General features: G+C 52.8%; 2 protein-coding genes across 6 annotated transcripts; both read right to left on the bottom strand.

Moving 5' to 3' along the window:
- Positions 1–13,120: 13,120 nt before the first annotated feature.
- On the bottom strand, positions 13,121–16,989 carry HSPB8 (heat shock protein family B (small) member 8). Its single transcript, XM_027661699.1, has 3 exons — positions 15,991–16,989; positions 14,886–14,949; positions 13,121–13,895 (listed from the first exon to the last, which is right to left on the bottom strand). Exons 1-3 carry the CDS (start codon positions 16,367–16,369, stop codon positions 13,742–13,744), a joined length of 597 nt encoding a protein of 198 aa, XP_027517500.1. The 5' UTR covers positions 16,370–16,989; the 3' UTR covers positions 13,121–13,741.
- A 2,228-nt stretch (positions 16,990–19,217) lies between these two features.
- Positions 19,218–67,780, bottom strand: SRRM4 (serine/arginine repetitive matrix 4). Of its 5 annotated transcripts, none has more exons than XM_027661612.1 (13): positions 67,576–67,780; positions 47,515–47,658; positions 45,093–45,173; positions 44,278–44,349; positions 42,689–42,715; positions 41,977–42,027; positions 39,212–39,298; positions 38,073–38,235; positions 29,446–29,783; positions 27,637–27,849; positions 27,269–27,379; positions 25,501–25,647; positions 19,218–24,897 (listed from the first exon to the last, which is right to left on the bottom strand). In XM_027661612.1, exons 1-13 carry the CDS (start codon positions 67,704–67,706, stop codon positions 24,633–24,635), a joined length of 1,830 nt encoding a protein of 609 aa, XP_027517413.1. In that variant the 5' UTR covers positions 67,707–67,780; the 3' UTR covers positions 19,218–24,632. The 5 variants fall into 5 exon arrangements, with proteins under 5 accessions (XP_027517413.1, XP_027517414.1, XP_027517415.1 ...); XM_027661613.1 differs by having other exon boundaries at positions 38,073–38,229; XM_027661614.1 differs by lacking the exon at positions 41,977–42,027.
- Positions 67,781–69,888: the final 2,108 nt, after the last annotated feature.

Raw genomic sequence — 69,888 nt, 5'->3', positions numbered from 1 at the left:
TCTTTGGATCAACTTCTAGTGCGTTACTGGAATGGCGGGGATCAGCTGCCAAGCAGAGGCATTTGGAAATCCTCCCAGCTCTTTCCCAAAGTGGAGGAGGAAGAGGCATTGCCTGAGCTGAGCCGGGTTCCTCCAACCCCTGCAAGGCCCCCAGGGGACGGGCTGGGAGAAGGGACCTGCGTATCCACAGGATTCAGCCCCTGAAGGTCAGGCAGGAACAGTGACTTTGCACAACACTGTGCCTCGGTGACTCGTGACACCACAGCAGCTGGCAGAGGCCCTCTGGGAGCCGGCTGCACCCGGGTATTATTAGATGTGATGGTTTTATTTCTGCTCCAGCCAAAGTTCAACTGAGCTCTGACAGGCACTGGAGGCATCCTGCCCCACCAGAAAAGCTCTGGCTGGTCAGTGCTGAGGGTCACCATGTCCCCTGCACACCACCATCCAGCCCCACAGCTTCCTACAGCAGAGTATTTCATCATCTCCCTTTTGTTATCATTAAAGAAAATAAGAGAAGCAATGACAATAAATGATCCTAAGCCAGATCATATAACCCTTTCCATTTGCATTCCGTAGGGAAAAATTTCCTCCTCTCTTTTCAGAGCTTGAGTTCTCAGAAATCTCTTTACTACTGTCTCATTGGAGAGGTGGAGAGGAATGAGATAAGAGCCTCCAGAACATCTGTACTGAGCTGCAGCACATCCCTCTGCTCCTCCAGTGTCACACAGCATCTCCCCCCACAACTGGCCCAGCCTGGGCTTGCAGAGGAAGAAAGTTGGGAGAAGCAGGGCCAGGGCTTGCCACGGGAAAGCAGCCAGGCTTCATGGTCAGAGAGGGCAAAGTGGGGAATACCAGAAGCCCAGAAACACAGGGGATCCCTCTGTGCCATCCTGGCATCTGTGGGATGGGGGGCACTTATCCAAGCCCCTGAGCAGCAGTTCCCAGCAGGCACACAGCCGGCTCCTTGGAGCTTGTCAAAACTTCCCCAAGTGCAACAGTGAGCCTGCGCTCTGTGCTGCGGCTTGTTGAGATAAATGGGAATGCAGAGAGAAAGTCATTAAGATCTCTTCCATTTACACCATTCCTGCCAGCCCCTGAGAAGCTGGGATTTTGTCAGATCATGTTATCACCACGACTTTGCTGTTACCGAACCTTGAAGACATTCTTCCCAAAAGCACAACCACCCCCTCACCCTCTCCCCTTTCAATCTCCAGCTATTTTTATTTCACTCCTTGAGATAAAAGTATGCGTGTGGGGGGAGGTATTTACATACACATAAGAAAATACCAATGCACATAAAAATAACTCAATGATTTGAGAGAGACATTTCACTTCCGCAGAGCATTCCAATCCCCATTCCATTATAAAAAGAAAATGCTGAAGTTACTGAGGCTTGGTGGGGGTTTGTTGTGGCTCTCAGTGCAGATGCAGTGAGCATCCTGCTGCCCACAGCAGGCTCTGCAGCTGGGGGAAGCAGGTACTGGGTTTGTGCTCAAGAGAAAAAAAATGATATTTTTATGTTTCTAGGAAGTTTATGGCTCGCTGTGGAGCGGATACAGTGAATTCCTGCAGAAACCCTCTCGCACCCTTATTTCATTCATTATACATTTCCACATGTGTCACTGCCCACCTTCACATTGCTTTTATGTTTGAAATATCTTTTTTAAAGAAAAGAGGGAGGAGAAAGATGAGCGCCCAGTACCTCCAGTTACAAGTTGATGCTGCTCAGTCTGGAAGCTTGGCTGTTCCCAGGCCTTGGAATGATGCAGTATCTGCCCCTCACATGGGGTGAACAGCCCAGGGGCTCACACACCACCTGGTCCTCCTGCACGTCCCATGGGATGCATTTAGCATCCACTGATCCCCAAATTTGGGATCCACTGGGCAAGAGCAGCTTCTGAGCAGTACATGGATTCCAGGAGGGAGCGAGCTCACACAGCAAGGCAGGCAGGAGGCAAGGGCAGGCTCAGCCTGGCTCAGGGAAGCATCTCTGCCAAAAACAACTCGTGAGACCCAGGGCAGCACTATCAGTGTCCCTACAAGCCCCAGCACGCCAGGATGTCGCCAGTCAGGGGCTGCACCAGCCAAGCAGCATCGCTGTGCAGGACAGAACGACCTCACTGGCTCCGGCACAGGGAAAAGCTGCCGTGCTCACAGAGCTCTGGGCTGGCTGTGGCCAGCCTTGTTTTGACTCTTTTTAACAGGCTGCCACACATGGCGTTCTTGGTGACAAGTGACAGCCTTGCTGCACTAACAGCGCTCCACCAAATGGTATTACTATTATTATCTGGGCTTGTGGGCATAATAGATAATATGCCAACCCCCTCCCAAAATAACGTGGCGTTTGAAGCAATTTGAAGCAAAAATTCGGATTATTTGCTGAACATCTCACACTGTGATAACTCGAGGCAGAGCTGTGTCCTACCAGCAGTGTTGCTGTGTGTTCAACACACCTCAGCTGCAGGGAGCTGCTCACACTGAGCCGTGGGACGACTGTCACCAAATCACTCTGTAATTGCAGGAAGAGATAACAGGAAAAAGGCAGCGCTCCGGCAAACTCTGGCTGGCCAAGGGTGTTTAAAAATACCTAACCCAGACCCCGTGGCTTGTGGAGCTCTGCTGGGAGTCGGGAAGCCCATGCTGGTGGCAAGCAGGTGCTCCCTGCAGGCTCAACCCTTTGAAAAAACTGCTGGGATCTTACCCAGGATCTCTTCTCCCAAAACTTGAGCCAGATTCCAGCTGGGAAGCACTCTGCTACACTTAAAAAAACACAACCACGTGCCCTGCCAGCGACCTCCTTTTGGTGTAAAACACAAAGCCATCTGACCACCCATGGGGAGCATCACCCCACCTGCCGACGGACCCATCTGCTGGGATGAATCCGACAACACTGGAAAGAAATTTAAAAGGAGTATGTAAAAATAGCTTGCCTGGAGGTGGGCTGAAGGGGCAGCTGCCCCAGGGGGACCAGCTTGGATGGGGCTTGAAGCAGCAGCTTCTGACCCAGCAGAGGATCAGAGGACTGTGGGTGTAGGTGCTGCCCATCACTGCTGGGCTGCTCGTCCCCCTGATGTTCAGCAGCATGAATGGGGAGGGAGGTCAGGCTGGGGATAAGGGATAGGCTTCCCAGGAGCACCAGCACTGCTGTCCTGTCATCCCCAACACATTCTCCCAGGAGGACCACAACCAAGGCTGGCATATTAGCTACTATTGCTCACGGTCTCCCCCCAGCCCACCCCCAGGAACTGAGACCCATCCGAGGAGACAAACCAGCCCACACACGTTCCCTGTGCTGTGACTAACAGCTTAAGTAAACAGCCAGGTAAACACATCTAATTTTACTTTCAGAACAAAAACAAAAAGCCACAAAGCCCAGTTCTTCCTCCTTGAGTAACGACTGAGTGTAATTATTGGCATTTGTCCTCCGGCTGCTTTCGCGAGGTGCCAGCACTTTAAAACCTGGCAGCCGCTACAAGACAAAGTGACATATTTAGCTCAGGAGCGAAAATGCTGCTCCCCTCTGAATGCCAAGGAGCAGGGAAACAAAAAGCACCTGCGAGGGAGGTGCCTGCTGCTGGGGAGGGTCCACAGCATTGCCTGGAAGCCAGGGGGATGGAGAGCCTGTCCCTAAGGCAGCACAGCTCTAGGGATGGCTGGAATTAGGAGGATTCATAGCCAAATGCTCCATTTGTGCATTTGAAGGTCTCTGCATCCTGCAGCAAGTGGCTTTCCAAGGAGAAATACAGTTCCAGCTATTGCACTTCGCTCACATTGCAACTTCCAAGGGGTTTGGCTGTGGCTACTTCTCTTTGCTAGAAATGGGTTTAGGCAACCCCCCAAGAAAACCCAGCCCTGAAAGCCACCTTCCCAGGGCGTGGATGTGAAGGTTTGTTGTCACAAAAGTTGCCTTCATTGACCTGGACTCTAATTTTATGGTGAGGCTTACACTGGGGCTGGCTCCAAGCAGCAGCACCTCACCCACACTCCCAGAGCAGTCGCTCCACGAGCCCAACAGCCTCTCCCCATCACTCCAGGTGCACGCTGTGGTCACGCAAAGGTCCCAAGAGACTTGAATCCTGCAACCTCTCCAGCTCTCCACGTGCATCCCAACCTCCACAGAGGAGGAGCAAGGAGCCCTGACCTGACCCTGCTGGGTTTGGGATCTCTCAGTGTTAAATGTCATCAGACGAGGCCGTTTCCCAAGCAATGAGCTGTAAGGATCTCGCTCTGTTTGATGCCTCCTCTTGTGTCATTTCAGTAGCAGGTGGTGGAAGGGGGGTGAGGAAAAAGCCCTATAAAATAATGTTTAACATCCCTTTAGTTTCGATTTATCTGAAGAGAATTCAAACAGCACAATTTCCTCCTGCCATCTGGGTGCCACTTTAAAAGACATTTTCTCATATCATTGCAATTTCAGAAAATCTTGTTGTACAGCTATGGAAATACAAGATGCTTCCCCTACGTTGTGCATCAACGTGAAGCTTTTTAAACCTCAACAGCAGCTTATGATATATTTTGACAGCTCACAGATGGCTCCCGAGAGAATTTCCCAGTTCCAACACTACCCGTGCATGGGGGGTGCCAGCCTTGGGCACTGCAGTCCCCCAAGGCAAAGCTCTCTGCTTGTTTTTGTACCAATTTCTGCTTTAGTAATGGGAAGAAGATTCCCTTGTGGATCTTTGAACCTGCTTGCCTGAACACTTGGAGCTGCAGGAAACTGCCTATGGGTGCACACAGCAGGTGCACATGTTCATGATGTGTATTTTCCACTCACACACCCCAAAATAGCTTAGAAACACACTGAGTTACTCCAAAACCTTAGAGACATCTCAAAGGTCCCTATAAACATCCTGCGAGTGGGCAGCCTGGAAGAGGAGGAAGGCTCTAGGGATGTCCCTGCTGCTCTCAGCCTTTCCTGGACACCCCAAACAGCTGCAGGGAAAGCTATTCAGTGCAGACAGCAAACCCCAAAACTCCAGGTCCATTGGAGAGGGGCTTTGGTGCCAGCCTGAGCCATCTCCTTCACCATTCCAGCCCCAGGGGAGACTCCCAGCCCTCAGCCAGGAAAGCGGGACATCCCAGACTCTGGTTCTAAGCCTTGGCTTTGCTGAGCTCCATGTTAGAGCCTCAACCCCTGTCTGCACAGACACCCCCTAATCATGCAACAACCTTCTATGAGCAGTGATACACAGCTCAGGCAATTCCTCCATCCCTGTGAAAGCTGTTTGTCCCTGTCCCTCCTTAGCAGAGGGAGAGGCAGAGCCCTGGTGCATCCCAGGGTGCTGCTCCCCTCCAGCCACCTCCAAAAGCATCCACGCTCAAACACTGATTCATAGTCAGAGGAAGTGCCCCAAGAATGAATCAAAGGGTTAACACAGGTCAGAGAGTGTTTGGTGTCAGTCACTTTAACACTTAATAATCACAGAAGTACAGCAGAAGTAACTCTGGAGCAGCCAGTTCATCAAGGGGATGAGCTGTGCCTGGTCAGAGATGGGACACAGGGTGACTGTCAGCTCCTCCCTGTGTGTGGCAGGGCTGCACCCATTGCCCCTGCAAGGGGGGAAGGCACAGGACACAGAGCCAGGGTTAAAACCAGGAGAGGGGGGTCCAAACAGTCATTTCCCCCCCCCATTTGTCACCAGCTACCTGCTCCTCTGACACATCCCCACTGCTGCCTGTGTTCCAGCATGCCCAGTCTCAGCCATGGGAGAGTCCTGGGACAGGCAGAGAGAGAGAGTCACTCCATCCCCGGGGTCACACTGGGAAGGGAAAGATAAGCATTGGGGACCAGTGGAGACTTTGGTTTAAATCCAGCAGGTTTGCTTATTTTTGAAGATATGGCCACATGGCTCCTGCACAGCAGGGGAGGGCAGGTGTCCCACAGGAAAAGCTGGAGCTGACACTGAGCCAAGATCCTGGCACAAATAGGCAAAGCTTTTGTCATCAAACACCCCCAGACTCTGGAGGGGTCTGGCAGCTCACAAAGGCCATGAGCTATACTTCAGTTTGGTAAACCCAGGACTGGGTCTAATCCTGGTAAATCAAACTATGACTCTGTGAGATCTTAGAGCAAGAAGCCCAGTCTTGAACAACTCCTGCCATGCATAGTTCAGGGAAATCAAGGACATTTCCAGTGGAGAAATGGGTGCCCCTGAGGGACCAAAAAGTCTTCTAAGGACTGAGGATCTGCCTTACTACCCCACATACATTGCTTTATGAGGGCCTCAGTTTCTCCAAGGCCCTTCCAGCTTTGCACCAATACAATCAGAAACCAGCCCTGGAAATGTAGGATGTTGGTTCTGTGGTGTTGTTTCCAAACCTGGCTCCTGCAGGCTGGAGCCCCTTGCAGCTCTCTGGGAGGAGTTGAAATGCCGAGCACGCCTTCACCCTGATTTTCAGAAATTGCAGTAAATCAGTATTGCTGCAAATTGCCCTCTTTTTTTGGCTCTGGCTTGATGCAAAGAGGAAAACAAATGGAGTTTTAAAATTCAGCTAATCAAGGAGTTAAAGAGAGGTTAATCCTAATGGATTAATCAACTCACAGAAGGATGGGAAGGAGGCATGGGTGATGAGGAGCAGAGAAGCAGCCAAGCCTGGTTCCTCCTCATAAGGTTCAGGGACAGTTTGGAAATGTCTTCCTGTTCCACCTGGCTGCATCCAGCATGGGGACAACAGAGGTTGAATCTGGCAATAACAGGTGAGTTCTGGGCTTAGGTACATCTTCCCTGAGAAAACACCGAATCCTTGATGCATCTGTTATCACTCCTTGAGGAAACCAGTGAGGAGTGTTTGACTTCACCACCCTCCCCTACAGACACCAATAGGTGATAAAACCCGGGATGTGGAGTGGCCCTGACTGGTGTTAACACCCCTGCAGAACTCAGGGTGGGTCTTGTAAAGGGATTTGAACAGAGCAGAGCTGCCTCAAGGCTTTCCACCACCTCCTGCACCCACCATGGCTGTCCAGACCACCCTGCAGAGTCCAGCCCATGGCTGCTGTGACCAAGCATCCTCCTGCCCAAAACATCAGCATCTGCCTCCCAGCACAGCTGAGCATTCATCATGGGGCAAAGCCTCTTTATTGGCAGCTAATTGGGCTTAGGCATAAGAAGGGCTTGAACATAATTAGTGACAGTGAAAGCAAGGAGGCTTAAAGAAGGTTATTAATGATATACACACTGTATACAACAGCATAATCGCCAAAAAAAAATATTAGATCCATTAAGTATCATTATCAAGGCCTGGAGCTAATCATTTAAGCTTAATGAAACTAATACATTTCTCCAGCACCGGCAGTAGTGCTCATCCCTCTGAGGGAAGCAGCTGGGGAGGCTCAAGCTCTGGTGTCTCCACAGCATCACTGCTGACCCTGGCACCAGTACTTGTGCTTGCTCCAGGTTCCATGTTCCTGAGAGCTGAGCCCACTTCCAGGTGCTTTCAGCAGCAATTCATTTACTTCAGCATGAACCTTTTGCTTTGGCAGCTCAAAGGCCTTCTTGTCAATGACCACAGACTGGTTTGGGTTGGAAGGGACCTCAAAGACCATCTAGTTCAAACCCCCCTGCCATGGGCAGGGACACCTTCCACTAGAGCAGGTTGCTCAGAGCCCTCTCCAGCCTGGCCTGGGCACTCCTCCCACTGCCTCCACCCACACCTCCCTCCTCTCCCTTGTTTTGAGCAGCTCTTTGGAGACCAGAGGAGAAATGACTCGGAGCCAAGGCGGCTGCGATGATCTCACTGCTAATTATGCAGAGAAGTCATTTAGCTGTGGCTGTGCCCGATGAAGTGATATGACAGAGAGGACCAAAACCCCACAGCCACTTTGTGCATTGCAAATTGCAGAGAAATAAAAAAAAAAAAAGGGGAGCAAACCCAATGCCTTGACTGCTGTGAGTGCTGTGCTACCCCCAAACTGACTGCAACTAGGGACAGGCAGCTCAGGCTGGGACACAATTACAAATCCCAGTAGCTCCACTTTCCCCAGGCCTTTGTCCATGTCTGTTTTCCACCCCAATCCCAGCAGCAGGATCAGCCCTGCAGCAGGACTCACTATCATTTTAAAGATGAGCCTGGGATTAGCACCAGCTTTATTAAAACCACTCACTCACACCTCATTTTACCTTCACACTGGAGATGATTTAGCTTGATTTATTCTAATTAGTTGTAATTTATTGTTTTAATGAGCTCTTCTGCAGGCTTTTTGTGCTTCATAACTACCTTCCTTGGCTGCTATAATGCATTTCAAGGAGGTCTTTTAATAAGGAGAGGTTTCCAAGGCTGCCATGGATAGGGAGGTTTTTGTTGGAATACGAAAGAAGAAAAATTAAGCCAAAATTTGCCTCTCCTCCAGGATGGGTGTGCTGGGGAGCATCTGGCTGGGAGCAGGAGGCTGCACTTTAGTTCTTCACCCAAATGACAAGAGAGCTCTTAATTATCAGCACCGTTTACAACTGGGTTTAAAGACTGACAAAAGAAAACAAATAGGAGAAAAGTCTCCTTCCTTGGGCTGCAGCTCATTATCAGAGGGGGGAATTCGTGGCTGGGAAGAGTTGCAGTGCCCAGAGGCAGCTGCAGCTCCATGAAGGGGTCCATGATGCCCAACACCACAGGGGCACACATTGCCCACCTGTGAGGATCTGTGCTGCTGGGATGGGGGAGGTCAGTCAAAGCCCACCCAGTCCCCTCCCAAGGTGGGTACTGGCAGAGGAATCCAGAACATGATGCCTTAACACCCCACAGGCTTTGCTTTATCTACAGAGATCTCTCCTCCCCTCCCCTCTGCTCGGATGGGTGAAGCTTCAGGAATTTCTTAGTCTGCTCCCAGGGGTGGCTGTGCCAGTTTGTGGCCAGGAGCTCTTGCTGAGCTTCCCAGCCTTTGATTTGGAAGGGGCAGAAAGGCCAGCTGGTCAGTCAGGGTGGGTTATTTCTCTGATATTGGGTTCTTTCTTAAAAACAAACAGAACAAAAAAAAAAAGTAAGCTTTTACTTTTCTGTCCCCGCACCCAGCACGTGGCAAAGTGTTCCCTTTGGAGGCATCTAAAATAAAGCAGATGAGATTTGCTTTGCAAGTGCAGACCAAAAGTGCATGAAAGCAAGGTTTCCAACAGAGGAGAAACTCCCAAAGAGAAACATGAAAACCCCCAAATGACTGACTAGAGCAGAGAAACATCTCAGTGGTTACAGCATATTTTCTCAGGGAAAAGGGACTGGCTCATCCCGAGGCAGCCCACCCTCAGGGAGCCAGGGGTGCTCTAGAAAGGGAAAACACCAAATCCTCTGTGCAAATACAGATGGATTCACTGCAGGAATAGGAACCGGCTGCCAAGTAAGAGCCTGGAGAGCTGCACATTGCCTGGAGGGGCTGAGGGAGGCTCTGCAGCCCAAGGGAAAGAGGAAGAGGATGCTGAGGGAAGTCAGGATGAGCCCCTGCATGAGCAGCTCTGAGCTTTGCAGAAGGCTCCCAGAGGGGATGGGAAGCACAAACAACCGCATCAGCCAACAGAAGAGTCTCTGTGAGCACCCCAGGACCCCACAGCTTGATCCAACCCTGAGCAAGCAAAAGACATCAAACGCGTCCCCACAGGGCGAGCCAGTGTGTCCCGAGCCATGGGCACGTGTGGGTGTGAGAGCAACGCTTCCCAGAGCAGGGATGGGCACAGCTGTGGGAGCTGCTGACCACAGCTCTGCCCAGGCAGCACTGGGAGCTAGGCAGTTGGAAAATAAAAATCAATCCCATTTTTCTAGAAGAGACCAGGTCCGTGGAGGTGCCTGGTGTGTCTGGATAGCTCTGGAGCTTCTTGTGGATTATTCACCCAGCTCCACATGCTGCCAACCAAAATAAATCAATTCAGCTCTTGTTTCCATTTTAGGAAAATAAATCCTCTGGGACAGGCTGGGAGGTGGTGCCCTGCTAGGAGCCACATGCTTCCCATCCCAGCCCTGGTGGGATGTGAACCAGACTCAGAAACTGCTTGGCCCTACTGACCCATGCCTATGCCTTGCAGAGGGCAGGTGATGCCCCACAGCTCAGGACAGAGAGCAGGACACAGCTAAGAGGTTTATTCAGCCTCCTGCCACTGAGCTGCCTGGAGAGCTCTCCCACGGCTTCGGTGACCTTATCCTTATCTCCCTGTGTCCTTCAGCCTGTCACAGTGGCCAGTTAGAGCAGCAGGTCCTTTGAGGCTGGTTTCCCATGACACAGCCCCTTATCTTATAGCACTGAGCCCTCCCCATCAGCCCATCCCAGCTCTGTGCCTGCAGCACTGGGAATCACCCGTTTGTGCTGCAGGAGGGATCACCAAAAATCTTTCCCAGAATAAAGAGTCTGCGTGAACCACCCACATTTCCCTCCAGCAGCCTGGGAGAGCTTTGCTAGGGCTCAGAGCTGAGCTTGCAAGCTCATGGTCCTGAGATGCATCAGGAGCTCCTGGATTTCCACCTCAGCAGCCCTGACTCCACCATCCCTCTCCCGGAGCAGGCACACTCCTCATGCTCCCTGCTCTGGCTGCTGTCCAATTGGTGCCAATAAAGAGCCTAATGCAAATTGCCCAGCATTCAACTGCTTAATTCCACCAGCCCCTTTCAGAGGTGGTTGTGCATTTTATCAGAACTGACTTCTTAGAAAGAAAAAAAATAAACTCTCCCAAACACCTGCTCCTCTCCCCTCCTCATCCAGGAACAGCCCTGTGCCAACAGCATCAGTGTTGCTCTGAAAGCAGGATTTGAAGGCCAGATAAGGATGGTTCCTCTGTCTCCTTCATCAGCAAAAGTCACTTGGTCTTGAATGATGTGGATATTGGGAAGTCAAATGCTTTTTCAGGAGAAATAAGGGAGCATTGGCCTCCTGGAATGATTTTGACAAGGGCCAGTAGAGCAGAGCTGTGTCTGAGGTGTCCTGTACAAGGTGAATTGCTGATAAACATGATCCAGCCCCTTCTCCTGTGTGTGACAGGGGTCCCAAAATGCACAGACTGGGTCTGCATCCCTCCTGAGCAACCCCAGGGTTGGACCTACAGGATGCCCACTCCTCCCAGAGGATGTTCACCTGCTGTTATATCCTGCACACGGCATCTCCCTCACAGCCAATATTAAGCCATAAACCATAATGTGTTCTGACACCACCTGATGTGCTGTAATTGCTCTAAACCCATGAAATGTGATGTCATTGCAGAGCGGCCGCTACCACTTTGTGTTACAGGTCTGATGGCTCCAAGCTGTTACCTCACAGCAGGCTGAGGGAGAGCAAACAGCTCCTGCTCCCCACTGGCCCTGGTTCTGCTCACCCTGGTACCCCAGAAATCCACGTATCCCACCCCATCTCCTCAGACATGGGGGGAGAGGCTGATACAGAAGTGCCCCCTGTATTTCCAAACTGATTTTTCCATTTGCAGAAACACCAGCAGGGGTTACTTGTTTAAAACCTCATTCACACAAATAATCAGATCATAGTTAAAAAAAGCCCCAGATCTCCAGTTACAGTTTTTTCATTAGTCTGTGATACTTCAGACCATCCAAGAGCTTGGAAAGCTGCTGCCTGCAAAATCCAAGCACGCTGCCAATGGAAGAGGTCCTTAGTGCTAATTGCCCATGCCAACCCCAGGCATTAAGAAATTATTGCTAATGCAGCTTACAACAGCTTTTATAAGACACTATTAAGGAATTCACCAGAAAACAGAACGAAATAAAGCAGAAAGCGATTAAAGAAAAACAAAACTTACCCCAAACTGCTGGATCAGCAGGAACAAGAGCTGGAGCCATCATCTGAGCATGGCAGCTCCAAAGCTGAACTTGAAGCTCCCTTTGTCCTCCTGCACTGTTGCTGCTGTAGCCTGGGGCCTTCCCTAAATACCCTGGGGTGGGAGCAGGGCTCAGCTGTGACTCATTTTCCCCCGGCAACTCCCTATGGAGTTGCAGCTGGTCCCTTGCACCTGCAGCCCTGCTCAGGCAGCCAGGTCAGGGCTGCAGTGGTGTACATCCAGCCAGGATGCTGGGCCTGAATGTGGTGCCAGGGGCATGTGCTTCCCCTGGGGTCCTTCCCATGAAAAGGGACAAAGCTGAGGTTGGGCCTGGGGTTGTTTTTTCAAAAGGCTGATAAAAATAAATCTTCAAAGGGGTGAGGAAGAGGAGGCACAGTTTGTGCTGGAGAGGTGTCACCCACAGGGATGATGGCTCCAAGTGGCACAAGGACACAGGGCTGTGACTCATGACTTTTCAGCATTCCATCCTGGTGTCAGTATCCCATTTCAAGGATTATATTTTATTCATAAAAATTGCTGTGCTCACAACCGTGTCCGGCAGAGCCGGCGTGTGGCCGAGCCTGGGGCTGGCAGTGCTGTGCACCACCAGAGGGTCCCAGCTCTGTAACAACTGCCAAAAAGTAAATATACTATGTAAAACTGGGTGAGAGCCCCCAGGTTCCACCCCATGACCTGGAATGTGGGTGCCTTCATGGCACCCGAGTGCTGGGCCGGGGTTTACAGCATGTGATGGGCTGTTGTTGGTAACCGCAGCCCAAATGAGCCCGGGGGGAGCATGTGAGGTGGTATTTTTAACTCTGAGGTCCTGGTGACATGGAAAACTGGGTGCCTGGTCCAGGTGCTGCACAGATCGATGGAAAATTTCCCACCACCCATCGACAGCTCAGCTTTGCCAACCCCGGGCACTGCAGTGTGTTAACAAATGGTGCTTCTCCCCCATGAGCCCAGAGCCCAGCAGAAACCTCCACTAGGGAATTAGCTGGGAAGTGCTTCCCTGCAGAGCTGAAGGTGGGAAGGTGGCATGGTGAGATGGAAAGAAGGATGGTGCAACCCCAAATTTCCCAACTCAGAGCCTGATTTAGCATCCCCAAGCAGGAAAAACATTTTTAACCCCTTGAGAGGGTAAAGACAGGACGAGCCCATGGTCCTCGCCAGGCTTGATGGCTCCCCAGCACAGTGTTAGCTGGGACTTGGAATTCACCCATCAGTGCAGACATCCCCACACATCTCCCTTGTCCTTCCACCACATGGGGAGGACCTGTGCCAGGCTGGGAGGTGGCACATGGTGGCATCCCCCCTCCTCCCTGCCACCCTCCCTCAGCCCCGCACCCACCCTCGCCCGCTCAGCTGAGACAAGCGGAGGCTAAGAACATCCACTGGGTTTTATTCCTCAGGTCTGACAAGTAAAAGCACAAATTCTCTTTGGAAATAAGGAAAAAAAATTAAACCAAAACCCCAAACCAACGTTCAAAGCACGCAGACGGTTTGCGTTTCTCAGGACGGAGGCTGTGCCGTCAAGCTCCGCTGCCGGACACGTGTCCTTTGCAGAGATGTAATTTAAAAAAAAACAACTCATGGAGGAGGAGAAGACACAGGGCTATGGGTTTCCATGTCAATTCTAGAGGAAAAAAAATGGCCCTTTTTTGCTATTGTTGTAAATATCCCATCCGAGCGACTCAGAGCAAACAACAACCGTAAGGAGGACATCCGTTCTGCTTGGCCCCGTGGGCACAAAATCTCTACTGGCACCTCAGACTGCTACAAGCCCTCGGGGACGGTGGCCTGGCACCCGGTGTGTGCCCCGGCTCTCAGCTGGCCCCCCCTGGGGTGACGGGTGCTGCCATCCCTACGAGCGAGCGGCACCCGTCACCCTTGCCGGAGGCTGTCAGGATGCCGCGCCGCAGGGGACCAGGGAGCAGGGATCCAGGGGGAGAGGGGGCAGGGGAGGAGGGGTGCCGGGGCACGGCAGGGCCGCGGGTGGCTGCTCAGGTGCAGGCGGCCTCCTGGCTCTCGACGGGGATCTCGCTGCCGCCCTCGCCGTACTGCTGGTACGGGGGGATCTGGGGCGCCTCGATGATGAGCAGCCCCTCTGGAGACAAGGAGGCGAACACCGTGATGGGATCCACCTCGTAGGGCAGCCTGCAGGAGGAGGGGAAAGATGGGATGGGTTAGGAGCGCAGGCCATGCTGCATCCCTGGTGGACACTGACCCTCGGGAAGCTCACACAGGACCCCCAGTGTGTGGGGAACCACTGATGCTGAGGCACCAGCCCGGGTGTGGGGCTCAACAAAGCCTCTGTTATTACTGTAGTGCCTGGGAATGTGTCAGGGATATTTAGAGCGGGCTCCTGGCCTGCCTGGCCCCCGTGGGAGCTCTGTTTAATCTCCCCGGCAGATGTGTTTGACGGGATGTCACCCGCCGCTTGTGCCTCTACAAAGCAGGAGTAAATCCCGGCCGTGCCGCAGCCCACGTCAGCCGCGAGCCTTGCCCGTAAAAGGAGCCCGAGCGCCGAGCAGGAGGGAGTGCAGCGCTCGCCCCAGCCTTCCCGTGGGAGTTTGGGATGCACAGGGCTCCTTCAGGGTGGAAAAGTGAAGCTGAGCTGCTGCCAGCTGAGGAAACCCTTCCCATGCCTTGGGCTTTTTGCTGCCTCTCCCTGTTAACCCCTGCGGCCGGGGGGTCTGCCCCCCACATCGGCTGCCTCTGCAGGACTTTGCCATTGTTGTTGCCAAAGTGAGCCATGGGTGAGTCAACGCGATAGCGATCTGAGTGACATCATGGAGATAAACGGATACAGAGACATCCTCGGGGATGTGCTCCGGAGCTGGCGGTGGTGTCAGGAGCTGGCGGTGGTGTCAGCCCGTCGTGCCCCGCTGCACCCCGGGGGTTGGCTCCTCGCATCTCTCCCGCTCCCCGCGCCCCAGCCCTCCCCAAACACAGCCCCAGGGCGTGGAGGAGACTGACAGAGCACCCCAAAAAAGGCCTCCTCCTCCTTCATCTCCCTCAGGAAGTCACTTTGTGGCCTGAACCAGCCAGGCACGTGCTGCAGAAGGGCAGATTTTGGGGTGAAAAAAAGTCCCTGCGTGTGTGAGCCGGGACTGGCAAAGCTCAGCCAGGCAAACCGGTACCTACTGGATTTTCTTGGTGAAGTTCTTGGAGACAATCCCTCCTTCCACCTGCTGCTCCTCGTGTTTGCCTGCAGGGAAGGCCAACACCCCACATCAGCACCTCACCAGGAGATTATTTTTTTCCCCAACAAACAACAACAGCAAAACCCAACAGGAAAGTTTTCCGAGCAGTTGTTTCCCTTTCCCTGTGCAAACCTTTCCCTGGGGAGGGCTCAGGGAGCCTTTCCATGTGGGGAAGGCGATGGTGGACACAGCACAGCCGTATTTCCAGTAAGAAAATGGGGTCTCACAGGCTGCCAAGAGCTGGGGCTTAAAAAAATAAAAATAAATAAATAATAAAACCTTTGGAGGTGGCAGCCTCCTCCCTGGCCCCACTGGGCTGGGCTCCTCTCCACCACACTGTCAGGATGGGGGTCCCTGTGCCTGGAGCATCAGCCAGGGTCTGCCTGGACCCTCCTGACCTGGGGTTTCCCTCTGTGATGCTGTGAAGCCCAAATAAATACCTGAGACCGTGCTGGGTGGCAGCCCCAAGCCCTCTCTAGTGACCCCAGCCCAGGGGACTCGAGGCCAGTGGAGGACATCAGTGCCAGGCTGATGGGCTGCTGAGGGCACTCGTGGGCACCCCAGATGTGGTGGACCCTACACCCCCTGTCCCCACCATCAAATGACTTCTCAGGGACGTGCTTCTGGCCAGCTCAGACCCAGGCTGCGGCTGTGGAGCAGCTGCTCCCTTTTTCCCAGCCTCTCCCTCGGCCCCTTTAAAGGGAATCTCCTTCCGTGCCGGCCTCACCCCGGCTATAATTAACCCAGCCAGGCTGGGGCCCCTCTTGGCCGCTCACTGCAGGGTGCCGCCAGCCGGGGTGGAAAGCAGGGAGACTTACCCCAAAGGACACGTGTCCTTTTTCATTCTGGCAGCAAACCACCACGGCTTGTGAGCCAGATCCCCTCATGGCACCCCCGAACTGCCTGTGGAGCTGCCCCAAAACCCTCCCCAGCTCCCGAGCACAGGGCTGCTACCACTGCCTTAAAATAAAGGGGATTTTGGCATTTTACAGCAATTCCTTGAGCCGGCAGGACCGGCTGCTTTTCATGTCCCATCTTGCTCTCACCTGACACCTCGACGTAGCCATCCTTGGTTTTGACGGTCAGCTCCTCGGGCTTGAAGCTGTGCACGTTGACACAGACCTTCCAGGGCTCGCGGGGAAAGGGCGCGGGGCTGCGGCTCTCGGGGTACCCCCTGAAGTGGGCGCCGTAGCCGGGGGCCATGGCCGAGGGACGGCCCATCCCGGCACGCAGGGGGCCCGGCCAGGTGGTGGTGAGCCGGGGCCGAGCCCAGTCAGGCCAGTCCGCCGTCAGGTCCCCGGGGAAGGGCGACAAGCCGAAATCATCGTCCAGCAGGCGCGAGGTCAGGCCGGGCTCCCGGAAAGGGTCTCGGATGCTGCGCCGGCCGGGATAATGGCAGGAGAAGGGCAACTGGCTGTCGGCCATGGCTTCCTTCGGAGGGGTCTGAGCGTGTCCCTGGGGCTCTCCCACGGAGCCTCAGCCTCTATGTGGCTGTTCCTGGCTGCAAACTTCCCCCGGGAGCCTGTCCCGGAGGAGACGCATCCACCCCGGGTGGGATGTGGGTGCGCGGGGACGGTCCCTCCTTCCCAGCACCAGGTGAAGGACGATGAGAATATCGATTCAAGCTGAATCACCGGGAGCTGGAAGAGCGCAGGAAGGACGGAGGGAGCTCTCTGGCCGTGAGAAAACGCTTCCTGTCTGGCTGCGATCCCAGGACCGGGCAGAGGAAAATAAAACTTCTTGTCAGGAGAGGGGAAAAAAATAGTAAAACCAAGTATCCTGAGATTAAAAAGCTTCTCTCTCCTTTCTCACTCCCCAGCACTTTATGTGCAACTTTCCCTGCTGCTCCCGGCTGGGAGCTGCAATAAATGCCTGAGCTTGGAGCCCAGAAACTTCTCTAACCTTCCAGCCGTTGGGCGAGCACTATTTATATGGATTTGGGAGGAGGGGGGTGGTGTGTTTTGCAAGTCCTGCCCTGTCAGCCGAGTATTTTGGAGAGGATGAAACAGCCGTGGAGAATCCGGGCTGTGGCAGCTGACCACTCCTGCTAGCCCGAGGATCCCGACTGCGCTGGGGCCACGGCACTTCAGCAGCTGCCCCAGCCCCCGCTGCCCCCTCCTGCTGCCCTGCCTGCCCAAAATAGCCCGGGCTGGCTTCTTTCACCCCAGTGTCACCTGTTAAAAATACCTTGGTGGGGCTGACCAAGCTGTTCCCCTCACTGTAAAGCCACGTGTCCCCACACCAGCGGGTACCACTGTACCGGGAAATGGGCCACTGGTGGCACCCCCAGCACAGCACAGCGAGGGCGGTGGGACCCCGTGGGTGGGTGTTTGGGGGATGCGGGGCAGGGAACAGGATGACCCTCTCCAGCACTGCTTCCTTGACCACCTTCACCTGTTGGGCCCAGAGAAATGTCCCCTAACTGGGGGAAGGAGAGGGACCCCGGGAAGCAGGCAGGGTCCCCACGGTGCTGCTCAGTACCTGCCTCCTCCTCGCTCCGCCGCGTGTCCCGGCCCTGCCGCAATCCCGGTGCGGGGAGGGCGAGGCGCTAATCACAGCCGCGGCCGGCTAATTACAGGGCAGCGGCGGGAGCGAGCCGCGCGGTGGGAAGAGGCGCGGCGGCGCTGCCGGGGGAGCTCCCAGCGAGCATCCACCCGGGAGACACAGCCCTAGCCCGGGCGACATGCAGGGGGTACCGCTGGCAACGAGGGACTCCCCGTGGAGGTGATCCAGGCAGCGCCCCGGCGAGCAGTGGGGATGCGTTGGAGGGTGGGATGTGATCAATGAGGGTCATGTTGGATACGGAAGAACTTCCTCTTGCCGCATCCTGGCTCTGCCTCATGCTCCGTCTCTCCAGCATTTGCAATTTTTCTAATGGACTTGATGGAACTAATTGCAGCAGGAAGACTTTAATGCAGCGCAGGCCGCGCAGAGATTCAGCCACTGGTCACTCCGTGGCATTAATGACGCTGCACCGACGTGACATCGCTGGGGGCGGGGAGCTGCCTCTCCTGGGCCGGGACAGGGCTTCCTCCGCTTCCGTGGAGGCAGCTGGTGTCACAAGAGTCTCCCTGGGGTCCAAGGGGGATGCCTGAAGATGCCTGGGGAGGTCCCAGGTGCTGGCTGAGCACCCCTGGTGCAGAGAGGCAGCTGCCAGCAGAGCTGGGCATCCCCCTCCATGCCCTTCTCCTGCCTGACTGCCCCTGCCTGGCTGGGGGCTCTTGCTGCCCACGGGTGACAGTAGGGGGTCCTGGGGGACGTGGCCACGCACCGATCCTGAGCTGAGCGGGGCACCTCTCACCGTGGCTGGGCAGTAGGGTCACTCCAGCACTGACATCTGCACCTGCTCTGGCAAACACCAGAGCACTGGGAGAGGGGACAAGCCCCGAGGATGTTTCGGGCAGCCCCATGGTCCTGCTGTGTTTCCAGGAGCCTCGCAACAACCCCAGTCCCACATTTTTCCCACATAGCTCCGGGCCATTCTCCCTCCCCGGCCAGGAATTCTGCCTGTCGCCTCGTTCATCCCCATTAGTCACACGTCCCCTCCCACCCGCTCTGGGCCATCCCAATTTAGCTCCTGTTGTCACTCCAAACCTCCCAACTGCCTCCCACTGCTGAGCCACCCCTCGACATCAGTTCTGGGAAGCATGAAGTGCCCTTGCAGCCTCCCTTCTCCTCTGAGTGACCTGGGGATGCTGCCCTGTGTTCCCAAGATCCATCTGTGCCACGGCCAGACCTTTCCTGGGTGCCCATCTGAGCCCTGTTGGGGACAGCATGGGGACCTGGCCCAGTGCTGCTGCTCCCCTGTGGGTCTTCCAGCCAGTCCAGGGGCACACCCCAAAGTGAGGGTGCTGAACAATCCCAGTTGCCTCTGCCTCCTGGCAAGAAGGTGACCGTGGCAGGAGCTCTGTGCAGGGCTTGGAGTAAGAGCTGTGCAAGCAGGGAAAGGCACAGCCCCAAGGAGAGCAGTGTTGAGCCCAGCAGTGACCTCCATAGAGAGATGGATGGATTTCTGGCTTGGACTTCCCATGCCTGAATAGGGTGGGGGGATCCAAAGTGCCTGGCAAAGGGCAGCAGAAGCCTGGCCCAGCAGGGAAAGGAGAGCTGCCAGAAATACTAACCCACAACTTTTTTTTCTTCAGCCAGTGCCCTGAGGAGCCAGTCCTCAGCAGCTGGGAGTGGAGGCACATGCCCTTCCCTGTGGAGCAGCTGAAACAACCCAAAATATCCCACCGTGCGCAGTTGGATCCAAAAGGAACACGACAAACGGGGCTGTGATGCAAAGGAAATACTGTCCGAACCTTTATTGGAACCTTTTTCTAACCAGGCTAACAACTCAAACACCCAGGAAGACTAAAGGATACAGAACACATGTCGATGGAGAGCAAGGGGAGCTTTACAACGAACTCAAACAAACAGATGCACCAATGTCATTTGGTGTGGAATCGACCAACGGGCAAGAAAACAGAGACACCGTTTCCCTCGCGGCTTTTCTCATGCCTTGGCTTTTGTTCTAGATCTTCTCATTCCCTGGGTTTTGAAGGCAGAGAGCTGTCCCAGGCCTGTGAGGATCAGGGTGGTTTTCTTTAGGCAGTAGCCCAAAAGTTGGAATGCTTGACCACAATGCTGTTGCTACAACAGCAGATGTACCAGTGCTTCAGAGACCCTCCCAGTCATGTGCAAACTTCCAGGTAGCAGCAAAGTCATGAGAATTATTTGTTCTCTGGTAAAGAGGTAATAAAACCCCACTGGACACTACAGGGCAAAGTCTTCACTTAGGCACCTGAATCCGTCCCTTTCTCAGACCAATATCCCAATTGCCCCAAGGCTGAGCACCTGGCAGCTCCCAGCCAGCTCCCTGGGAACAGCCCAGCACTGGGCACGTATCAATGCCAGAGCCACGTCCACACTCCACCACCACAGGCATCTCTGCCCATGGAGCACAAACACCTCCCACTCGGGGAAAGAGGACGCTGGGGCAGATCGTGATTTTTAGCATGTCCCATGCTCTTTCTAAAGCTGGAGGAGGATTCCTGCAGCAAGCTCTGCTTGTGTTGGAAAAACAGCAGAGACCTCCCCAGTCCTGCCCTGGCCACCTTTCCTGAGCTCCCACCTGGGCAAAGCTACTGGTTCTGGCACAAAGCTCAGGGAAGGGGGAAAAGCAGGACATGGCACAAAGGTCTCAGGATGGGGCAGTGTGGACATCCCACCTTCCTGGTAGAGACCACAGCCAGTCACTTCAACCCTATCCTCTTCCTCATCGTCAGTGCAAAGGTGACAAGTATTCTTCTCTCCCAGAGGGAAGAGGGGACCAGCAGTGGGAGATCAGAGATCTCCAGGGATCTTTGGTGATCCAGGCAGCCCTATTCCATATGGCAGAGGAAAAGGAGCAGGGTTATTCCTCCACAAGAGCTGGCCTGTCACCTCTGAATGCCCTGCACCTTTCCAGGGGGATGTGATTTGTCAACAGGAGCTGGTCCAGGGAGATGGAGAATTTTCAGCTGCCTTGCCCCTCTCTATCACAATGAGGTTCTTCCCTAAATCAGGGATGGTGAAGTCCAAATGAGCCCAATTTGCCTGTTGCTCTCCAACATATATGGCAACACCTCAAAGGCTCCTACCTTCATAGACCCAACGGCATGGCCCAAATAGCTTTTTTAAATTAATGCTCAATAAATAGAAGAAATAAATATTAAATAGAGGCCAAGTCCTCTCAGCCTGTTCAATATATGTACAATGCATAGCAAAATAAGAGTGATTGGCTGTTGCAGACAAATTTGGTACAAATTCAGTCCCCAAAACAACAAAAACATTGAGAAAGTTGCAGTCAACATAAAGCAAAGCTCAGCTGAGTGCTGTAAGCCATGAAGAAAAGAACGAACAGAACAGTGCTTTGAAACATCCCTTATCTTTGCTTCCCAGCATTTTCCTGATGCTATGGCCAGCCTTGGACATCCCTTGTGTGTCCGACCACAGGTGAGCAGCGATTCAACAACATCAAAATGACCAAGTTGCTTTTCCACCAGATGAACTTGCTCTTTGCAGAGAGCACCTGCAGCAATCTGAGATGTTGGACTCAGAGCAAAAATCCATAAAAGCAACAAATGAGAGAATTAAAAAAAAAAAAAAGGAAAAAAAAGCACTGGCAAAAGGCACAGAGACAGAAAAGCTCACGGGCTTCACACAAACTCACAGAAACCCCAGTTGTCCACTGACAAGGGAGGGTGATGTTCCAGGTTGTACTAAAAATCTTAAATAAGTTAAAAAATAAATACCATGACCAAAGGAAACTCATATGCATATGCACATGTGCACATACATACATACACACACACAGACTGGATTTTGCAAGGACCTTCCGCAGGGATCAGTCTCTCACAGTCTCATTTCTTTAGTTTTCCCATGGGTGGGTCACTGCGCAGGGATAAACACAGCAGGGGAGTCCTGGCGACGGCATCCTCCCAGGGAAACCAGCAGTGCCTCTGTGGAGCAGATTGGTTTCGGGTTGAGCACCGGCTGCGGAGCCAAGGGAAACAGCGCAGCAGCCAACTGGCACCCGGCCGGTGCGAGCACGGCCCGGGAGACACTTCCCCTCGCAGCACTGCCAACACCCCGGGGCTCAGCCGGCCGGCAGACCCTCGCCATCACCTCTGTCAGCTCCTACACCCGTCTGTATGCTCACATCCGTCACATTCCTGCACAAATCTAATGAGAGACCCTAGATTTTAACGTGAAAACACACAGCTCTGCCCCTGCGTCCCTCTGTCCGCCCTGCTCCAGAGAGCACAAAGGGACACGTTGGCAGCAGGAGTGACTGTCACTCCTCCAGCCACCTCAGCAAGAGGGGCCAGAGCTGTAAACATTTACATGAGACCGGCAGCATGGATACATTCAAACAAACAAACAAACAAATCTGAAAATAACTTAATGTTCAAAAAAAAAAAAAGAAGAAATAAATACTGGTAACGGCGACCACTTGCATCCATTCTGACATAGAATTAAAAATAGAATAATAATAATAATAATAATAGTTAATAAATAAATAAATAATTTAGGAGGTTTAATCCAATGCAAGTCTGCTTGGGAAACCCCAGGAACGTTTAGCTGCCGTGGACTGTCCAGGCAGATGCAGTCCTTGAAACATGGATCAGCTGGACAGGTTTGAGAGCCCTGTGCAACCCCCAGGGTCATCTCCTGTCCCATGGTGAGTGGATGCTGCTGATCCTGGTGTGGTGCTTCCATTGTCCGACCCCAGCCACGATGTGTGTTTGGTATTTACACCAGTTGCACAAAGCCCCTCCTCTTTTCCTTCTTAATTTTGGATCTTCTGGCTCGCTGCTTCCTTGCTACAGCTGCATGTGTGGGTTACGGGGTGCCAAGGGGCAGGAGGCTGCTCCTGAAACATTGGTAAAGCTGGGATCGGAGCTCCCATCACTGCCTTTGGATCTTCCCTGGGAGCAGAAGGACAGGGTATTTCAGCATCAGACTGGGAAAGACTCTTTGGGGAAGAAGTGTGAGGTTTTCAGCCCTTTTGAGAGGGAGCTCACTGCAGAAGGTGGGCAAGGGGCCACTGTCAGGGCCAGCACAGGAGGGAAGGCAGTGGCACCCCAATGCAAGAACACCCTGTCTTTGATCCTTCAACCACAGCCCTGGAGCATTGGCTCAGCCCTACAAGGAATGCTTCTCTCTCTGTCCTAGAAAGTGTCGTCCCAGGAGACAGATATGTCCCTACGAAACCACCAACTACACCAGTGCCCACCTCTCTGCCTCAGCCATCCTCATCCTAACATTAGCTACAGAGAGCAAGGCTGGGGATCAGGGTCTGGGAAAAGGGGAGACTTTGGGTGTTGAAGGCACAGGACAAGGGGAACCAGCAGTAGGAAGGATACGGGGAAAGAGACTCCTGGCATAAAACTTCCCCTTGTACCACCCAGGTGGAATTCCAGCCCTCACTGCTGTACTTTTCAACAGGTAACAGGTTTTTAGGCTTGCTGAGGCGATCATCCATCTCCACCACAACACCTCATGGCACTTGGCTTTCTTCCACTTGCTGCTTTGGCCCTTTTCCTGCTGCCAGCGGCACTGGGGGGGCTGTAGGTAACTCTTTAGATGGGGGAGGGTTGCATTCCTTTCTACCCCCTCTTCTCCTCCCGCAGAAGGTGGCTCCACTCAGCCCTTTTCTGTGACATTTAAACAACACACCTCCTTGACTCATTAAGCCCAAACTCGTTAATAATCAGGCAGGATGGAAGGGGAGGGGATGGAAAAAGGGAGGGTGGGAAGTCCAAATTAGCGTCTCTAAGCACCCAGGTGTTGTAAGAGAAATAAACTCCTCAGCACCAGCTCAGCCTGTGCTGGGAGCAGCCTTTGTTACCCAGCAAAACACAGTAATTGCGCAGGCAGCTGGGCTGGCAGGGAGACAAAACCCTAGGGCCCAGGGAGGCCGGGCAGGCAGGGCCCTCCTGCCACTGCCTGCGGCTCCCTGGAAAAACAGGCAATTAGTGGGGGGCCCTTCCTGTCCCCTTGCACTGCTCTGGCCTCCTGGTGACAAACTGGGCCACCAGTAAACCCTGCTGCAGCCTGGCACCAGCACTACTGTGCTGCTGGTCCTGCCTCAGGGCAGCCTGAGGGGCTCAAGGAGAAATGGTTTCCTGAAATCCTGCTTAAAACTACTGCGTGTTTCAGGAAAGGAATTTGGGGTCCCCTGGTTCATGCAATGCCCTTTTAACCCTGTGTGCTCTCACTGTACCCCACAACCAGGCTGTCTCCACACTTCCCTACAGTTCCACTCCAAGGGCAACGCTCCCTTTAGAAAAACCTGAACCCAAACTGCACGAGGCTTCCTCCAGGAAGGGAACCACGTGGCCCCTTGTCTCCCATGCCATTGCCTGACCCTCGGAGTGCAGCATGGCAGCAGCTCCCCTCTGCCTTGTACCCCACCAGCCCCATGTCTGCTTCAGACCTCAGCAGGCTGCTTGCAAGCAAGTCAGCACTGGGGGGATAAAACAACCCTGGAAAAGGTGTGGTTACTTCATAGGAAAGGGCAGGAGAAAGAGCAAACAGCCCTTTTTTTCCCTGGAAATAACGTCAGGAGGGATTTCTAACCTTCTATTTATAGCAGGGCCTGGCTGAGTGGCAATAAATAAATATTTTCTTATGGAAAAGGCCTGCTTACAGAATGGGCAGCTACTCTGGAGGAGAGACCCAAAGGACCTGATATTTGCCTTGGTGGGGACAGGTCACTCCCCTCATCTCAGCAGCTTTCCAGAAAACTCCTCCCTAACTGGGTCTCTTCCTCCAAGAGAAGTTAATTTGTTGGTTCCTGGAGCTGAGTTCTTTCCTTTGGAACAGCTGGTAGTGCTTTGGAGAGTGGCAGCGATGGAGAGACGGGAGCATCAGGGAGGATGGAGCAGGTCTGTTGTGACAGACCCTCTGTAAAGCACCGACCCTTCTTCCAGCCCTGGCACAGGGAGCTGGGACTGATCCACCCACTCCATGGCAGAACGAAGGGGCTGCATCAGGCGCTCCAGGGCTCTTACTCTGAACCGGGGAAGGGGGACCCGGCACTGCCACCACATCAGTATCGGGGATGATTGCTATCGATGGCCAGGTAGGTGGGAAGGAAGCGGAGAATGCCAGGAATCTGGAGGTGCCGCCGGCACACGGTGTCAGCCACCAGCGGCACTCCCTAACGACGCAGGCTGTCGGAGCTGGCTCCTGAGTCATAGCTCCTGCTCCTGCTGCGGCTGCTCCTGGGGCCCGAACTCCGGCTGCGGCTCCTGCCCTCGGCGCTGCTGCTGCTCCAGCTTCGGCTCCGGCTCGTCCGGTAGCTGGAGTAGCTCCGGCTTCGGCTCGGGGAGCGGCTGAAGCTGCTGTACCAGGAGGAATAGCTGCTGGCACTGCTGGAGGAGGAGGGGCTGGGACGGTAGTAGGGGATGGGGCGTTTGCGGGCACTGTGGGGACAGAGGGACACGGGTTACCAGCAACACAAGGACAGATTTACTGCCAAAATCCCCAAAAAGCACTGTTCGCTCTGCACAACACTCCCAGAAATGTGAATGTGTTTGCTTAAAAGAAAAAGAAGGAAAAGATCAGGTAGCTGATGGGCCTTGGGATTCAAACCACCCACACCCACAGCCCTGGGGAACATCCCAAACATGAAATCTGAGGCGAGGCACGGCTCTGCTTGATGTTGTCCCAAAGAGCCCTGAGCATGAACGTTGGAGTCAATATTTGCCTTTCTGCAGCGTGGGACATCTACCACAGGGAAGGATGAAATAAAAACCTGTGAGGAGATGCTCCTGGCACCTGAGTCCCTACCCTGACTGCATCCTTTTTCCTTCAGCTGTTGTAAATGAGACACCCTCCCTCCAAACCTCCCTCTGCCTCTAGCTAGAAATCCCCAAGCTCTGGGAGGGGTGGAAGGGCCTGCTGATCAGGCTCAGGGAAACCTGAGAAACTTCCTCTGGCAAGGGCCGGGACCCAAGGACAGCCCACATCCCCCTGGGAAGCGCCGGCTGAGCCCGTGTGCGAAGGATGGGGCAGCATCCCCTCACCTTGTGATGCGCCGAGCTTCGAGGTGGCTGGGAGAGTCCCTCCGGCGCTTCCTCAGGGGGGAGTAGGAGCGGCGCCGACGCTGCCGGTCACGCTCCCGGTGCGACTCCTTCTCACTGGAGCTGTACTTGTGCTCTCGCTCACGGTCCCTGGGGAAGGCACCGGTTGTGAACTGTCACTGCTGGGTGACAAATTTGTGGGTGGATTTGGGATGTGGAGGCAATGATCCATTGAGTGGAGGGCACTCATGTCCAAAAGGGACCACTCTAAGTGTTTCTGGTGGCATCAGCCCTGAGCTCTCATGTAGCTGGACAGAGAGACACTCATCTGGCTGGACAGATGGACACCACTGATTGTGTCTGGGTGTTCCAGCAGTGTCTTACAGTGGCTCTGCACTGCCAAGCTAAGATGGCTTACAGGGACCTGTGTCTGTGGGTGTGCTCTGTATTTAGCTCTGTAAAATTGCTCTTGTTGGCCATGCTGCTGGAGCTGGCACTCACAGCCCTGCCAGCAGGAACAGCCCTGCCAGCAGGAACAGCCCTGCCAGCAGGCCCCATGTGAGCCGAAGGCCCCGGCCCCGAATCCCTGCAGGGCTCCTCACGCCTCGCCAGAAGGAGTGCCCGTGTTGCTATGGTTTTCTCTTTTGTTAAATTCCCGTACACGCCAGTACAGGCCCTTCTGTGGAGCGTGGCTGATTTCATACACCCCGCTCAGTGCCATCTGCAAAGCAACACGTTACAGGTCAAGAGCCTGCCTGATCCTTCCATGCAAGAAATGTTCTCCTCAGTAGCACAGGGATTGTCACAGCTTGCAAGAATCGACCTTGGGAATGTATGATTTTAAGGGTGCAAAATGTTCACAGCAGCAGTGATGATACCAGAAAAACCTGCCCAAAGGCATCTCTAGGACTGAGCTGGAGATGTGTGTTTTCTAAGGAGTGTGGAGGGAACAGAGAGTGCCTGGACCGTGTTTCCCTCTGCAGGGCTGTGAGTGCTAGCCCAAGGGTACCTGGCATCTGCCCCAGCAACAGGGGCACTTCCCAGGGCCTGACAATCTTTGGCAGAGCCGTGACTCTGAAAAGCAGTGTCATTCCCTGCTGCAGTCAGATCCCTGTCTGACACGAGCTCCTCTCCTGGGTGGGGAGACCCAGACAGAGCCTCATGCTCTGCCCACCATTCGCACCAGCATGACAGAGAGGGGCACTCCCTGGGTTTTCCCATGAGGCATCTCCCACTGGGATGAGGCCGTGGCACACACCACTGAGCAGAGCAGCCATCTGTGCACTCCTGGCTGCACAGCTGTCCCCTTCAAGGGCTCGGAGCTGAGGGACAGCCACTTCACCTGCCACATGCTCTGACTGTGACCATGATGCTTCAAGGCGAAGGATAAAACAGGTCTCCTTCCCAGCAACCCACCCCCAAAAGTGCTTTGTGTGAAATCCTCCTGAATCAATGCCAGGCAGTCCTAGGCTCCAGAAAATCCATTTTTTCCACAGCTCATCTCTGGGCTCTTCCCTCTGCAACAGCACCTCAGGGGCAATAAATGGTGAGAAATCTCCACTGGACTGAGGGCCAATATACTGCCATATGACTTTCTGCATGACCCTCTGCTCCCTTTCACCACAGTGCTGAGGACTAGAGCACCCAGTGGGGAAGCTGAGGGAGCAGTCTGGGGCTGGGAAGAACCAGGAGGTATGCTGGAGTCCAACCAAGTGATGGAGGCAGTGGGAAAGCTTGAGGCAGCAGATATCACATGAGTAGAGAGCTGTACCTGCTACGGCTGTAGCGGGAGTAACTGGGGCTCCGACGAGGCCTTGAACTCCTACTCCCAGGACTTTTTTTGCAGGATTTGGAGGAATAGCTGGGGGAACGTGAGGAAGACCTGGAGATAGGAAAGAAACATAAAAGAGTTAAAGAGGCTGAAGGCTGAGGCTGTACGAGACTACTCCAAACCTGGGTGAGGGGGAAGAGATGTCCCATATTTCACGGGCTCAGCTCAGCTCTGTGAGCCAGATCCAAGCCTTGCGGATCCCCAGGCACCCCCCAAACTCTCACACCTCCCCCTGTAAGGAGCCTGCCAGCCAACAAGGGTCAGACATCGCCCAGGGTCACAGAGACAGCCATTTCAGCTGTCCTTACCTCTTTCCCGAAGAGCAGGACCTGCTTCGGGAGTACCTGGGAGAGGCCTTGTGGTGTGAGGAGCGGGAGCGGCTGGAGCCGGGGGAGGATCTGCCCGTGCTGGTGTAGGACGCGCTGCGGGAGCATGGCCTGAGAGGGGAGCTGTGGGTTGGGGACGGAGGCAAGTTTCGCTTCTTCTCCTCCGAAGAACTGAGACACAAGGACAGGCACCCTCTGTGAACAGATGTTTGGACACTCCTTGAAGCTGTGGCTGAACTGGGACTGGTCCCTGGCTGAGGGGAGCACCACACTCCAGTAAACAAATACTCCCATCCTCCCATTCCCCAGCTGGGGGTAAAAAAGACCCCTTGGCTCCCCAGGCTGCTGTTGCAGGAAACCCCATGTGTGTGGGTCAGAGTCCAAGAGCTCACCCTCTGGGCTGTGCCAGGGAAGGGCTGTGGAAGAGGTCTCAGGTGGCACAAGGAGCAGCTCATCTGCCCCGTGCCCAACACACCAGAGGCATCTGGCTGGCAGAGCCTGGGTCAGGCCAGTGAGCAGTGCAGGTTCTGGGCAGGGAGTGAGGTGAGAAGTGCTGGAGTGAGGGAAAGGCAGAGCATGGCAGGGCAGGGGGCTCTGCTCCAGCCTGGCTGTGGAGCAGCATCAGTGGACACTGAGCAGGCATGTCCTGTTGCCTTTGGACAGCACTGTGTGGATTCCTCCTCTTCCAGGCCCAGAAGTGCGCAGGGAATCAACTGGGGTCAAGAGCCCAGCAGCCAGGCAGCCTCCCAGCAGCCAGGGCCAGCTGCAATCCCAGCTCCACCCATGTGAAGGCAGAGTTATCCCACTGGAGTCACAATGTGATAAGTACATACAGCCCTAAAATTTTACCCTCTGACTGAAAAACGAAGCTTGTTCTTCCTAACACCCATTCCCCTGGCTCCCACTCCCAGATCGTATCCTGGCTCTAACTTCCAGCCTTTAGGACCCAAGGGCCTGAGCTGGAACAGTTCCCTAACACCACTGCCTGAGCACAGCCTTGAGTACCAGCCACCAAGTTTCAGTGTCCTCATCCCCAACATCCCCTGGCAAATCTCCAGGAATGGGAGGTAGTGTTGGAGGCTGGCAGCTACTCCCCTCTCCTGAGGATGACCTGTTGCACTGGGTGGTGGTTTGACTCCTGCCCAAGCCTGGATGCCCTGTGGCCCCAGTGCTGCTGCTGTGTTACCCTGCAGCCAGCGAGGTACTTGCCCCTCCCCGTGCTCTCCACCAGCAGGAGATCTATCATTTCACCCTGGACCAGTCCTGGATGAGCTGGGAAGGGGGCAGGTTGGGTTTGCTTCATTGGACAGGTGAAAGAACAGCCCATAATGGTTTTAGTGAAAACAAATCCTACTTCCCTTCCCCTCAGTAGGCAGAGTGGGAGAAGTAGCACGTCAATCCCCAGATGCCCCTTTCAGATTGTTCCCAGAAAGGCCAGTGAAACTTTTCTTTGATGTGCCATGCCCAGCTGAGCAGGAATGTGCTCTGGACACAGTCTGGCCCAGGCCTAAACTCTGTGTTAACCACACTAAAGCCAGAAGCACCGGCGCAAGCAAAGCCCAGGGATGTTATGGCTGGGTTTTATCTCCCTCCTCAGGCTACAATACTGGTCCTTGCTGCGTTCTGGACTCCAGACTGGCAAGACCGTGGGTGTGATTGGTATCTGCCTGCCTCCAGACCACAGACACCTCCCTGCTGGCTCACCACAGCAGCTGGCGAGCGGGCGGGAGATACAGAGCAACAACGCACCAGGTATTTGGCTGCCAGCAGCAGCTACCGGTAATCACTGACCTTCGGTCTTGTCCCTGGGCATCTGGAGACAGATTTTCCAAAGCTGTTCCCTTGGTCTGGGAAAAACAACTGGTGAAGGAATTTCCTGAATCAGAGCTGTTATCGCTGTTGGCCAGTTTGGGCTTCCCGGACGAGAAGGCATGGCCAAAGCCATCATGGACTAGACTTCTTTTCTCCTGGCTGTCCTTTGACCTGGATGAGCTCGTTTGAGTGGAGGGAGGGGAGGAAGTATCGTTTCCTGAGTCATATTCATGATACTCTCCGTTCTGGCGGGCTAGGTTGCCAGGTGGGCTGTCTGTTTTGGTAAAGAGGTCAGCAGAAGACCCTGACTGAGAGATCTGAAAGCAAAAAAGCCATTTGGCATTGTTTGAATGGTTTTTTTGGGGGGGGTTGTTTTTTTGTTTTACTTTGCTTTTTTTTTTTTTTATAAATAAACCCAGAAATTTTACCATCATGATGCACTGAAACAAAAAGAAAGGAAAGAAAAGAAACAAAGAAAGAAAGAAAGAAAAAGAAGAAAGGAGAAGAAAACAAAAGCACATATCCCTAAAAGAAATCCACAGTAAGAAGAAACTTCTTTTCCCCCTGCTATGATAATGGGAAGATTTAGAGATCATGCAAAGAGTATCAGCATGCGATTCATGTTAAACAAAAAAGTTCAACAAAGTAAGCGGGCAACCAAAGAATCAAAATAACTAACTAACTAAATAAAAAAAAAATATAACAGAGGACAAAGCCCTTATTTAACCTTAAAGAGGGGAGAAAAAAAAAAAAGGGGGTATATATACATACAAAATCTACATAATCCTTGCAAAGAAAAAAAGAAATAAAATCTTAAATGAGTGAATTTTTTAAGCTTCCTTAATAAAGCGGCTGAACGAATGTCACTAAAATAAGCAACAAAAAACCAAACCAAATCAAATTAAGGGCTTCTGCACAAAGTAAAAACTGGCAAATAAACAAGCTTATCACTTTGAAATAAAAAAGGAAAAAAAAAGAAAAAAAAAAGAAAAAAGAGGGTGAGGGTAAAAAAAAAAGAAAAATCCCTTTGGAAATAAAAGGTAGACAGATACTTGTTTGTGTGCTTTTTTTTACCCCCTGAAGAAGATATAGCTAATGCGCTCAAGTGACCTCTAATAAATTCCCTGGTGTCTTGCGGATAGCATCCACTTACCCATCAAGAACTCCTCCTTTAGTAGGTAAGGTGTAAGAAAAAAGGAAGAGCGGGCAACATAAGTCCATCATTAGAGTCTCAAATTACATGAAAAAAACATAAACCCTCTCTTCAATCCACACTGCCAACTGTTTGCTGCCTCCTCTACACAAATGTCACGACTGCTTTTTGTCTGCTCGCTTGTCTCCCTTATTATTAATTTTTGTTTCCTTCTGCTTTAAAATGAGTCTGCCCAGCCCGTTCCTGGAGGCTGATGGCTTGTGATGAAAAGTCGCAGCTTGTACTAAATCCCCTTGGGTTTTATGGAAGTGGCAAAGGGAAATCAAGTGAGGGAAGAAGGAAAAAAAAATAAAGGAGGAAAACCCTGCTCCTGGCCAGTCTCTGCGTGGGGGTCCAGCCATACCCTGGCTGAGTTTTGGTGGATTGCTGAACAGAGCAGGGCCAGCAAGGACCTCAAACTCACATAGGCTTCCCTGGGGAAGGCTGTTTTCTGGAACCCTGAGCATCACCAAGGGGATTTACATCATTTCAGCATTTTATAGTTCAGTTTTAACTCCACTAGCATTTACCTAAGCTGGTCCAGGGATGTACCAGCACTGGAGTGGGGCTATGTTAGTGCTAACACCTGCCCTTGCAGTGGGGTGACAGTTAGGGCCAAACACAGACCCGGCACATCTGCGTTCTCATGTGGCCTCCTCCTCTTTCACTCAGAAGCTCTGCTCTCCTCATTCCCACCCATGAGGTTTGGTCCAGGGTCCTTAGAGTGTGGACACACAGGTTTGGTGCTCCCCACTCTTGATAGTCCTCCAATATGTTCCCAGCAAGCTATGCTCCTTCAAACACCTCATGCCACACTCTGGGCACACAATACCCCCCTCTATGCCCTGCTGTCCACACTGGGGACCTGGGTCATGCCCTCACCAATCTGAGGTGTTCTGAGCCAAGAAAAGCAGAGGAGACCTGGATCAGCTATCACACAGCAGAGACAGAGCCAGCCCCTTTGGAGAGGTTACCCTTGGACCCCCTGGCTTTCTCACCCTCAGAGGGGCTGCAGACACTCAGCCTGTGTCACGTTTTACATGGAGCTCCTTCATCCCATCAGATGGTGCCTGCACATCCACCCTCCTGCCCATGTCCCTGGGAAGGGCTGCCCTCAACCTACTTCAAGAGGTGCTAACTGGGGCAAGGACAGCTGACTCAGACACAGGTGCTGAACCAGAGCAGAGCTACCAACACACACAGCAGGTCTCAGCATGGCCAGTGGAATGGTGGCTTCCCACAACAATCTCATGCTCTGAAAACATCTGGAGCTGGAAGATCTCCAAGTACTTCCTGTGTTGCCAGGGAGAGACATTACTACTTCTGGGATAAGAGACAAAAATTAGTTCATCCCAGCAAATCCCTACTGGAGCTGGGGACTCCCTCATTCCACACTAACTTCTAAGTTATGCTCAGTCCCAACTCTGAGGCATCAGGAACCCCAGTAGCACACATGGGAAATGAAGTGATCCTTCTTCACTAGCCAGCTTGCACCTTCAACACAGAAACATCTCCCAGGTGTTCCCAACTAAGAAGAGACACACATTACAAGTCCTCATTTCAGCATCTGGTGCTGCTTCTTGCTTCTTTCTCAGCTCTAGCACTTCTCTACCCGTCCTTACAGCTCCAGCAGAAATTGGAATGTCAAAGGAGCATAGGAAAGCCAGATACCCAGCTCTGCTTTTCACCAACTCTTTGTGAAACCCTAATGTCACATCCAGAGCCCAAAGAGATCTGGACCACTGGACTCTCCCCAGAAGATACAGAACTGTGCTTTCAAACCTGGCAAACATATTTTTTTAAAAGATGGGCTATGGTTTGCTTTAGAGCAAACCCTAACCCAGAGATAAGCAGCTTTTTCATCACCTTCCATTTACAGGCATAAAAACACCATGTGAGGTACTCCCCAGATGCAGCAGCAGGAAAAGCCTGGAGCGGGCACAGGGCTGCTCCAAGGGACACTGACCCCAGTATCACATGTGCAAACACCTTCCTTCTGTTCCTTCCCAGTCTAAACCAAAAGGCCATTATTTCACCCAAGAAATGCAGCAGTTTCTTGGCATTTCTAAAATAGATTTTCAGACTGACTCTGGGACGTGGGATCCTTGGTTGAAGTCTACCTTCAAAAGCAGCAACTGCTGTCAGCACATCACAAAAATCTGTCAAATGACTGGGGGCATCAACAAGCTTCTCCATAGCTCAACATCTGTGGCAGCAACACTCCAGGAAGAGGCAACATGAGGATATGAGTGAAATATGCAGTTTTTACACATATCCACATATCACACATCCATATCTCACACGTAGTCTGTGTGACAGCTGGAGGGTCTGGATGGGGCAGGGGAGGCACTGGGGGGACACAGCAGCCTCCCAGCCTCACCACCTTGGGGTATCAGGCTGTAGCCAGTAGCTTTCTGCAGGCTCTAAGGGGGATGTTGTCCTGCAGCAAGAGCCAGGACAAGTCTCAGGTGCTCAGCTTGCCTGCCTGCTCAGACCAGTTCCCCCCAGTCCCCATCTGATGACCTCAGCTTTGCTTCTGGTCCCGTTTTACTGCTTCTGAAAGTCATGCCTGCCACCCAGGATGGAGACAGAATGCTACGTCTAAAAACACTGCACAAAGCTCAGTTGAATCACACTGTTCTGTGTTATTCTGAATTCTAATGGCTTTTTATTTTTCTAGGGTGTCTTAGAAGATTCTGCTCTTTCACAAACCTAATTCTCTCTATGTGAACATTTGGATTTTCACTCCCCCTCTCTAATAAGTAATTAAATAATCTCATGAACTTTGCTTCCTCCTTTGCTTCCCTGCTTTCAGCAGGGAACCTACCACTGCCCTCAAGGGAACCCAAGATATGTATTTATTGGATTTTTCTGTTTCAAATAATGATTTAATCAAGATGAAGGGGGAGAGAAATGAGGCCCTCACTCTTATTCCAGACTGTAATTTTGAGTGCAGTCCCAGACCAAGAGGCAGCAAGATCTAATAGGTTAGAAAAATACAATCACTGCTCATCTTCCAATTAAACTGAACAACTCCATTTACTGTGCCACAGACAGGCCCAGGGTGAGAGATGACTACACATTTTCTCAGCCCTACAGGGACTGAGACCCATCAGTGCCCAGCATGACACAGCCTCACTTAGAGCTGGAAGATTTCTTACTTGGGCCTTTTTTTCTCTTTGTTTTGCAACTCACTTCAAAGCAGAGTTAATTTCTTTTGCAGAGGAGCATAATGTCTCCCTTGCTCTTCTTTTCTGTGCATTGTATTAATGAAAGGAATAAAACACTTGTGTCCATGACCCTGGTGAGCCCTGCTCTCAGCCAGGGCCCGGCAAACATCTGCCAGGAGCCGCCGGCACAGGGAGCAGCACCTGCTGAGGGGCTGCTGGGGGGGATTGAGGCTCTGGGCTGGGCCTGGGGTACCTCCGCCTGCCAGGGCAGGGGGCTGGAGGAGGCTTTCACCTGGGGAAATGGGCTCACCTCTGCTGATAACCCACCCCAGCTGAAAAGCCAACTTCTTACTGAGCATAAAAAATAGAAATACTGTAGGAATTTAATATAACTCCTTTCTGCACGATTATGAATCTGTGACTTGAGGAATATTGAGTGGGAAAATATCCTTTTTTTTTTGGATAGATGGAGAGTTCAGGGTGAGGCCTTCTCTACCACAGGGGCTAAAGCTGAGTCCCAGAGCATGGAGGCAATGACAGGACTGTCCCTGCAAGCTCTGAACTTGGGTTATTTGGGCTGGATAGCAACACTGCTGAGAGCCTGGCTCACCAATCCACTGCTGGGGGTAAACTCCAGAAAATGCCAGGCAAAAGTTTGTTCCTTTTCAAGGACCTTTTTCTGCCTGCTGGCGTGCAGCCAGTGTTGTGTGACACAGGCCAGGGTGTCCCCACTTCACCTTGGGCCAGGCTGGCACTTCTTTGGAGCAAAGGTTTTCCTTCTCCCACCTTTTTTTGGTACCTGATGCATGCTCACCCCTCCAATGGCTACAGGCATCTGTCCTTCCTCCCAGCTGCTGGTCCAGCAATGGGCTGTGGATTTGCCAGACAATAACCAGGGGTAACCTCAATCCCTTGACTGGGAGTGGAGAACAGGAAAAGAAAGAAGAGAACAACTTCCACATTTATGGAAGGTTTTACCTTTCTGCTCTTTGAGGGCCCTGTTTATTGTCAAAAACATGCTGCCTAACATTCAAAAGAATAGTTTTTCCTATGTAAACCAAAACCAGCAGCAGCAAGCCAACATGCAGGTCTGACATAAGGTTTCCTGAGCTCTCCAGCACAGGTTATCCCACTCCCTGCACAGCATTTCCCTTCTACTTCCCTGCAGACATGAGCACAAAGACAAACAGCATCATTTGGACCAGCAGTACCCCACTGAGCCTCACTGGAAATCTGGCTCAAGCCTGTGTTAATTTGTGGCATCACAAATGAGTTACAGTGGAAGTAAAGGAGCTGGCAAGGAAAGTGTATGCATTGTGCAGTTATCTTCATCAGGAACAACAAAGGCAATTAGATCCATGCCCTGCAGGTATTTATATTGCACTGCTAGCTGAAAGCACAGTGGCACATCCTACATCTGTGTCAGTGTGGAATGAAGTGTCTGCAGCAGGTTAGGGGCATTCTGTACAGAAATAAATGCTGCACATTCCCCACAGCTCCTCTGCATGCTGAGGCACAGACCCACAATCCTGTGCTCAGTAGGTGGCTACTGCAGCTGCAGGGGATTAAAGGAGAAAGAGAGGGAGAAGCTTGGAAATTCACTGCCAAAAGGAAAAGTAGCAGGGAACTTTGGGGTGTTTCTGCATGTGTACATGCATGTGTGTGTGCATCAACTTGTGCATAAAGGGGGAAAGAAGCTGCAAGGTAGGAGCATGGGCAGGGCATTATTTTGTGTGCTTTATCCCTCATCAATTCAAGTAGACCTAGGTAGAAACTGTGGCTGTTTTGTTACAAAGGAAGACAAACGGTGCAGGGGGAATGCAGAATTTAGAACCAAGCACATCAAATTTTCAGAAGAAAAACAATGGTTTAAAAAGCAAACCCTGTGCTTTGGAAGTGCTGTAGCAGTACCTCATGGGAGTTTGTGTATTGTCTCTCTGGGTCTTTTCTGTATGTTGAGATCCTCCCTGGACAATCGCTTTCCTTTGGAGATATGACACTGGGTAAGGGTTTGGAAGCCTAGGCCAAATGGAAGGCTGAGGAATGGGACAAACCAACCCTCATAGAGGACTGAAACATGGCATTTTTGAATACCAGTTCTGGCTTTTTTTTTTCCCCACAAAATCCTTTATTTTCCAGTAATTTATTTTTGATATGTGATCAGCATTTTCTGCAAGAGCACAGTTTCACTCGAGAATACATCTAGGCTGCTCTCAAAGTGGAGCCTGACAGAACTAAGCTTATTAATAGAGCAACCATTTAACTCACAAAGAGGAGAGACATCAAAGGGTTGTGTATAGTCATTAATAAATGAGACTTAAGGTCTCCATTTTTCCCTTGCCAATTTTGAGTACATGATATTTAATGATCTTATTCAGAAAAATTTCCGGGGCAGCTCTTAACTTGTTCAATTTAAACAACTGCTTAAATATGCTCTTGAATGCTGTCCCAGGAGACTGTATTTCTTTTGGGGACAGAAGGAGAAGAGTAGCTTGCATCAGTGGTGATGTCTTTTAGTCACTGAAATATTTGCCTCTGTTATTAACCCTCACTAGAAAGAACACAGGAGGGTCCTGATGACTTTTACTTTGCATCCACTCCCTGCATCTGGAACTGTCAAGCTCTGATTTTTCCTGCCCTGCAGCTTGTATGCTCATTTACCTCAGGTGAAAATAGGGGAAAGGGGAGTGCAGCATGCTTGAGTTTAGCTCATTTTAAAGCCTTTAAAATTTTAAATTAGAGTTTACTCTTTCTCAGGAAATAGAACAGCTGGCAGTTGGCCTCACAGGACTCAGGGAGCCTGGCTTCAGAGAGAGAAAACCTAGTACTAATTAAAAACCAGGCTTAGGCTCAAAAGCATTTATGTAAAATATGCAGTTTGAACCAAACAACACTCTGGTGACACGATGCAGTCTTTGGCTGGTTCGTTGTTGGGAGGAGCTCTTAAACTCATTCTCATGCCTACCTTCTCAAGCTGACAGAGGGCAACACCCCCAACTCGTGGCATACCTTGTTTTTCTGCACACACACATCAACGTGTGGTGTGCGGGCTCTGCTCTCCACGCTGCCTTATAAGGCTTTCCAAGCAGTGACTCACATGGCCCCACACGCTCAGGAGCCTCTATAACGAGAGCAAATAGGCACGTCTATAATGCTGAGAGACAGCTTGTGCCTGTCTGTGCCCACGTACAATCCCTGTGTATTTTGATGGGCACGCTGTCTGTGTGGGTAGAGTCTCTCCTCCTGCTGGCACTATTTCTCTCATATCTGATGTAGCTCCTGCGTGTGGCTGAGCTATTTCCAACTGATGACTGGGCCTGAAGGAGAAAAACACTTGGGGGCTTGGAGGACTCTGTACTCAGAACACCTCTAGCATTACACATCCACACACGTGAGTACAAGATTCGGCACTACCTCCAGTCCTATGTAGCAATTTATCTCTCCAGAATGCCTGTCTGATGCTAACACCACAGTCAAAGAGCATCACACCTCTGCTTTGCTGCTGCCAGGAACAAATGGGAAACGTGTCATGGAAAAGGAAGACTGATATCAATCTGTAGCTAATATTTCCCTCCACCTCTTGCTCCCTCAATTCTTGTATTATATCATCTCTTTCCATATATATGGAAAAACATCCCAAGGCACTGATTCTGATTTTACCCTCAGCTGCACATGCAGTTCCCATTAGCATCAATGAGGGCTACTCATAAGTTCTGAATTTGGCCCCTGGGCTTGTCAGTCCAGAGCAACAGTGATCCTAGAAGGATCCTGATAGTTAGAAAACATCCCCTGCCAATAATCAGCAACTCATTAAATGTAAATGTTCCTTTTATATATGTTTGATACCCTTTATTACCCTGAAGGACTAAACTTTTGGATGTGAAGACCAGTGAATTAAGTCCACATCCAGCTGAGCAAAGACTGCATAACAAACACTTTCCTGTAAAATATCCTTGCTGGAGGCCACCTTTTTTTTTTTCTTTCTTGTTAAATGTCCTTAATTCATTATTCATAGGCTAAAGCCCTTGTAAGTTTTTCCCCTCTCCAGCCCCACCCTTAGTGTGAAAGTGCTGAAGGAAGGAATGACTTTACATACATTGGAGAACAGCACCATGAATTAATAATACAGTTTAACCAAGTTTGTCTAACATCACTATAATTGAGTTATAAAAATTTCATATCAGAGTTCTTGCCCAGATTTCTCTGGCTAGTTCAAGCAAAGAAGGACAGCGTATAATACTTACTACTTCCTTAGGAGACAGGAAGCTGTAGAGTGGGAGGGTTTGGCTGGCTTTTTGACTGGCCTGAACCTCTGCAGAGGAGCTTCTCTTTGCAGTGATCTTTGAATGGTGCCGGGAGTGTCTTCGCCGTATTTTACGCCCTTCCTCCCGAGACCTGGCTCTGTGCCTCCAGAAGACATGAAGAACCAAAATGTTATTCCTTAGTATTGCAGTAGTGCCCGTTTCCAGCTCCATACAAACCCTTGGCAGCTCTGTGCCAGGACACTGTGTGTGGGAAAATGTCTCCCACGTGACTGCTCTGCGGAGTCATAATGGGAAGAAAGGGGTGTTTTGCTTTTCTATCTTGAAAGGAAAATAATAATATTGCATCTAGGCTTTGGACCTTAACTTCAGAGTTTAGCTCCAGCTCATGATTTTATGGTGGCTCAAGGCAAGCTGTACCTTCATGCCTAGAATGTTCCTATGGTGATACACCTCCAAGAGAAGACACACTCTGCTCTTGAGTGAGCACCCCTCCAACTACTGATTGCATTCCTCCCCCCACTGATCATCAGCTTTTCATAAGAAAATTCACAGCACTTAGAGGGAGTGAAGTAGGAGAGTGGGGGTGGGTTCTTCAAGTGCTTTCAGAGAACATGAAACATGAACTCATGATGTGTTTAAACCACTTGCTGTTGCAGTGATGCTCGGTCTAACACCGGCATCCACTTAGTGGGCCCCAGGTCCTGTCATCCACAGGACAGAGATTTTAATCAGGTCAAAGACAGTGGCTACAGATTGCCACGGGTAAATATATTTCCATTTCTAAGACCATGTTTAATGGTTTCCTGGAACATCAGCAGGACAGAGCCCTTGGGCTGGGGAAGGGACACTAGGCTGGAATCAGCTGTCATGGGCTGATCATCAGCCATGGGGATTAGAAGTGACTGTCAGACCAAAAAGCTGCAGCCACTGCTCCGAGGCAAAACCCTCCTGTGGCCGAGACCACAAGCAGCTCAGCCCCCAGCACGTGACACTGCTGTTACCAGAATGGGACGTGGCTCTGCACAGAGAGCCTGTGGCTCAGGCAGGCCATGGCAATCGTGTCCTTGAGCCCACAGGGAAGCGTTGAGGACCCTGAGCTCGGGGAGCGGTGCCGTTACCTGCTCCGGCAGCCGGGGGAGTCGGAGCTCTCCGAGCGAGAGTGGCAGCGGCGATGGCGATGGGATTTCCGGGTGCGCCCACGAGAGCTTTGAGGAGCAGAAAGGAAAACCCACATTAGGCCAACAGATGGGGGGGATGCAAGAGCCAGCAGCTGGAGGCTGAAGTCAATAACATTCCAACCAGAATGGAGATCTGAGTTTTAAACCAGAGATTGGTGTATGAAACACTGTACGGAACATCAGGCATGAAATTCTCTGTCCTTTCATTGCTACACCGACATTAGGGCCAGCCATCTTCCCAAGGTCTATGCTAGCATTTTACACACAAGCTGTTAGGTTGGTTCTGTAGCCTGCTGGGGAAAGATTTGTGGACAAGCCTGCAGGAGTGTAGCAGCCAGCACCAAACCTTTCTGCTTTCAAGACTTTAAAGAACTATGTGCTTGCCTTTCATCCTGCAAACTACCCTAAAACAGCCAGGCAACAGCCCAAGACCTTCCCATTGCTGAGCCTTGCAGGGAGCACCATCCCTCCGGGCAACCCATCACAAACCTCCAACCCTCTCTGTAGTGCTGGCTCCTTGTTAAAGAGCAATGCAGAAGGACAAGCTCCAAGTGAAACAGTACACTCGGTAACAGCCCAGCCTTCCCCACCCTCTCCAGGTGGGAGCATCTGGCCAGTCCTGTGGGCAGCTCTCATGGCTGCTACACAAAGTACAGCTTCCCTAAGTGCAGCCTGCCCTGTGCATGGCTCCTGCTGGAGGGGCAGGACTATTTACCTGCTTTCTGCCAGGGGCCCAGTCACTGCTGCTTCCTTTTGTGACAGGGTCTGAGAACAGTCCCCAGCAAGCCATGCACAGGGACACAGGTCCAGTGCCCTGCTGTGCTTCCCTTTGCACCATCCAGGCTGTTTCTCATGGATTGCCTGGCCCTGTCACTGAAGGGCTGTTCTTGCCTGTGCCAACAGCTGAAGTCCTGCATGCAGAGAGCAGGGTGACATCGGTGACAGGGTACCTACCACCTTCTGTGCCCATTCCCTCTCACCGTTGCCCACCACAGCAGTTATTTTAGACCTGGCAGCACATCCATCTGCTCAGGCTGGCATGGCTGTGCCAGCAGGCAAAGCTAATGGAGGGTTAGCTGGTGGGAACAGCCTGGCTTCGTGGCCACACCATGCAGTCACTGACAGCATGAATATGGCCTGCTTGGACAGCATTTAGCAACCTGCCGGTATAAAAGCTCAGCAAATAATTACAGCACCTCCTTTAAGATGAAAGGACAACCTCCAGAGCAATTCCTTCAACTCCACTTGGCTGTTTCCTTTGATGCTTTTCACACCCTGTATTTTTAAAAACTCCACATTTTGAGATCCACCTTCCTTATTTCCATACAGCTGAAATCAGCAACACTGAACATCTCTCCCTCATATGGTGGATCTGTGTGAAAATCCCCATGTTTGCTCTTGACCCTCTGCACTGGTCCCTCCACTGTGTTTTCCCTCCCTTCAGGAGGAAAAACTGGTCCTGTGTGATTTAGATAACCGGTTGCTCGATGCGAAGACAAACCAAAGCAACGTGATTATGCAAAAATCCTGATCTGAGATGGCTCATGGGATCCATCTGATCCACGCCTGGGAGCAATAAGGTTTGCAGAAATCGGGAGTGGCTCAGCTCTGATTTGTGAGCAGAAAATGAGGCTGAAACGCCTTGTCTGGTTTATCCCCAAAGAGCAGTTCCAGCAGCTCTCATTCCCTGAGGTCAGGGCACAGCAGCAGGACCTGGATCTTTGCTTTAACCACAACTGGTAGGGTACTGCTACATAAGGCTGGGGAGATGCCTGCTTTTACAGATAACTTAGGAATCCTCTCTTTTACCACTGTGATTTTTAGGTGCAGGGCAGCTCAGTTTGAGGGCAAAAAGGGTGTCTGTGCCACTGAACACACAGAAATCGTAGAAGAAAGGAGACAGGCTTTCTGTATGCAATAGAAATGGCCTGCTCAGGCAGTATCCCAAGTGCCAGCAAAGCCAGTCAGGGGATCAGTTCCCAAGGTGCAGCCTCAGAACTGTTTCCTTGCTCTGAAAGCAGGTGAGAAGCCAGAAGCTGCAAATGCCAGGAGAAGACAAAGAAGGAAGTTAAAAACAGAGGCAGCTTACAGCCCTTCCTTCCAGCCCTGAGGAACCCCATTTTATACCATACCCCTTGGTTATCTGCCCCATAGGACTGTGCTCTGCTAACACTCCAGGGCTGATGGGAACCTCAACAGCAGATTTTTGCAACCTCCATCACCTTCAAACAAATCCTTTCTCTTCCCTAGGCTCCATTCAAATATTTGGCTGTACTTTATATCATGAGTAGCCTCTACTGTGACCTCCAAGAGCAGCAAACCAGGAGGAGCCAAGGCCCTTCCCAGTAAGAGTATGCCAGCCTCCCCCTTCAGCAGATTGGAATTCATCCTCTCATGCTGCTCCCACCAGAAAAGCTGGAGTCTCTGCTCCAGACTGGATGAACAAGACCCTTCACATCCTTGCGAGACACAGAGAAAGTACTGAATGAGGGATCAGAAAAGAAAGGGAAAGGAAAGATCTCCAGCCTCTACAAACCCTTTTTCATTCCAGCAAGACCAGAATTGCTGGTTTTAGCTACAAAATAATCCTGAGAGTCACTTAGGGCTGTGCAGCAGGTGTTAGCTCCAGGGGCCCCACCACATCAAGCACTTCCTAGCCCCACACTGTGCAGGCAGGGCAGGGAACTCCATGAATCACTACTTACTGTTTTTTGTGTTTTCTTTCTTCCTTTCTCTTACTTTTGGGGCTTGAAGAACTAAATAAGAAATGGCTAATTAATTCAGAGATTTCTGTTCTGATAAAAAGCTGCACAATCACACATCAATGTTACAGCCAGATTGCCTAAGAGCATGCAGTAAAAATGAAAGGGTTTCATGATTCTGCCACAGCACAGGGGGTCCGAGTGCCTGCTGACAAATCTGCCTCGTGGGCTTGGCCAAAACCCTTAAAGGGATCATCCAACTTGATGACTTTGCCTTTTTTACACAGAAAAGATGAAAACCTCTTGATACTGTACACACACGTACTGGAATCAGGAGAGTTCTTCCAGTACACACCTGGGAAGCCACTGACTCTGAATGTTTCAAAGATGGTCACTGTTTGCAAATTAAACCATAAGAGAAATGAAGGTTCAGGTGCAGGATGGATGAGGTTGCCAGAGGTAACACCAAGAGGTTACACCAGGTATGTACTTGATTGTACAGGCTGGGCTGGGCACTCAGTTCCTGTGAGGTCTGAGGAACACATAAGGCTGAATAAGGAGAGGGTAGCCCCAGACCCAAGGAAATGGGGGAAGCCAAGGGGATTCCACAAGGAGACACAGAAGTGTCTTCTGCCCCCATTCAGTGAACATCAACCCTGAAGAGCCCATTAAACTCGTATTTCTAAGGGAACACCCACACTTGCTCAACTCTTACCTGTGCCTTCTCTTCTTTGAAGATAACCTGCAAGACACAAATATGTACATTGAATACAGCGCCTCACAAAATTGTAAATTTGAATCAAAGACAATGTGTTTAGGCCCAGACTGAGCACTGAGAGAGGACCTCATGCACCAGCTGGGTAGAATGGCCCCAGGTCTCCTTTAGCAGCTGAGAAATGGTGTGGTAGAAGTGACTAGCACACTCTGCAAGTAATTGAGAATGTGATCCTCAGGTTAACAAGTCTTCAGAGAGATCAAATACATCTCCTATCTCTGGTGGGTCCCTTTTCTCTGCTACTGCCTCACAGTTGTGCCCTTGAGGTGGCCAGTGTGAGTCCTTTCCCTGATTTTCTGTGTGAAGGACCAAATAGCAGGCAAAGGAAAAATCCTTTCTGTGTGACTCCAGAGCAGCCTCACAGCCAAACCGCTGTCATTACTCTGTCTGGACTCCTGAAGCATCCGTGGGATGACACAGGAGACACTTTTCTCACAGAGAGCACCCTGAGAGCATGGAGGACACTTCCATGCAGCAAGGCCTGGCCCCGGTGCACAGCACAGCCCCACTGTCTCATCTCACCTTGGAGCACAACACCCTGCAGAAGGCATGGCCTGAAGTCCTGCCTAAAGGGGCTGTGAGATTGCCTCTGGCAAAGCCAGTCAGGATCCATGCTTGAAGTACTACCAGGTGTCTGGAAACAACCTCCATTGGTCACTAATCCTGAATGGTTTATCATACTGCCTTTTGGGACCAGCTACAGCTTATTCTTGGCTTGCAGGGACATAAATGGGTACAAAGAGTCTCTGACCAAGGACTTCCATCATGAGATGGCATTTGCAAAAGAGCATAAGAATCCCTCCTTGGGAAGAAACTGTTTTAAAGAAGTTCCTATATCCTTGTCTCTCCTCCTCTTTAAGATTGAAGCTCAACTTTTCACCCTGTTTTCCATTTTTGGTAGTTCTCTCTTTGGTTCAATATATTATAAATACATGAACTTTCCAAGGAAGATGGTATCCACTGTTCTCTTCAAATATTGGTTTAACAGCTGAGAGAAAACAGTGAAATATTTGCAATTTTAAAATTTAATCATACTCTGAATTAAAAATGGGCTTCAGAAGGGGAAGGTGGAAGCAGTCACCAGAGCTAGGAGAGGAGACTGGGATGTGAATGCGGGGAGCTTGTCTGAGCCTTTTCCTGGTCCTGGCACTTTCTGCACGCTGGGAAAGAAGGGACGGGGACCAGTGCAAACCTCGAGCACCGATCCCATTGGTATCCCAGAGGGTGGGAGCCACATGAATAGGACAGCAAGGACAGCAGGCTGATGCTCCTCAGACCTCTTGTGGATTTGGTTTGTCTGTCTCTGTGCCCCCACACCCCAACAGCACATGTTTATCCGTTTGCTCTGGGTGGGCACCCCATTCTGTGCCCAGAGTTCACCTCCAGGTGGCCATTGCTGACAGCCAGAGCCTCACACCTCTCTGCTTTGCTGGGCTCGACAGCTGCCCAAGGCAACTGCGCCTTCCAGCCCTTCTCCAAACCCCCCAGCAACTGCTGCCAGCTGAATTACAATTTCAAGGGAAAAATACCTGTTTCTTTTTCGCTTCTTGGAGCTTTTCTTCTTCTTCTTCTTCACAGGTGAGGGGCTGTAGGAGGGAGACCTGAGGAGACACAGGGGCATTAGGGACCGCAGGGCACTCCAGCCCTCACCCCACCACCAGCAGCACCACCAGGACAGACAGAGGCTGGGGGCTCCCAGTGGGAATGGGATGAGTCCAGGGATGAGCCTCAACCCAGCTCTGCTGGCCTGAGGGGAGGGCAAGAAGATGGCGGCACCTCCCTGGGCTGTGGAACCCCCAGCTCCTCACACCTCCATCTTACACAGACCAGCCAAGGGCTTCTGTCCCCTCCTATCCCGCACAGCACCATGGCCACCCTCACCTCCTTCACTGACCCTCTTCCCTCATGCCCAGCTGAGGTCTGCCATCCCCTCCTGCTGCCATGGCCGCCCTCGCCTCCTTCACTGACCCTCCTCCATCACACCCAGCCAAGGGCTGTCAACCCCTCCTGCTCCTCATGCTGCCATGGCCACCCTCACCTCCTTCACTGACCCTCTTCCCTCAGGCCCAACCAAGGGTTGCCCTGCCTGTCCCCTCACACTGCCATGGCCACCCTCACCTCCTTCACTGACCCTCCTCCATCACACCCAACCAAGGGTTGCCCTGCCTGTCCCCTCACACTGCCATGGCTGCCCTCACCTCCTTCACCGCACCCAGTCGAGGGTTGCTCTGCCTGTCCCCTCACGCTACCATGGCGACCCTCACCTCCTTCACTGACTCTCCTCCATCACACTCAGCCAAGGGTTGCCCTGCCTGTCCCCTCATGCTGCCATGGCTGCCCTCACCTCCTTCGCTTCTTGCGGCCAGATTTCTTCTTCTTCTTCTTCCCCCGGGCTGGTGGCGGCCTCTCCCCGTCACATGAAGGGCTGAGGAGGGGGGAAAAAACCAACAAACATCAAAAATAATAAAAATAAACCCTAAATCAACTCCTGTGGGACTCTGTCTGCCATCCCCACCTCAGGGGACATGGGGCACCAAGATCAGTGTTCATAGTGGACTCGGGGCATGAGTGATGCCTAATTACCCTCTAACAAATTAGTTGGTCACAGTTTAAAGGGTCTAATGGAGCTATAACAAGACAGCTACACCACAGCAATGCTGATTATTTAAAACATGTTTGCTAAGGTTAACGACTCTGTAACAGATTTATAGGTTTTGTTGCTCTTTGTAAATATGCTTTAAATAATTAATTGGCATTTAATTTGCACACAGTAATTATCACAACCAGATGCATCTGACTATAATAAAGACTTGACATGTGTTAAGTAGCAATTGATTAGAAATATATATATATTTATTGAGACACTATGGTAATTGAAGGAGATATGCATCTCTTATACAGTTGTTAAAGCTTCAAAATAAACCCTCCTGTAAATTAATTTCTTTTTTAAACATATGATGTCAAATTGCATTATGCTTCAATGAAAAGCAAATATCATGGTTAATTAATTCAGAGCACTGGGCTGAAAAAATGACAGATACTCTGTGGCTACTCATTAACTAAAGCAAATGCTTGTAAAGACAGGGACAGCTGGTGGCAGCCTGTGGTTCCCCAGGTTAATCCCAAATCAGTCCATGGATCCCCATATAGATTCCCAGATGGATCCCCAAATGGATCCAAGACCAAAGTTTGTGGGGGCACAGCCAGCTCCCCAGGGCCTCTGAAAAATCACTGCTGGAAATGAGGGTGCTATGTGTGTGTCTCAGTTTCCCCACTTCTCCCCCTGCCAGTGGGAAGAGCCAGGAACAGGTAATGAGTGGAAGCAGCCCTGTGTTTGGAAAATACTGTGGGATCTTCACTACAGAAACAGACCAAAAATTGAGCAGCTTTCTGTAGAAAGAACAAACGTTATTGCTAATAAAAGTCCTAATGCAGAGCAAATGGCACTTTGGGGGGGGACACAGCCTCCACCGCCCCTCAACACTTGATCAGCCAGAGCTTGAATTACCACCAAAATTACACTGTCATAAAAACCCAATTGCTTAGTGCTTTTAATATGCTCTGAAAAACAAAATTGCTCTGCAAAACAAAACTGGAAGTTAGTGCTTCAGTTGTGAACCGTGGATGAGTGCTGAGTGCTTCTGGTGCAGTAAATCCAAGGTGCAACCACAGCCCCACAGAGCACCCACAGACTGCTGCTTGCTCTCTTTCTCCTCCCGAGGATTTCACAGACCAGCAGTAGCACTGTTAGGGGATATAGCACACTTTGGGCTCAGTGGGTCTTCTGTGCTGCATTTCTCTGGAACTCTCACTGTCATTAAGCTCAGACGCCTGCCCAAAAAACACCCCAGGGTTGTGCTAGGTCAGGGACCTGAACACTGCTAACAGACTCTCCATTCTCAGGATGCTCAAGCCCAGCTCCCACGTGCTTTCTCCTAGCACAGTTTTGGGCTCCCCAGCACTCAGGTCTGGGTGCCCCTCAGCCCCTTCACCCAGGGGTACAGCTGGACCACAGCCAAGGGAAAGCAGGGAAGAATCTCTGACCCTTTGGCCACAGGCAGTTTCTGCAGAGCCCTTCTCCCTCTCCCAAGAGAAAAATCTCTCTTTGATGTGGAAGCTTTCTCCCATGTGCTGATCTGACTTTAATTGTTTCTCCGTGATTATAATCAAAGTCTAATTAAAAATGTGCTTCAGATTATTGTTCCACTTAGCCTGAAATCTGAAGATATGAAATGTGCTTTCTTGCTCTTTCTTTGCAGCATCTTTAACCGAACAGAGAGGCTTTAATCCCAGAGACAGTTTAGCAGGCAGGGCTCAGAGACCCCAGATGCTTCACTTACAATGATCCATTCATTTTTCTCCTCTCAAGTGATCAGGGACAAACAACAAGCTGATAATGAAGCTGTGTCCTAATGAAGCCAATACTGCTGGTCTGATCTAGGCCTGGAGAGAAGGGAATTGCTGAGGGTGGTTCTCAGCAGACCTGGTAGTGCAGAGGCGTGTTGGCAGGTTGCCTGTCTTCCAGAGAGTGATACTTGGAAGGAGGCTGTAAGAGCTAACCCTGGAGTAGAAGTGAACTGCAGGTTTCTCCCTGCCCGCATGTGCTGAGATTTCATACAATCACATGCATCTGTTGTAGACTCACAGGGTCATTTAAGCCATCCCCAGCTCTCACAGACCCCAGAGGGGCTGGATAAACAGCCACAGACACCTCCTCTGCCACCCCTTGGCTTTGAGGTGACCCCATGCACAGCCCTGGCTCTTACCTGCGTGACCTGCGGTGCCCATGGTCTCGTCTCTCCCTCCCTTTGACGCAGCCATTGGTGGTGGAGGTCTCCCTGACCACGCAGCTGCTCAGCTTTTCAGGACGTCTGTCCTCCGCAGGGTATGGCAGGCAGCTGAGGGTCCCACTGCCAGAGCAAGAGGAGAGAAAGAGAGCCATCAAGAACTGTCCCTTCAGCTGGGGTCACTGGCTGACGGTTTCCCATGTGCTGGAGAATCTCCTTTCCTTTGCACAGGTAGGACCTGTGCTGCTGTGAAGGAGAGATGCAAGTTGCTCTCAGTGTTCAGCCCTGAAATTGTCCTACAAGGCTCCAACAAAATTCCCATTTTCAGTCAAAGCTGCACCCCAGGCTTGCTGTGTTCAGCATTCAGAGGTGCCACGAGTGTCATGCAGCTGGAGAGCAGCTGGACAGCTCCATACTGTAATGATAGTCTGGAGCTGTCCAGATCCAATCAAGTGGTGAAGGGAGAATGGGAGCTGGTCAGGACATCTTCTCCTGCATCCTGGGTTTTAAATCACCGGCTCTGCCGAGACAAACCTTGCACTCTGATAGAAAAAAACCTTTTGCATTTCAAATGCAATTTACCAAACCTGTTATTGCCCTAATAATACCTTGCCACACATCTTCATCCTTCACTGGAAGCAAACTTTTGGCAGTCAAGGAGCAGCCCTTTTCCCTGCTCCTACAAATAGGGTGCTGGGCCAGTGAACACACCTGTTGCTGCTGAAAGCCCAACCTGGAGAACCTGGGGCAGCCCAGCAGAGCTAAGGGGAATCACCTGGGTCAGGTCAGTGCCTGCAAGAGCCCCGGGAAGACCACGGGAGCCGGTGAAGAGCAAAGCCACTGAGTGAACAGTCTTTAAGAAACACCAGGGCTTGTGCAAGCTGAAATGAAGCAAATAAGCCAAATGGAGAAAACAAACTCAAATGAGCCTGTGTGCAGACACTGGGGATGGAAGTAAATAGGTTTCCAGGTCCTGCAGATGTTTATTTCAAAGAATGGAAAGATTAATGAAAAGCCATAAGCTGTACCCAGCAGGGGTGCTAAGAACACTGGGGGTTTGATGTCATCCAGAGTATTCTTTGAGTAGATAAAACACGTATTGGCATGTCCAGGCTCAGCCTGACTGTGGGTTGGTATCCAGGGTGGGTTGAGTTCAGCTGGCACTGAAAGCGTCCCCGTTTCTTCCCATTACCATTCTGGAGCCAATCCCAGCACTGGGTTTGGAGTTTAGCCATCCATGCCCAGGTCAGCTCTGAAAGGTGCCACTGCTGTGTCTGCCACCCAACCTTCCTCATCCCTTTGGAAAGCAGCACAACTATGCCCCCAGGCCGCATGGACCCCTCCAGAGAAGGGGAAAGCTGGGATGTCCCCCTGCCAGCCCTGCAGCCATAGTGGAAGACACTTTGGGCTGCAGAGACCACCACAGCCATCACATGTGGGCCCCCTGTGGGGCCAGGGCTGCACATCCTGGGTGTTGAATGGGGCCCAGAGGGTGGTTAAAGAGCAATGTGATGTTAAAAAAGCCCCAATTAGGCATGAATAGAGTCTTGCATGTCCCAGGGAACATTGTGCTGCCTGCCTCAGCCATAAGCAACATGTTTTGGGGATGGAGTTGGCACAGGGGCACCTGCAGAAGGTGTATCTCCAACTGTTTTCTCTCTCAACGAGCTCCCACTTTCACTAATAGCTGATTCCTCCTTGGAGCCCATTTTGTAATGCCTGAACATTTCAGGATGTGCACAGCCAAATACAAGGAACAGGAGTCACTGGGGGGAAGCTGGGTGAAATATTTCTGGCCAAGAACATGCAGGAGGTGATAGCCCCTTTGGCTTTAAAACTCTGTTACTCTGCTTGTAATAAATTCCCCAGTCCCTTCCCAACATCTACATTATTTTTAACCATCCAGGAAGCTACACAGTTAATCGCTGTCTGTGTGCAAGCTAATTGGCTTGTGGCCTTTCCCGAACCCCTTTTAAGAACAGGCTCAATCATTAGGATCCATTAAAAACGTCCCCAAATTAATGACCTGTGCAAAGTCTGAGCTGGATCCACTCCAGCAGTGGAGGCAGGAGGGTTCCTCCCTGGGCTGGCAGCAGGCTGAGATACCACTTCCAAGATCTGGGCACGGCAGGCAATGTGCTTCTCACCCCAGCTCCCGCTCCCACTAATGGGATTTCCAGGTCCTGGGGTTAAAACATGTTGGCCTCAAGGCAGTCAAGGACTCCTGTCCTGCAACGTGCCAGGAACTGTTTCTTCTGGACTTGGATGTAATTATTGATGGAAATAATTATTCTCCAATTCCATCAAAGGCTGGCTTCCGTTCAACCAAATGTTCTCCTCTGATGGATGCTGAGAGTCCCTAACGCTCTAAACTGGCTGGTAATCCCCTCGTGTTGAGCTCCATAGACATTGATTGAATATATATATAAAACTGTATTTTTTTCTTTTTGTCTTTGGTGTCTTTGATGACTGATATAAAAATGATGCAGTTTGGTGTGAACGATTACGGTGGCCTCAAAGGAGGGATTATCACACATTCCCTGCTGCTCGTGCCTGCAGCAGGAAAGAAAAGCCCTCTGTGGGTGTTTTGCTGGAGCTGGCCCCAGGAGAGCAGTGAGGATTCTCAGTGTGATGCTGCTGGAAGTGCGGGGCTCACTCAGCCCAGAGGATGGACCAGAGCAGGCAGGAAGAAGAGGAGACAAGAAGGATGCCCAGGGTTTGCTCTGCTGGGGGACAACACTGCTCCAGCATCGGAGTGAGCACCACAGCCTTTCTGCCCAACACGTTACATGTTTTTCCCTAAGGATGCACTCCTGGCCACGGGCAGCCATGCCAGGACAAGGCAGCTGCCCACACATCCCACCTGCCCTCCAAGTCTCTCCATTTCTATTTGGCTATTCAACCACTTGCATTCACTTTTCCTTTATTTTTCCCATGCAGAAATCCAGCCTATCCATCGGACCTGTCCAAAAGCAGCATGCCTGCTCCTGATGGGAGACCCCCCACAGCAGGGCACCTGTGGGCTGCCTGCCACCAGCTCAGTGCAGAACATGCCCTGTGCCACCTCCTGCCAAGGTTGGCTCACCCTGTCCCTTCCTATCTTAGCAGTCTCTGTTCCAGGAGGGGTATTTTGGGCTCATGGCAATTTTTGCCAGGGTTGCAGTGGCTCTAAGGGAAGCATCAGGCACACAGGGCTCTCACCTCTCCAGTGAAAAGCCTTTCACTGCTTTTCACAGCCCAGCCAGCCCATCTCCTCATTTTGGTCCCATATTTGGGCTCTCCCGTGTTTTCCTTCCCTAACAGAATGTATAGACAGCAGAGAGAAATGATCTATTACTACTCTAATAGACATGATGCAGGAAAGGTCACTGGTGGGGAAAAAACCCAAATATTCTTCATTTGAAGGGGGGTGAAACCACCATAAAACACTATGTACATCTGGAAGAGAAGGAGTGGGTGGTGCCAGCCTGCTGTGAGATGGGGAGGTCCCTGTTTATTTTTGCAAGATGCCTGAACTGCTTCCCACCAGCCTTTCCTAAAGGCACGTCACATTTCTGAATCCCACTGGGCTCCCTGCTGCCAGCAGTGCCCCACAAAGCCCCATCTCCTGAGGCCATGCCATCCTGCCTCACTTCCCTGGGAAGGCATGTCACCCTCAGTTTGTGGAGGCACCATGGAGGCCAGTTTACCACTGCCCTTCCTGCCCATGGATGGATCCTGGCACCCTCCAGAAAGGATGGGACAAAGGCACAAGGCATTCTCTGCCTCAGGGGGCAGAGCTAACTCACAAATATCTCCATCCCTCCATCCTAGGCTGCCATGCTCCATGCCATGGCCAAGCGCCATCGCATCAGGCCATGAAATGTGGCACTTGGTGACGCAGACTCCTCTGGGAGCTGAGCCCAGCAACACCCGTCCCCTCTGGCCTCCCAGGGACGTGCAGCCAGTGAGGGTTTGGTGTGCACTTGACATCCCTGTGTGCTGACACCCTGGCACTACCGGGCCGGGCACTGCCCTCCTCTGCCCGCAGGCTCCAGTGTCCCAGCCCAGCTCCTCTGTCCCAGCCCCACAGCAGTCTCCTGCCACAAAGCTTTTATCAGTCAGCCTTTTCCCTGCAGTAACTCATCTCAAGAGGAGACAAGAGCAGGAAAATTGTCTTGCTAGTGACCTTTCAGCTGCCGGACCCTGGCACCAGGCCATGACCCCACCCACAGCTGCATTGTCCATCACCTCCCCAGGATGGGCTCCAGCAATCCCAGTCCCTGATGGCCTTGCACATCCCCTCTGCCTTTCTCAGCTGCCCTGCAAGCAGCAGTGTAAGCAAACTGGGGCTGGATCATGCTAACCAAGCCCTTTTTTTTCCCCATCCTTTATTTTCCTTTGCACACACAGCTGGGTCAGGTGCTGGATGCACCCGGCCGCAAACACAAGCACTTCAGAGGCCCCGAACACTGACTGCACTTGGCAGGCCTGCACTGACAGCAATTCCAAGCTCAGGGCAGAGGATCTTGGAAAACCAGTATAGAAACTTTAATACCTTTCCCGCTTCAGCCCTGAGCAGCTCCAAGTTCCCATCTTCTCTATAGCCCCCCGTGAAAAGGCAGGAGCAGCTCGAGCCAACCAGAGCCCCGAAACAAAAAAAGGTTAAAGCATCTCTGATGAGCCTAATAGCTGTGAATGTTTAACTGGCATTAAATGATGATGGATGGATGCCTGGCCTGGGAACTGGGAACATCAGCCTGTGGAAGGACACAGGCATCCTGAGGGTAAGCAGGAGAAACCTGTGCACCCACAGCCGCTCGCACCAGGGATGCTCTCGCCAGTTCTCCTGAGTAACATGCAAAAAGTGCGCAGACAGGTGATGGAATACCTCATTTTTCCTCTCCTTTCCTCACTTGGAGGTTTTGGCTGTGCAGGAAAGGGCAGGTGGCTCTCTGCCATGGCCACATCCCATGTGCTTCTGCCCCAGGCTTCAGTGAGGGTGGTCTGAGCTGCTCAAATAATTTCTAAAATCCACCCTTGGGGCTGAGAAGCCTTTTGGCGCTGGCAAAATGACCCTTTGATTTTCTCTCTTGGTCTCCAGCTTTGCTCATCTGATTGAAAAAGAAAACAGTCAAACTGTTCCCTTGTCCCTGGAAAGGGAGGGGACAGAAAAGAGGGTTGTAAAGACATCTCACAGAAAAAACTCCAGCAGATGTGTTTATGTAAAGCTCTCTGAAATACGCACTAAAAATACCTCTTCAAAATTAGGAGAAGGGGAATATTGTAAGTGCTTCCCACAAGCACACACACACACAAACACCCCATGGCAGGTTCTTTCCCCACCTCATTCAACCCGTTATTATTAGTGCACCAGGAGCCCTGCAGTTTGTTATTGAAAATTATAATAGCAAATCACCGAGATATTTTCCTTGATTACACAGACTCCAAGCCAGTTCAATTTTAATCTTCTCCCCGCTATTTTTTTTCTGTGCATCAGCAGAGGCACCAGCTGCAGAAAAGCACGTGGTTTTCTTGAGGCAGTTTAAACACAGAAGAGAAATACAATTCTGTAATATACATTTTTCATCGAATTTTTGCCAGTCGTGACTCGCCTGCCCCTCCTGCTCCTGGGAACCCTGTGTCCTGCTGCAAGCCTGTATGTGGCAGCGGCTCCTTTTCCTTCTGGGACTCCAGAAAGGTTTAACAATTGTTCCTGGCACATCCCGGGCCAAAAAAGCAGCTTGGCTCTTTATTTTCCAGCAGTTGATTTACTATGCGTGGTTAGATCAGAACAGAGGAGCTTCCCTGCGGGAAGAGGCCCCGGTAGCGGTGGAGAATCAGTGCCAGATGCTCTGGGGGATTCTGTGAGCTTGCAGCCCACAAGGAGGGCTGTGTCTTGGGCACCAGCTGGCAGTGGCAGAGGCTCACAGGATGGATGGCCCTGGCAGAGGGAAAAACTCCACAGGGGAAAGCAGTGCCTCCATGAACCATCCTTAGGCAGGGTCAGGCACGAGGGCAAGCACAGCCTCTCCCTGCTCCCCACGGCTGGATCTCCTCCTTCCCAGGGGCACCAAGACCCCCCTTCCCTGTCCCACTTCCTTCCTGAGCACCTGGTCACCTTGCAGGGCTTGGAGTCACTTCTCCTCGCTGCCAGCAATCCAGGATGGCTCTGCTGTCTGCCTGCCAGCAACTGCAGAGACAAACCCGAGGAATATGGCACATGGGCACGTCGTTTCTAAAGGAAACCTGGACTGCTGCCCCATCTCAATGGTTTCTACGGCATCTTGTGCCTCCCACGCTGCCGGCTCGGAGGTCCCTGTGGAGCTTCCTGCCCGTCAGCACCTGCACATTGCTGAGCCAGGCTTGCTCTCAGGGGGACAATCCTGTGCCTTTCCTGTCCTCAAATCCTCCTCCTTAGACAAATACCCTGGGGGTTCCCATATCTGTGTAGGAGCCAGTTTTACTCTCACTCAGGAAATAGGAAAGGAGGAGCCTTGGCTGTCACAGGTGCCTGCAAATGTAGACAGAAGTGCTGACATCGCCATGCTGCCCCATGGCACAGCAATCCTGCACATCCCTGATCCATGTTTTGGGGGACTTCAGGCTCCTGAGTGACCGAGGAACTGGTGTGAGAAGGGACTGAGGCTGAGAGCTTATGCTAAGACCTGCCATAGCCTCATGACTGCTCTCCTCCTGGCAGGCCACAAACAGCACTCCCAGGCTGCCATTGTCCCCAGGCAGCCTCAGAAAACCATGGGGGCAACTGCTCCTGGGTGAAGGGGACAAGAACTGATGGCCAGGCATGGGGGCAACCTGAAGCAGCCCTTGCAGAGCTTGTAATTAGGAAAAGTCTGGATCTGAGCTCAAATTTCTAATTAAACTCTCTCCCACAAGCACTGCAGGGCAAAGCCGAACTGGATGAAGGTCAGGACCATGGGCTGAGAGGGAGGGAACCCAGTGGCTGTGGTTGGGCACTTCCCAACACAACACTGGGAGCCAGAAGCTGAGGAGCATCAGAAGATGATGCTTAACACTTTAGGAGGGGTTTAAAAAAAAAAAATGAACTGAAGGACATCCTAGAAAAGAAGCACTTTGGCACTATCTGCCATGTGGTCAGGCCAGAGGGCACCTTCACACCCAAGAGCTGCACAGTGCCAGACCCTGTTCCAGGGACCATCAGATGCACCCATTCCCTCCTTTGTCCAAAACCCTTGCTATCTGGCATGGCAAACAGCAGTGAAATAGTGTATTTGCCGATAACAGCTCGTTAAATTTTAATCAAATAGGGAATTGTGAGCACACATTTACCAGGAGCTCCTGGGAGCACTGAGAGATCACTTTAAAAATGAATTAGTAATAAGGCACATTGGAAGCAGCAAGGAGAAGACGGCTGGAGAAGATCCACTTGGAGCAGAAATGCTGCCTTTGCCACTCATATAAAGCTTTTTCCTCCTTGCTTCTTTTGAATTACCACTGAAAGAAGAGGGGAAAACACACTGGAAGTCCCAACACTGGATAACTCCAAAAAAACAACCTGTTTATGCAACTGCAGCCTGGCTGTGGAGCTGCTCTGGGAATGACTCCAGTTGACTGCTACCCCATCCCTCCATCCATCCATCCAGGCTGGGGACAGGGACACTCAGGTCACTGCAAGCCATTAATAAACCACCCACTGAGTCACTCAGGGGGTCCCATGTGTCCTGTCCCATGTGTGCTGGGACACAGTCATGGTGTCACCTAGTGAACAGCAATCCCAAGGGCTCAGCTTGAAATAACTCCAACATTAAAAAAATGCTCAGACCCACGGGTGCATCTGAACGGGTGTCCCAGCATGGGTGTTCAGTGGCATCACCTGAGCAAAGCTGGCACAGTAGGGATCCCTGGAAATCCTCCCATTTGGGGCTTATCTCCTGAACTTCCATCCCCCCACGGTGCCCAGGGCTGCACTGCCGGGGCCACGCGGGGCCAGGAGGGTTCAGTGACACTGCAAGAAGCAGATGTTCCCGTGGGGGGAAGCGTGGGCAGCAATTAGCTCCCGTGGAAAGGAATTAAGCGACGGATTTCTGCTGCTGAGAGATGAGCCTGCAATGTCCCCAGCCCAGGAAGGAAGGTGGCAAGTGGGATTTAACACCCACACTGGGGGTTTTTTGTGGCCAGAAGGGCTCTTTGCCTCCCTGTCTCATAACTGCTATGTCAGCTGAGCTGGGAAGCTCACAAATTGCTGCTTTAGACGGGAGGGTTTGGTTTGACTCCAATCCTCCTTCCCTGTAACACCCTCTGGTCCTGTTGCAAACACCTCCGTGGTTGTGCCACCTACCCAGGAAGGACTGGTGAGGAGGTTTTCAGTTAAAGAGAGTTTCTGGGAGGGAAAACAGAAACCTTCCTGCTCTGCTCCAAGGAGGGAGGGGCTGGTACGGTTGTGCCATCCCTGCCACGTGGCAGTCATTGGAGTGATCAGTGCTGCAGCACCCAGGGCTCTGTGGGGGTCAGAGCCTGAAACAAACCTCCTTCTCTGCTCCCAAGTCTTATCCCCAGCCATCCACACCACTCTGCGACTGTGAATGTTGTTTGAAATCATCCCAAAAAAGAAAGGAAGGGATATTTTTTGGCTTGCTGTTTCCTAGGGGGAATGTTTGGAAGAGGCAGGTGGGACCCCATGGCAGACCCTGCCAGGAAGGGCTGCAGAGGATCATTTCAGTTTTCATCCCATCCATCTTTAATTGGGTGTAATAATAATTTTATTGCTTGCTGGGATTTGTGAGGCTGAACTAATATTTGTAAAATGCTTTGCTATCCTCAGCTGAAAGGCAATCCAGAGTGGCAAAGCCCCGGTGTTATTCACATTTGGATAATCCAGAATTATTCATAAACAAAATCAAGATTATGCAAATATATTCATTAGTTCTCGGAATACCTCTAGGAAAATAGAGGAATTAGTTTTGTTAACAATTATGTATTATGTAAGTGTGTGTCTAAGCACGCACAGACCCCGCGCTGGGGCACGTTCGCCTGGGACTCATCCCGGGATCTCAGAGTGCTGGAGAACAAGGGCTTGGCCTGTGTAAAGCAACCACCTTAATTTTGGGATATCCCGATGCCCCACATCGAGTGATAGCTCACACCACAGACCCCTGTGCTCCCCCAGGTTCCCACTGGCTGCTCTTCAGCCAAAAGAGCAGAGACACCCCCAGTGTCCCCTCTGCACCCAGCACAGACAGCCCACACATGAGCACTGTCACCTTTTTCTACCCAGAACAGCCTTTCCTACCCAAATGAGGAGTTTTATGGTACGTGCAGGGCCAGGCAGCTGCAGAAGTGGGATCTGGATGGAGCCCCCTCACTCAGGACCTGTCCTTTGTGCCCAGCACAAGCCCTTGCATGATGCCAGCTTGTGCCCAGCCTGGCTTTCTGCAGTGTGTGACCGTCTATTTGGGATGTGCTGGGAAACAGGAGATAAAGGTGCATTGAAAATACCGCATGGTTTAATTAATGCCACATGCCTTTCACTCTATAGGTTGTGTGGATGGTTAATTATTTTTATAAAGAAAATAATTAGTCCCAATCAAGGCAGAAGCTCTCCAGAATTACAGCTCATTAACCGCTCTCACATTTTTCTGTTCTATAAAAAGTCATGTGGTGCTGATGAAGATTATAGACCCTTGGAATCAGCATTAAATACAAATTCAGACAGTGTTACCATCCTATTACCATCAACTGCATCGACTTGGCTTCTGTAATTGCAGCTGGAGATGAAGGGCAGGGATTTCTGCTCCACACAATCTCTGGAAACAAGCACTTTGCCCATTAGTTTGCCGGAAACAATGTGACACCAAGCCCTGACTTGGCTAAGCACATCCCCCAGGAGATGACAGCCACCAAGGAGAAAGGGGAAAGCTTTGCAGGGGATGGGAAGATGAGGGGTGCTCAGGGTTGGTTCAGCTCCACCTAGCAAGAGAGGCTGCTCCTGCCCAGAGCAGCGGGGACCATGCAGGCCCAGTGCTCATCTGAATTAGGAAGGTGAACCAGATAACGATGCTGAAATCTGTCCTATGGGCTGGGGTGGCAAAGCCACCAGTCCAGTGAATGGAAAGAGCCAGGAGATGCAGAGGGGGTGAGGAACAACCTTTAAGCAGTGGAATCATCCTCATGGGACATGGGGAAAATATGACATGGCTGGATGCTCTTGTCAGGGATGGGGAAGCATCCACAAGCATCTCCCTCTGGACCGTGCTGGTCCAGGCTCTGTGCCGGGTCCAGCTCTATTGAACGTCGCAGAGACCTCGCTCAAAGCCTAATTGAAAGAAATCACAGCACATTAAAGGGAGCTCAGGTCAAATCAATACCAACGTGGTGGGGAGGGCGAGCGGGGGGAGCAGAGCAGTGGCTGTGTCCCAGCACCAGCTCAGGCTGTGACTGTGGGCTCCACTGCCTGCTTTTCCTCCATGGAAAGGCAGGGTGAGACCCCCCGCTCCATGTAGGACAAACCTGGCAGCAGTGCAGGGCCAGGGTTGGCAGTGGCAGCTGGAGGCAGGGAGGGGGGCAGGGGAGCCACGGGTCCTCAGGATCCTGCTTTTCAGTTTCCATTAATCAGGGATGGATGTGCCTTGGGTGGCATTCGAAGCCCAGAGAGCCGGCAGGCAGCTCTTGGCCCACAAGCCTCCACCACAAAATTAACCCACCCATCCCCACAGCACAGCTCCCATGCCAAGAGCCCTTGAGCATCCCAGCCCTCTTGGAGAGATGGGGATGAGGAACCTGGGGCTGTGGGTGGAAAAAACACTTGTGGGGAGCTCTGAAGGCAATGGGGTAGTAACTACTGCCACAAGGCAGAAAACAGTGGGAGCCAAACCTGCCACTGGCACGTGCTGCCAGTGTTGTGCCTTTAGCTCTGTCCCTGCAGGTGCTGGGATGCTCCACACTCACAGCAAGGGCAGGGACAGGGACACTGACCTGGCCACCAGGCACAGCCACACGGCCCCAGGACATCCCATGACAGGCACGTGCCTGAAGCACAAAACAGCTGCATCTGCCAGCCTGGACTCTTCAAAAGATCCAAAATCCCTCCAAAAGATACAAAGGACATCCTTTGCCTTCACTGGCTCCTGAACCACATGTGGGAAATGTTCAGGAAAACACAAGGACTTAGTCCAAAACTGTGCCAACCACTTCTCCAGCAATCAGACAGAACAGGCAACTGAGTCCCTGCATTCAGGGGTGTCCTGGGATCCTGGGGGAGATGCAGCCAGCATGTCATGTGTCCTGCAGAGTTCAGCCCGCACAGTGACCCCTCAAGTCTGCCAAGGTGCAAGGACATGGCCAGAGGAGCTCACCAGGAGATCAAGCTCATCCTCAATTAGGAGACACAGGGCACAGCCAGGTCCATGGCCCATGGGTTCTAGCGCTCCCCAGCAGGTCAGGCTGCAAATGCCCCTTGCAGGGATGAACCAGCAGCTCTCTTTGTTCCTCCTCTGCTGGTGGTGTCCACCCAGCCCCCTGCACCTCCCTCTTCCAGCACATGGTATCCACCTGGCTCTCCGCTCCGGAGGCCCTGCACCATCGCCCTTTAACCTGGCCAACGGGTGGCTGATGGGCACACAAAGGCAGGGATGGGGTGGGTGGTGACAGATAACCATGGATCCTGTCTAACACACAAGGAAGGGCAGGCGACACGTGGGCACAGGAGGTCTTGGAGTTTTCTGGCGATTTAAAACCTCATCCCTTGGAAGAAGCAGTGCTGACCTCACTTGTCTTGTTTCTCCCCATCATAACAAACCTGGCTGGGCTCTGAGCAGAGCAGGGGGATTTGAAGAGGGCAAACGTTTGGTAGGCAATAGTTTCTCTGAGTTAAAACACCAGCCTCAGGGATAGATCTGCCCAAATCCCGAACTGCCTCCCACCCCCACTATGCCACAGCCATGTCCAGGCCCACTCTGGTAGAGCAGGAATGCTTCACTGGCTGCAACCGATGGAGCCGTGGAGAATAAGCTAAGATATATTTACATGCTATTATAGATTGGTGTTACACTTGCACAGCTTTGGTGGGCGGGGGGGGTTGTACGGCAGCTCCAGCTGACCCACAGATTAATGCAGCAGGAGCTCTTTAACTGTGAAATCTCTCTTAATGCAAAAATATTTCTCTTGCTGGGCAGTGGTTAATTCTTCATCCTGACAGTAATGTAGCTAAAATCCCAGCCTCCTACCCCACTCTGTTCTAGTCACCCTCGAACACATGCAGGCTCAGAGATAAATTCACTACAACCAGCCCATTGCTGAAGTCCCATCAAGTTCCAGCAGGATGATGCGCTGCTGGAATTTGGTGTTACCGGCAGAGAAAACCCATTTTTTTGTCACTGCCTGTGGGTCTCAGAGCATTTTCAGCCACCTGCATGCGAGGTGGGCACCTGACCCCAGCCCTGGGGCCCAGCAGCACAAAGGCTCTTGCAGCCCATACCAGCACGTCACAGCCTCCCCTGCCCCAGGGAGGAGAGAGCAGAGCGGCCCCACAGGCAGCAGGCCCTTCCCACAGTGTCCCCTCTGCCCACCCAGGCACCCACTCAGGGGTGAATGAGATGTCTGGGGCAGGGCAGCAGCTGCTTCTTCTTCCATATGTCCCCGAGACATAAATTAAACATGAAGTGTTAAACGGGTCATTGGTGGAGCTGCCTCCAGACTGGGGACTCATTTCAGCCTGCCTGAAACACCAGTACAGTTTTTAATAGAGTTTTTTTTCCTCGCTTGTATTATTTTTCATAAGCCCTTCCTGCAGTCCCCGCTGCGCTGGCAGGGAAAGTGTTCCCGCCGCGTGCAAAAAAACCTGCTATTTTTAAACTCCCAGTGTTTGTCAGCGCTTTCGGCTCGAGTGGCTGACAGAGAAACCAGTTTTGCAGCACCCGGTGTCCCGCAGAGGGTTCTGTGGCCTTTGCCAGGTGATGGTGGCAGCAAGACATGGGCACTGCCAGCAGTGTTGGTCCATTCCCCTGGCACGTGCCAGATCTGCACCACAGCAAAGGCCTGGTAGGGATGTTGTGCCATTGGGATCCACTGCTCCTGCCAGATTGCAGGCACCTTGACCTCTGTGCCTTTGCCCACACCTATAAAATCTTTAAGGAAGGCTACGAAGGCAAACTGACTCCTGGAATTTGGCTTTTCTCCCTGCCCTTTGCTGGGAATGCCAAAGAGCTCCGATCCAGGCATCGAACACAGCCCTGTTTTCCAGCTGATGGCACCACCAGGGATTGGGGCCATAGGAGGACCAAGGGGATGGGACCACTGTGTGGGTCTCCATGGGGCAGGGAAGAACTGTGGGTCTCAGCAGACCCACACTCTCCTAACAGCAAAGAGCTCCCAGGGGCTCACACCAGACATGAGACTGTAGCAAATCCCTGGCACCCCCTGCAGCCAAAACGGGTGGGATTTGCTGGCCTGGGTCAGGCTTTGCAGGGATGAAGAGGTTTCAGTGCCTGCAGGGAGAAAAGGAGGAAAAAAAAAAAAAAAGAGAGAAAAGGAAAGGGTGGTCATGCACAAAATTATTTCATTTCAGTGACGCAGGGTTTGCATTTGATAAGTTCATCTTATAGAAAAATGAGCGTATAGAAAGGTGCAGCTGCCAGACATGGAGGTGTGGGAAGGGGTTGGAATGGGGCTGAGCAGAGACGCACTCAGCTCCAGCCATGACCTGCTGGAAGGAGAAATCTCCCAAGCCCAGGGACCCAAAGGGAGAGTGGGGACCCCTCCACACACACAGAGTGGGGTCTGCAGAGGCCCTTTCTGGGGACAAGCCACAGTGGGACAGGCTGCCCTGGATGGTGGGGGCAGGACGATAACAGCAAGGAGACACGAGCAGCCACGGGACCCAGCGCTGGGCAGAGGCTTCTTAGCAATCCCTGTCATCAAGGTCATCACTGCTACTTATTATTTAGGGCCCCACAGACCTAAATATTCATTAGCTGGATGTCGTGGGAGGGGTGTGAACGCGTGTGCAGGGTTCAAGTGTCCTGCTCTCCGGCCTCTCCAGGGATGGGAGACAAGGAGGGATGGGGGCTGGCTGGATGCAGTGTTGCTATGGGGGCATCTACCAGCTCTCCCTGAGCCAGGCAGGGAAGACCCCAGCCCTGCAAGACCCTAAACTGCCACATTCTGCCCTGGTTCTCCACACTTCAGTACATCCATGAAACAGCCTCACTCAAGTGCTGGGATGGTGCTGAGCCAGGGGGGAGACCCCATGGCCAGCACAGCCCCCCAAAGTGCCAGACCCCACCAGTGCTGCACTCACAAACCCACACCCCTGGCATCTGCAGACGAGGGGCTGCCTGGCAGCCAGGGCAGTGTCTGCAGTGGCTTTGTTCAAGGATGAAATCAAATGTTTCTACAAAATGATCCTCCAGCCAGCCAGTGGAGTTTCCCCCCCTTTTGCTTCCTTCCACCTGATTTCATCCCTCATCTGAAGAGATCAGATACCGTGCTTCCCCTGCCACAGCACAGGCACTGCAGGCCCCAGACTCTCCTCTCCCCAGAGATGGGGCAGCAGCAAGTCCCAGATTCAGGGAGAGCCTCACCCCGTGTTTCCCCACCAGGTGCTGTGGACCTTCGCTCTCAGCAGCTGGGCCAGGTTGTACCCGTGTTCTTTCTGGTGACCACGGGAACTGAAGCCCCAGAGCAGAGCTCACCAGAGCTCTCAAATGGACCTTTACATGTCAGAAATTATCTGTCCCCAAAACCACTACATTTCCCACCACCCCTTTGGCTGCCAGTCCCTGCAGTGCTGGTCTGGGGACAACTCTCAGCCTCACGTCCACTTTGGGGAGCTTTTAGTTGAAGGCGACAAAGCCCCACGTGGTCACAGCAGGGGTACGGTGGGGAGAGGCAGCACTTCTGGGAGTACCCCAGTAGCACTAAGAAAGCCCCATCCATGAGCTTGGGGTTCCTACAGGGGCTTCCAGCGGCCTTTTCCCTGAATCCTTAGGTGCTTGTACACCTTCCCACACTGGAGCACAGCACACCTGGCTAAGGTACCCATTGGTGCTGAGGCTGGCTGTGCTGCCTGGCACTCTCTGCATCCCACCCAGCCCTGGCAGGAACCTCCGTCTCCTTGTCCCTCATACAGAGGTGGGGACAGAGTTGTCCCTCGCCCCACCAGGGAGGCCAGCAGGGACACGGTGCCCAGCACCAGTCCAGTGGAGAGGCAGATGGACAGGGCCGGGGGAAGGAGAAGGAGGATGAAGGCTCTGCGAGCAGCAGGGAGGGAATCCTGCGGGCATCCCCTACTCTTCCCCTCACTCAGCTGCCCGTAGCCTCCCAGCAGCTCCCGAGCTGCCTAATTACCTCTCCCCGCTCCCATCGCCGTCCAGCTGGAGCCGGAGGGCAGGGGCAGACAAAAGCCTCCCTTTTGACAGCCCCTCCAAGGAAGGGGCTTTTCTTCTCCCCCTCCGCTTTTCTTTTCAAGCCCCTCTCCCCCCTCTTGGGCCGGGGCCACGGGCTCATTAGCACTCGGGCTCGTTGGGAGCGGAGGGAGCAGATGGCAGCCAGGCGGCTGGCGCGGCCGGCACCGCCGCCGCCTCTTCCCGCGGAACAGATGCCCGACCAACAAGGGGGAGGATTAGCGGGAGTGGGGGACCATCCGCACAGCAGGGCTGCCAGCGGGGCTTCCTCCCCAGCAGCACACCCCGCATCGATACCCGAGGGCTGCCAACCCGCTGAGGACGAGCTGGGGGTCGGGGCCACCGGAAGGTGGCTGGGAAGCCAGAGGTTGGGATGGCCAAAAGTCACTGAAAAGGCCACACGGGAATGGCAGATGCCTTCTGCCCTCGCTGGGGTACTGTGTCCCCTGGCACTGCAGTGCCATGACTGCTCCCACCCCGTCCCAGTGCAGCCAGGGAGGACACGTCACCCTTGTCCCAGCAGCTTTGCAGCAGCAGCAGCAGCACCCAGACCTGTCTCCGAGATCACCTTCAATGGCAAACCAGGCGGTGAAACTGGGCTTAATCCCACTTCAGCAACACATCCCTCCCTCCCCCTCCATGCACGGTGCATCCCGGGGGATTAAGGGTTAAAGCACAAATCCCCTGCACTGCCCTGGTGTGACCCACTTAGACCATCTGGCAGGGAGGGAGGCAGGAGCCTCCTTTCCCCCAGCACTGCCAGAGCTCACCCAGCATCACTGGCTGCCCTGGGAACAAACACCAGCACCCACAGCCCCCAGCTCCAGCACTGCCCTCAAAGTGGATTTTGGATGAGTTTTGGGGGACAAGGCAGCTCATACCACACTACAATGGCTGGTGGAGCAGGAGCAGGGAAGGCAAACACCCCCAAAAGAATCCCGCAAGCCCCCAGACTGCCATCACCTCTGGGTCCCAAGGATATCCTGAGGCATCTCCCACCTGGCTGTCCTCAGGTTCCTGGCACAGGCACTGCTGGAATATGCAGCAGCGCTGGGAGAAGTCAGGCTGCCGAGTGGGATGGAGCTCGCAGCCGCTGTGCTGTGGCAGAGGTCATGGCCAGGGAAGAGATGCAGCCAAAAGCTCAGCCAAGAGGGAGGAAAGGGGATCCTGGGGATGGGGCTAGAGCATGGTGGTGACACCCATCCCCAAAGCCTAGGCAGAGCCACCTTTATTGCAGGAGATTTAAAAAGCATTTTCAGGTTCACAAGAGCCAAAGCCCCATCCTTATGGAGCAATGAGAGGGAGTGAGGGCACCCTGGCTCAGCAAAAGGGGCTCAGGGCAGCGTAGGTGGTCCCTGTCCCTCACTCCATCTCTCCTCAGCATGCTGGGCACACAAACCCCTCAAATCCCACACTGGGATTTTGCATATACTGGAGCAATCTCTTGCAAAGGCAAGTGTGGGGTCAGCCCCAGCCCTGCGCAGCCTCCCCACACCACCTAGTCCCTCACCCCCTCCTGCACAGAGAAGCCTCACCAGACTCTGTGTGGGAAAAGGTTAATTGGAAAAGCCCCTTTCCCCATCACCTCATTTTTTCCTTTCACTCTGCAAACTGGTCAATAATCCATTTACTTTGGCAGAGCCCTGCTCTGGGCACAAAGCTGTGTTGGGGGCCAGATTTCATGCCCCACCCCAGCCCCAGCAGGATGAGGAGGGATGGTATTAATGTACTCTATTGTTCCAGGATGAACCATGGGTTTAGCAGAGCTTTAACCCCTCAAAGCTTCTAGAGAGCTTGATGGGAATTTCAATGGAAGAAGCTTTATCTCCAGAACCAGCAGGAAGGTGGTGCTGAGGGATGGGCCAAGGGCAAAGCCAGCTGGAAAGAGGGAAAAAAAATCACCTTCTGTCCTGGGAACACCACCGCTGCCCCTCAAGGATGCAGGACTGAACCCTTAGCCCAGGGCACCCAGCAGGGATGGCTTTGGGCTATGCCCACTGGGGGGATTCCTGGCAGGACCCCCATGCAGCAGCTGAGCCCCTTGGCACTCCACGAGGACTCAGAGTCAGACAGTAAAATTGGTGAGGAGACGGGCAGCCCTGGCCTAGAAACCATGCCAACGTCTCCACCACTGCGGGAAGCGCGGGGCCGGATCCAGGGCAGGGTGTTTTCAGGGGACCAGCTGTCAAGTGTGGGAGAAAACAGGAATCCAGATGGTCATCTTAATTTTTCATTTGGCTAACTGGTCTCCCCATCTCCTCTCTGGTGCGCTCTGCTTGCTGGCACCACAGTCATTTGCTCTTAAATTAGCCGGGAGTATCGTCAGGGAAGAAAGGCGGATCGGAGCAGTGGCGCAGCGAAACCTTCAGGAAAAACAAACCCAGAGTGGAGCTGGGCACAGAGGCCACTACGAAAGGATCTGCTGCAAGCCATGGGGCTACTCTCACCATGAATGGGGAGCAGGAGCCTGGCTCTGGATATTGCTGGACTATGAGCCTGTTGCCAGCTTGGGGACATCACTGTGCACCCCGATGGGGACCCTCTGCAAAGCCCCTGGAGGCGTGAACCTGCCCAGACAGCAGCCTCGGGCTCCTAGCAGAGCCCTGTGGGATGTGAGCCAAGCCAACAGCCCTGATGAGAGGAGCTGGGAACTGCAGTCTCCCTGTCCCCACAGCCCTTGGTTCAGCCCCCCGAGCAGCAGAGACCCTCTGTGCCTGGGGACAGGGGTGAGCGCAGCATGTGCCCTGTGGGTCCCGGGGAGAGCCCCGCCGGGCTGACCCCGCTGGACACGTGTGGCGAGGACAGCGGCACAGACGGCCACACCGCAGGGAATAGCCCCGGCCCGCGGCATACGCCGCGAGGAGACAAAAGACGCCGGGCTCCACTGACACGGGGACCTGGCAGCACCGTGGCCAGCTGTGTGGGGCACACCCCGGCTTGGGGACCCCGTCGTGCAGGGTCTGACAGTGCTGAGGTGCAAACGGCGGGTCCGTTTCACCGCGTGCCGAGAGCTCCTGGTCACTGCATGGACAGTTCCCTTCCTGCCAGAGCCGGCACTGCCAGCAGAACAGAGAGGTACACGCGTTTGGGAACTTTTTAATGGAACTGCAAACACCCCGAGCTGCCGTGCTCAGCCCCACCAGGATGTCCGTGCAATCTGAACTGCCGTTTAGAGCCGGGCATCGTTCCTGGCACCAGGCTGGCTGTATTTCCCCAATACCTTAATTTATTGCTGTATTTCACCTCCAACTGCAAGATATTTAAGCAGGACGGCTCATTCAGGCACCTTCAGGCAGGAATGTGTGTGTGTGAGCCAGCACCCAGCCTGCCAACAACCCCTTTGGGTGCCGACCATAGCTGATGCAAGGGATGGAGAACAACACTGTGGTTCCTCTCCCTCACAAAGGCTGAAGCCCTGCAAACGCTGCCTGTGTAAACAAGATTTGCTCTTCTCCTTCGGAAGCTTAAGCCATGCCTTTCCCATTTTCCTACCCAGGTTAATGGAAATCAGAGAGACTGAAAAAATTCATGCTCAGCAGCTGGGCTGCAGGGGCAGAAGTGACCCCCATCCTCACTGTTGCTCACAGCCTCCACTGGCACGGGAAGCATCCGAAACAGCTCTCTCCCCATGAGCTCTTTATTCCCTAGTACAGGCTGAGCCCCCGATACCCAACCCACTGCAGACCAAGCCCTTCTCCTCTACAGACCCATCACCTCCACGGAACTTTGGGTTGTTGCCCACACCAGGCGAACAGCAGCCAGCAGTGTTAAAAACAGACCAAAGAGAGAAGAGAACAAGCAAAACCCTCCTTTCCTTATAAAAGCAGTGCAAAGAGGGTATTTTTAACCAATATTGAGACAGTCAACAAAATAAAGCAGGTTTAAATTAGATTGTGCATGCCTGTGAGGAAGACACACGGACCCTTGCCCATGTGACAGCCCGGCAGAGTGGCTCAGGGGGTACCTGCAGTCCCCCTGCCTTGTTTCATGGGTTTGCTCAGCCTCTGGCAAACATGAGGGGCACTGGCCTCCCTGGAGCAGGAGGACAGGGCAGGCACCAGATGTGCAAAGCCAAGGCTGCTTGGCTGTGGGACCGGGGGGACGTCAGCCCCAGAGCTGCCCCAGTCCATGGCAGTGACCAGGCTCCTTGGGCTGCACATCCCTGTGGTGTATCAGCCTCCCCTCTGTGACAAGGCAGGGTCCAGCTGAAGAGGGGCTGTTCCCCATCCCAGGCTTCACCTTCCCTGATGAAGGAGTAGTGACACAGAGACAAGACAACCAGCAGGACACGCACCCCAGGGCTCTGCTCGGCAGGAATGGAGCTGGCCACACTTTCTGGCTGATGCCCCCCACCACTGTCCTCCCTCCATAGCCCAGCTAGAACTTTCCATACCCTCACTGTGCTCCCCTTGGTGTGCAGCAGTCAGCCCCTGGACTCCAAGCACCACCAAAGTTTCCGAAACCTGCCCTGCTCCAGAGCACAGCACCTGCCTGGGGAGGGGGCTCAGCCAGCCAGCATCCCCTTGCCCCGGGCATGGAGAGGATCCCCTGGGTCGTCCAGCCACTAACTGGCTGGGTAGGGAGACACTCAGAACCCTCCTGATGTTGTGGAGGAGACTGGAGGTCGAGCAGGACGCGAGGTCCCCCAGAGCCCCCCCTCCCGTGCCCCCGCATCCCTTACCTGGGCAGCGGCTTGCGGGCGGTGATACTGGCCACGATGATGCTCTCGGGTCGCGGCATGGCCACGGCTTTAAAGGTGCCTCGCCAGAACTTCTCGAAGAGCTGCTTCTCGCCCTGCTGCACGCCGGCCATGGCCCCCGGGCCCCCCGGCACCGCGGGCCGGCCCCGCCGCTGTCCGCGGTGCTGAGCGCTACATCCCCCGCGCCGCCGGCCCGGCCCCGCTCGGCTCGGCCCGCAGCCCGGCCCGCTGCGGGAAGTGCGGCCCCGGCCGCCCCCGCCTCCCGTTTTGTGCCGGCGGGGCGGGCAGAGGGGCCGGACCCGCCGCCGTCCCCTCCCCGGCACCGCCCCCGCCGCAGCTGCGCCCGGAGCGGCCGCGCCGAGCCCGGCCCGGGGAGGGGAGGGGGCGGCTCCGGGGGACCCGCGGCCCCGCTCGGCAGGGGCTCGCTCCCCGCCACCACCACCGGCCGCCTCGCTGCTCGCCCCGACCAGGTGGCTCTGGGGGGCTCGACCCCCGCACAGACCCCGGGACTGTCCTTGTGCCATCCCATCATTACGTTCCCCAGCACAGGAGACACTTCCAGCTCGCTGCTGCATGGCGGGCACCCCTGCACTTTGCCCTTTGCGGGGCACAAACCCTCCAGGGCAGAACAAGTCCCTGTCCCCCCACAGAGGTTACCAATAGCCTTTGTGTTTGCCCAGTCCCAGCCAGGCACAGGGAAGAGCCTGGAGACAAGAGCTGGGGGAGAAAGCAGCAGGAGTCCGTGGAGACCTCTCTGTCCATACTGGGACCTATATGGGAAAGATTTTGGAAGACAACCCCTTTCTTTCCTCCCTCTCCCCATCCTTTCCCATTTATCTGGAATGGAGCACGCAGCCCTGGGACTGCGTGGCAGCAGGCTGGGGAATCCCACAGCAGGGTCCCAACCAGCACAGAAAACAATTCCTCACCTTCCAAGGCAGGATTTGACCTGCCGGGACTGGGCGCACGGGAAGGGAAGAAGGGCTGGGGCGGTGCAAGTGCAGTGCTGCGAGATTTTCCTCAGCCCCTGCACCGAGTACAATAAAAACGTCTTTGGGAGAAAATGCTTCTTCTACCAGATGCTTTGAAGCACAAGTAAAAGCTGGTGACCTTGGATGAATGAGACTCTCTCTATTGTGCCTCAGAAACCCGCATGATACGTTTATGTAAGCGGCGGGGGGATAATGGAGCCCGGAACAATAGGCAGTGGGAGCTGGAGAAGAAGGAAAATCACAGGGAAACTTAATCGCTTCTTTGCGATAAATACAAAATTAGCAGAAGGCTTGTTCTGGCAGCGTTGTTTGCTAACTCCTCCTTCCCTGCCCCGTTTTGCTTCCTGCTCCCAGTGCCAGGGCTCTGTCCCACTGATACCCAGGGTCAGACAGCCCCGAGCTGTGTCCCCACGCAGAATCACAAAGCCAGAGCCTCGGCGGCACGCGCTGGACAGCGCCGGCGGGATTTGTGCCGAGAGGCCACGGACGGCTGGAGACGGATCCTGGGGAAGTGGCGGCAGTGGTAGCAGGCACGGATCCAGCAGGGCTTAGAGAAACGCTGTCAGCTCTGCCAGACATTGCCTAAAAGCCTGATAGGGAAGGACGACATTCATGCACAGCGGAGAGATGCTCACTGGGAGGCTGCTCCCCCCAGGAAACTGCCCAAGGGCGACGGCTGGGAAAGGCTGGTTGGGAGCTACAGCTCTGCTCTGGCCCAGGGCACACTGTACGTGCCATGGGCAGGAGGAGTCGGAGTGGGGGCCCTCCGGGGACTGTCACGGCCAGGAAAGAGCAGAGGGAGCAGGGGAAAGGGCTTGAGAGGTCTAGATCAGCCACGCTGTGAAAACACGGCTGGGGAGGGCACAGACAGCACCCATGGCAGACACAGCAGGCACCCACCTCCCCAGAGCAGCCACCACTGGACCATCACTCTTCTGCAGCAGTTGGGCAGGGACACGGACTCCCCACCCAAGCAAATCAAAGCTTGGTTTTCCTATGGCCCTTCCAGTCATTCCTGTAGCACACAGCCTGTTCATTAGGAACCTCTTTCCCTTCAGAGCACATTAAGCTCACCGAAGAGAGATCAGGTGTGAGTACACACATGCCCTGGTCTCTGATTTGCTGGTGAATGACCTAGTTGTGGGGTGGGGGTCAGGCAGGAGCCTCACTGGCACTGTCAGCCCGAACCCTCCCCTTGTGTCTCATTAACCAAATACCCTGCTAGGCATCAGCATCCCCTGGGCTTTGCAAGATGAGTCCAACCACTCCCAGCTGTGACCAGAGTCCTCGTGGCACTCCAGGG

This window comes from Corapipo altera, unplaced genomic scaffold (assembly GCF_003945725.1).
Source record: "Corapipo altera isolate COAL_440 unplaced genomic scaffold, ASM394572v1 150, whole genome shotgun sequence".
Taxonomy (NCBI): Eukaryota; Metazoa; Chordata; class Aves; order Passeriformes; family Pipridae; genus Corapipo; species Corapipo altera.
This window is presented reverse-complemented; position numbering and strand designations above follow the sequence as displayed.

Excerpts from the sequence above, each read along its gene's own strand:
- HSPB8 (XM_027661699.1), bottom strand. The coding sequence starts at position 16,369 with ATGGCCGACAGCCAGTTGCCCTTCTCCTGCCATTATCCCGGCCGGCGC. Across the intron at positions 14,950-15,990 it reads TGGCTACGTCGAGGTGTCAG|GCAAACACGAGGAGCAGCAG; the intron begins GTGAGAGCAAGA and ends CCTTCCCTGCAG. Across the intron at positions 13,896-14,885 it reads AACTTCACCAAGAAAATCCA|GCTGCCCTACGAGGTGGATC; the intron begins GTAGGTACCGGT and ends CTCCTCCTGCAG.
- SRRM4 (XM_027661612.1), bottom strand. The coding sequence starts at position 67,706 with ATGGCCGGCGTGCAGCAGGGCGAGAAGCAGCTCTTCGAGAAGTTCTGG. Across the intron at positions 27,380-27,636 it reads TCCTGCTCTTCGGGAAAGAG|GTCTTCCTCACGTTCCCCCA; the intron begins GTAAGGACAGCT and ends TCCTATCTCCAG. Across the intron at positions 25,648-27,268 it reads TCCCGCTACAGCCGTAGCAG|GGACCGTGAGCGAGAGCACA; the intron begins GTACAGCTCTCT and ends TGCCTTCCCCAG.